This window comes from Nomascus leucogenys, chromosome X, assembly GCF_006542625.1.
Source record: "Nomascus leucogenys isolate Asia chromosome X, Asia_NLE_v1, whole genome shotgun sequence".
NCBI classification, from domain to species: domain Eukaryota; kingdom Metazoa; phylum Chordata; class Mammalia; order Primates; family Hylobatidae; genus Nomascus; species Nomascus leucogenys.
The window spans coordinates 35,987,606-36,059,694 of NC_044406.1; the positions used below are offsets into that span (position 1 = coordinate 35,987,606).

At 38.7% G+C, this 72,089-nt stretch overlaps 1 pseudogene; it reads left to right on the forward strand.

The window, feature by feature from the left end:
• The first annotated feature begins 47,596 nt into the window (after positions 1-47,596).
• Positions 47,597-48,441, forward strand: LOC100596927 (annotated as a pseudogene).
• The last annotated feature ends 23,648 nt before the right edge of the window (positions 48,442-72,089 follow it).

Genomic DNA, 72,089 nt, shown 5'->3' on the forward strand with positions numbered 1-72,089 from the left:
ACCTCCTATTAAGCCCTATCTCTAATATTGGGGATCAAATCTCAATATGAAATTTGGAGGAGTCAAGAACTAGGACTTCCAATATGGTGTTGAATAGGAGTGGTAAGAGCAAATATCCTTGCTTTGTTACTGATCTAGTTTCTCACCACTATGTATGATGTTAACTGTAGGGTTTTTTTTAGATCCTCTTTATCAATTTAACAAAATTCTCCTCTATTTTCTAGTTTGCTGACAGCTTTTATTAAGAGTGATTGTTGAAAATTAGCTGGGTGTGGTGCACGCACTTGTAATCCCAGCTACCTGAGACGCTGAGGTGGGTGGATAGCTTGAGCCCCAGAAGTAAAGGCTGCAGTGAGCTACAATCATGCCACTGCCCTTCAGCCTGTACCTTGCCTCAGAAAAAAATAAAATAAAAAAAAGAATGGGTGTAGAAATTTTCTCACATACTTCTGGGATCAACTGATCCTCCAGCCTCAATCTCTCAAAAAGCTGGGATTTTTCCACACTCAGCTTTGTCAAATACTTTTTCAGCATCTGTTGATATGATCACATAATTTTTCTTCTTTAGCTTGCTGATGTGATGAATTACATTTATTGATTTTTGAATACTAAACCAGCATTAGACGCACCTGAACTTAATCACACTTGTTTGTGTAGTATAATTACTTTTGTACATGGTTGAACCTGATTTGCTAATATTTTGGGGAAATTTTTGCATCTATGTTCACAAAAGATATTTATTTGTATCTTTTTTTGTGCTTTGACAGATTGTGTCTTTCAAGGTTGGTTAATTTTATCTAGTTTACAAAATTTATAGGCATAGAGTTGTTCATAATGTTCTTTTAGTGTCATTTTAATACCCTTGAATTCAGTAAACGTTTAGTATCATTTTAATGCCCTCAAATTCAGTAAATTACTGAATTTAAAATTTAAATTACTAAAATTATCTTATTTCTCATATTAGTAATTTACATAATCTCCATTTATAGATTAGCCTGTCTAGAGTTTATCAATTTTGTTGATGTTTTCAAATAATCAGCTTTTAACTTTGTTGATATTCCCTATTGTTTTCCTGTTTACAATTGCATTAATTTCTGCTCTAACATTTGTTCTTCTGCTTCTTTGAATGTAATTTGTTCTATTTTCCTCAGACAAAAGACATTATTGATTTTTAGGTCTTTCTTTAATATATACATTCATATTATAACTTTCCCACTAATCCCTGCTTTTGTTGCATCCCACAAATTTTGATAATTTGTATTTTCATTTTATTTTAAACAGGTAGAAATTTCTCTTGAGATACCACTTTTAAAATTTTCATAGATTTAAGGGGTACAAATGCAGATTTATTACATGCATATATTGCATAGCGATGAGGTCTGGGCTTTTAGTGTACCTATCACCCACAGTGTACCTATTACCCAATAGGTAATTTTTCAACCCTCATGCCTCCTACCCTCGCATATTTTGTAGTTTCCAATATCTGTTATTCCACTCTTTATGCTAGATGCACGCATTCTTCAGCTCCCACTTATAAGTGAGAATACGTAGTATTTGGCCTTCTGTTTCTGAGTAATTTCATCTAGGATAATGTCCTCCAGTTCCATCCATATTGCTGCAAAAGACATGATTTCATTCTGTTTTATGTCTGCGTAGTATTCCATGGTATATATACCATGTTTTCTTTATTCAGTCATCCACTGATGAACACTTATGCTGATTCCATGACTTTGCTATTGTAAATAGTGCTATGATAAATACATGAGTGTGGGTATATTTTTGATATAATGATTTATTTTCCTTTGGATGATATCCAGTAATGTGATTGCTGAATAGAATAATAATTATATTTTTAGTTATTTGAGAAGTCTCCATAGTGTTTTCCATAGAGGTTGTACTAATTTACATTCCCACCAACAGAGTATAAGTATTCCCTTTTCTCTGCAACCCCACCATTTGCTGATTTTTTACTTTTTAATGATAGCCATTCTGATTGGTGTGAGATGGTATCTAATTGCGGTTTTAACTTTCATTTCTCTGATGATTAGTGATGTTGAGGATTTTTTATGTTTCTTAGTCACTCATATGTCTTTTTTTTTTTAAGAATGGTTGTTCATATCCCTTCCCATTTTTAAATAATATTATTTGTTTTTTTCCTGTTGTCTTGTTTGAGTTCCTTGTAGATTCTGGATATTAGCCCTTTGTTGAATGCTTAGTTTGCAAATATATTTTCCATTCTGTAGGTTGTCTGTTTACTCTAGCTTTTTTTGCTGTGCAGAAGTCCCATTTGTCTACTTTTCTGTTGCATTTGCTTTTGAGGACTTGGTCATAAATTCTTGGCATAAGCCAATGTGCAAAAGAGTTTTTCCTGAGTTTTCTTCTAGTGTTCTTATAGTTTTGAGTCTTACATTTAAGTATTAAACCATCTTGAGTTAGTTTTTGTATATGGTGAGAAATAGGTTTCCAGTTTCATTCTTCTGCATGTAGCCATCTAATTTTCCCAGTACCATTTGTTGAATAGGGTGTACATTCCCCAGTATATATTTTTGTTGGCTTTGTGAAAGATCAGCTAGTTGTAGGTATGGTGCTTATTTCTAGGTTCTCTATTCTGTTCCATGGATCTATATGTCTATTTTTATACCAGTGCCATGCTGTTTTGGTTACTATATGTTTGTACTATGATTTGAAGTCAGGTAATATAATACCTCCAGCTTTGTCCATTTTTTTCTCAAGATTGCTTTGGCTATTCAGGTTCTTTTTTGGTTCCGTTTGAACTTTTCAATTGTTTTTCCTAATTTCGTGAAGGGCATTGATAGTTTCATGGAGACTGTGTGAAATCTGTAGATTTCTTTGGGCAGCATGATCATTTTAATGATATTGGTTCATCCAATGCAAGAGCATGGTATGTTTTTTCATACCGATTTTGACCTATATGTTACTTAGAAGAGTGGGTTTTACCTCTAAGTGTTTTGGGTTTTCTAACTATCATTCTGTTATTGATTTCTAGTTTAATTCCATTGTTGTTTGGGAGCACATTTTGTATAATTTTACTGTTTTAAATTTGTTAAATTGTACTTTATGGCCCAGATCATGGTCTATCTTGGCATGTGCATTTTAGCAGAATATGTAGTGCTCTGGTCTTGGAAAAAGTATTTTATAGATATCAGTTAGATACATTTTTTTGATGGCATCTTTTAGTTTAACAATATCCTGTTTGATTGTCTCCCTGCTGGATCTGATAATTACTGAGAGAGGGATATTAAAATCTTTAACTATAATGGTTACTTTATTTATTTTTCTTGCAGTTTTGCCAGTTTTGGCCTCCTATATTTTGGCACTGTGTTGTTAAGTACATACACAGTTAATATATTTATGTTTTCTTGAATGATTTGTACTTAGTCATTATATAATGCATGTCTTGATAACTGGCAATTTTTCTTGCTCTGAAATTTGCTATGGCTAAAATTAATATCGTTATCAAAACTTTCTTTGGTTGGAGTTAACATGAAATATATTTTCCTACCCCTTTACTTATAACTTATCTATGTCTTTATATTTAAAGTCTGTTTTTGGTAAATAACATAGTTGGATCTCGTTTTTTAAATTTACCCTGAGAATCCATGTCTTTTAATTGGTGTATTTGGACTGCTGATGTATAAAATGATTATTAATGTAGTTGGACCAATATTTACCATATTTGGTACACTTTTCTACTCATTGTCCTTGCTCTTCCTGCCCCATTATGTCTATCACTCATTTTCTACCTTCTTGTTTTAATTAAACACTTTATATAATTCCATTTATCTCCTCTCGGCATTTGGTTCTCTCTCATACACACACACACACACACACACACACACACAATATATATGTTGTTGCCATTTACAATTAATCCATGTAGTCTTTCAAATTACATTATATCACTTCATAGTAGTGCAAGCAAGTTATAAAAGAGTATTCCCAAATCTTCCCTCTCATCCTTTATAACATTATTGTACTGCATTTGACTTATGCAAAATGTGTAATTATTAAATATGTTGTTGCTATTATTTTGAGCAGACTATTATTAATATTTTGAGCAAACCTGTTATGTTACATAAACTAAAAATAAAAATATATAAGTATTTTATTTATTTTTCCTCTAATACTCCTTTTTTTAAATTTTGGTCCAAGCTTCTGACCTATATCATTTTCCTTTCTTATAAAGGATTTATTTTTACATTTGTTGTAAGGCAGGTCTACTGGCATCAAATTTCCTCAGTCTTTGCCTGTGAATGTCTTTATTGCCCCTTCATTTTAAAAGCCAATTTTGTTACATACATAATTCTAGGTTATTTTATCTTCCTTCAACACTTTATAAATACCTTACTCCACTCCACTCTCTTGTTGTTTGCATGATTTATGAAGAGAAATCTGATTAAATCTATATTTTTGCTTCTCTATAGGTAAGGTGTTTCTCTTCTTTGGTTTCTTTCAAATTTTTCTATTTGTCTTTGATTTCTGTAATTTGAATACAATATGCCTAGGTATAGATTTTTTGATATTTATCCTGTTGGGTGTTCTAAGAGCTACCTGGATTTCTGGTTTGTTGTTTATTATTACTTTTGGAAAATTTTCAGGCATTATTGTTTCAAACATTTCTCCTGTTTCTTCTCTTTTTTCTGCTTCGGGTATTTTTATTACATGCATGTCACACTTTTTGTAGTTGTCTCACAGTTCTTGGGTATTCTGTTCTGTTTTTTTTTCATTCATTTTCCTCTTCGCATTTAAGTTTTGAAAATTTCTTTTTACATTTATTTAAGCTCACTGATTTTGTTTTCTCAGCTGTTTCCAGTCCATTGATAAGCTCAGCTAAGGCATATTTCAGTTCTACTGGAGAGGTTTTAATTTATAGCATTTCCTTTTGATTCTGTGATAGAGTTTTCATGTCTCTACTTACATCACTCAGACAGTCTTGCATGTTTTCTTCTTTTTCCATTAGAGCCCTTTGAATATTAATTATGGCCATCTTAAACCAAAGCAATTCTGAGAAAAAAAAAAAAAGCTGGAGGCATCATGTTGTCTGACTTCAAAATATATTTCCGGGCTACATTATTCAAAACAGAATGGTATTAGTATAAAACAGACACACAGACCAATGGAACAGCATAGAGAACCAACAAAGCTAAAGGATCTTCAGCAAGGATAATAAGAATTTACACTGGGTAAAGAACACCCTCTTAAATAAGTGGTGTTGCGAAAGTTGGATAGTCACATGCAGAACAATGAAACTAGACTCTTATCTCTCACCATACACAAAACTCAACCCAAAGTGGATTAAAGACCCAAAACTATAAAAATAATAGGAGAAAACATAAAGAAAACTGTCCTGGACATTGGTCTACACAAAAAACGTGACTAAGACCTCAAAAGCAATGACAAAAAAATTGGACTTAATTAAATTAAAAAGCTTCTGCACAGCAAAAGAAATAATCAGAAGAGTGAACAGAAAATCTAAAGAATGGAAGAAAGTATTTGCAAATTATTTATCTAACAGGGGACTAATATCTAGAATCTACAAGAAACTCAATTCAACAGGAATAAAACAAATAACCGTATTTAAAAATGGGCAAAGGACAAGAAAAGACATTTTTCAAGCGAGGACACACAAGCAACCAAGAAATAAAAAAACTCAACATCAGTAATCATCAGAGAAATGCAAGTTAAAACCATGCAATCAGATACCATCTTACACCAGTGAGATGTCTATTCTTAAAAAGTCAAAAAACAATAGATGTTGGTGAGGATGTGGAGAAAAGGAAATACTTACACACTGTTGGTGGGAGTGTAAATTAGTAAAACCTCTATGGAAAATACCATGGAGATTTCTCAAGAAACTAAAAATGGAACTAGCATTCAATCTAGCAATTGCAATACTGGATATTTACCCCAAGGAAAATAAATCATTATATCAGCTAGGCACGATGGCTCATGCCTGTAATTCCAGCACTTTGGGAGGCCAAAGTGGGTGGATCACCTGAGGTCAGGAGTTCAAGACTATTCTGGCTAACATGGTGAAACCCTTTCTCTACTAAAAATACAAAAATTAGCCAGGCATGGTGGCACACCTGTAATCCAAGCTACTCAGGAGGCTGAGGCAGGAGATTTGCTTGAACCCAAGAGGCGGAGGTTGCAGTGAGCTGAGATCACACCACTGCACTCCAGGCTGGGTGACAGAGCGAGACTCTGTCTCAATAAATAAATAAATAATTATATCAAAAAGATACCTATACTTTTATGTTTATCACATGGATTAATCAGTTCTCACTCTGCTATAAAGACATACCTGAGACTGGATAATTTATAAAAGAAAGAGGTTCAATTGACTCACAGTTCCGCATGGCTCGGGAGGCCTCAGGAAACTTAAAATCATGGTGGACGGTAAGAGAGAAGCAAAGGCATGTCTTACATGGTGACAGGTGAGGGAGAGAGAAAACAAGTGATGGGGGAAGAGCCCCGTATAAAACCATCAGATCTCATGAGAACTCACTCATTATCACAAGAATAGCATGATGGAAACTGCCTCCATAATCCAATCACCTCTCACCAGGTCCCACCCTGGACATGTGGGGTTTATGGAGATTACAACTGGAGATGAGATTTGGGTGGGGACACAGAGCAAAACCATATCATTACATCACTATTCACAATAGTAAAGTCATGGAATCAACATAGGTGTCCATCAATGGAGGAATGGATAAAGAAAACATGGTATATGTAAACCTTGGAATACTAATAAGTGTTAAAAATAAAATTATGTTTTCTGCAGCAACATGAACACAGCTAGAAGCCACTATCATAAGTGAAATAACTCAGAAACAGAAAATGAAATACCATATATTCTCACTTGTAAGTGGGAACTAATTAATTGGCACACATGGACTGAGGGGAAAAATAGACGCTGAGGACTCAAAAAGGTGGGACTCTGGAAGATGCATGGGTGTTGAAAAATTATGTATTGGGTACAATGTTCACTATTCAGACCTCACTACTATGTAATATATTCATGTAATAAACCTGAATGGGTACCCCCTGAATTTATAAAATTAATTTTTTTAAGTGAGCCAAAAACATGAATAGGAATTTCTCAAAAAAAGACACACTATAGCCAACAGGTATATAAAAACATCAACATCACTGATCATCATAGTAATGGAAATCAAAACCACAATGAGATATTATTTTATCCCCACTAAGAATGAATATATTGCCTAGCTATTAAACTTCCTGGTTTAATAATTCCAACACATTTGAAATACATAAGTTTGATTCTAATGTTTATTCTGTGTCTTCATATTGCATGTTTTGTCTTTTACCTTGGCTTGTAATTTTTTTAATGAAAACCAGACATTATTCACTAGGTAAAAGGAACAGAGGTAAATAGGCTTTTAATATGAGGCTTTATGGTTTTCTGTCTAGCAGTTAGGTTGGATTGACTGTTTGCTGTAGCTCTATTTGTCATATACTAAACTTTCTTCTTGTGTCCTTGAGTTTGTCTTCCATGTTGTTGGTTGATGTGGTGGCAGCATATAAGGCTGAGAAAGCAATCTATAGTTCTATGGGTAGCTGTTGATCTTTTGATGAGCCTGTGCTTCTGGGCTGTGACCTTCACAGATGATTCGGTTTTTCCCCATTAGGTGATAAATGAAGGTTAGAGGGAGCTGGAGTTGAGTATTTCCCTTCCTCCAACTTGGTTAAGCTCTGGTAAAACTCTAGTAGGTTAGCTTCTGGAAAAAGTTTCTCTGGACAGCAGGCCTTGTTAAGAAGAAAAGAATGCTCTGGGCATATTTCAGCATACTTATTTTTCCCTTCCACCTACCAGAATATGAGGAAATTTTTCTGAATTTTATTGTGAGAACCTTGTTGTGTTCATGGAAGGAAAACTGAGAAATTTGTGGGGTCCATATAAGACTGGTGATTTTATTGTAATTCTCAAAGCTTTTCCAAACTGAGCCTCCAGCAATTTTTGAATTGCAGTTTAAGTTTACCCATCCCAGTACTCATCTTTATGGAAGTTTCCACTCTCAGGCATCCACTCTAGTAAACTGTAGTTCTCTGTATTCACCTGTGTCTCAAACTTTGAAGACAGTGGTTTGCCCTGGGGCCTCAGTTCTATACTGAGTCTAAGAGGAGTCGCTGATTTTCAGTTTGTTCTGCTTTTTTCTTGTTGTTAAGACAGGAGTGATAATCTCTGTACAAGCCAACTGGGAAACTGAAAGTCCTCTAGATACGGATTTTGATTAATAAAAACAAGCATCATACATAAGGTATGGGGGTGCACAGACTTGATTTTTTTAATATTTCAGACACAAATGTTATTTATTGTCGACTATAAACTGCCATGTACCACCGCTCTTGTAGGCACAGCTTCTCTGCTCACTTTTTCCCTACTTGGGAAATTAGTAAAAATTAAATAGTCATTTACTACTTGGTATATATTATTTTAATTACTTTGCCTTTCTTTCCCGTAAATTCTGGATGAGATCTTGGCACTGAGAGAGCAAGAATTTTTAATAAAGTTAAGGTTGACAAACTGAGAGGTAAGATTAAAGTGTTACTATTAGAGCAAATATCAACTTCAGTGGTGGATGGACCTGAGTGGAATACTGCAGTGGGGATGACTTTAGAAAACTAGTAAGTAATACATTACTAGAGGGTAGGAAAAAACAGTTGTCAGGACTTAGAAAAAGATGATGCTTAGAAATAGATGAAGGGCTTGAAAAGGCACTTTTTTATTGTTTTCATATTTCAGGCACAAATGTTATTTTGGACTATAGACTGCCATGTCCAACCCTTCTTGTAGCCAAAGTTTCTCTGCTTACTTTCTACCTGCTTGAGAAATCATAGTGAGGCTGTTCTTTGTGCAAGAATGACCACCAATTAAACTAGGTTTCCTGACCCAAATGGAGCATGTATGACTTGTGGGGACCAGTGAGAAAGGCTCTGTACAATGAAGACAATAATAATGAGCCAAATCTGTTAGAATGGCTCCCTCTGGAATCTGATGTGGAAATTAGCCAGTGATTAAAGGATAATGAAACAGAATTATACAAGTGAGAAAAGGAGAGCAGTTGGTCCTCAGAACCACTTTGGGAAAATATTAGGTAATAAAAAGGAAAGTATGTGATGAAATACAATACCACTTGAAAGATATACTGCCTTATGAGCTCAGGTGATTTTAATAAGGTGGCACATATATCCTTACTATCCTTAATTCTCCTTGTTTATTAGTTTGTTTGAGTGACTCATTATAGAGAAGTAGAAACAGAAAAAAAATTACCTATACACTCAATATCCCATAAACAAAAACAATTTACATTATTTAGGTATTTTTCACACCTCCTTTATAATAGTTATATTCATCACTCTAGCAGATAAAAAGAAAAGAACTCCAGTTCTCATTCCATGTGCAATGGAAAGTTCAATTCCCTTCTTATACCTTGTGGGATTCAAGGTGGGTTTTTATTTTTTCTAGGTATACATTGCCCTGAGCATTGCTTCTGGTGAATTATCCTTATTTGCATCGTAATATTGGTTTCTTCTATTTGGACTATAATTTTTACAAAAAAGACCACATTTCCCTTTACAATGATTTTCCCAAATCATCACTTACACAAGGCAATTGTATGTGGATTAGAGTCTTCAGAGAATAAATGTTACCTAAAAATACAGCATGTTCATATAGCTATATGTTCATAACTAAATGCAGTTTTATGTCTGCTCCTTCCAACGTCTGATGAAAGTGACTAATGGTAAAAAAAAATTACCCAAGACAATGAACCAGTTAACCAGTAAATATTTATTGAGCAATAACAGTGTGCAGATTATAGAAAAGAAAAACAAATAATCTAATTGATTCACAAAGTAAATAATCAGCCTCTGAGAGTTAAATAAATAATGCTATTTTTCATCTCAAAGAGGCCTGAAGACTCTAATGAAAAATAACTGTTCACAGAAAATGCCTTAAAGAACTGAGCTCCATTATCTCCAAAGAAATTGGGCAGCTTTGCTTGGAATATTGCATTGTAGTAGTCTGTTCTCTCATTGCTATAAAAAACCCTGATACTGGATAATTTATAAAGAAAAGAAGTTTAGTTGGCTCACAGTTCCACAACCAGAACAGGAACCATGATGCTGGCATCTGCGAGAATTCTGGGGAGGCCTCAGAAAACTTACAATCATGGTGAAAGGCAAAGTGGGAACAGGCATGTCACATGGCAGGAGCAGGAACAAGAAAGGGATGAGGGAGGTGCTACACACTTTTAAATGACCATTTTTCACAAGAAGGCACTCACTATTATGAGAAAAGCATCAAGGGGATGGGGCTAAACCATTCATGAGAAATATACCCCCATGATCCAATCAGCTCTCACCAGGCCCCACCTCCAACACTGGGGATTACAATTCAACATAAAATTTAGTGGGGATACAGATCCAAACCATATCAGGCATACTACATATTTGGCATGCAGTAAACATCTGGTGAATGAATGACTGAATGAATTCATCAAAGAATACAGCCAAACTTCCCTAATCTTGGCAACCTGTGTTCTGTTTGGTTAATATCAGTATTCCCCTCTAACCTTAATAGAGGCCTCTACTTAATTCTCACCTCTGAATTCAGCTTCCAGATAAGCATGAACAGCTTATTCCTTCTAGTTGCAATCTGACCTTAATGACTTCATCTCCCAGTGACTGGTTTCATGCTCTTGAGCTCTAGTCTCCCAGTGGCTGGATTCCTTCTCCACATATCACTGTCCTTTGGTGGTTGGTGTATAACACTGAATTCTAGAATGCTCCCAGTTCTTTAGGTTTGAGTTTTGGGAATCTACTGGTACATCTTAGTGCTGATTGCCTGAATATTAAACCATTGCTAATTACTAACTACATTTTGGCTTTCCACTAGTATTTGCAAGAAGGGGTGTCTTTAAGAAGGCTTTAGCCTGACTAATCACCTCCTTAACTACTACTACTACTACTTCTACTAACCATAATAATTGCCATTATCACAAGAAGCCTATATATTTATTTTATAAACTATAAGATGAATATGAATAAAGCTACGTTTAGAAAAAATGTCTGTGTTATTGCTTTAGACTATAGACTAACATAAAAACTTTAAGACAAGCTTACTAGATCTTATTTCCAAATCTTTGTCATCTCTAAGCTCCTCATATTTAGAAATGCTCATGGAACTACTTAGTATTGTTTCTGAACTCAGGAGTGACTGCTCTCAGCCCCATATTTTATAGAACCTTGCTCTTTTCCTGCTCTGTTCATGTCCCTCGGATTGGATGGAACTCAAAGGGTCAAGAAAATTCCAGGTAAGAAAATCAATCACTGGGAGGTGGAGTCACTAAGGCCAGATTGGAACTAGCAGCAAGAAATGAGGCTGAACTGGAAGCTAAACTCTGAAGTATGAATTAAGTAGAGAAATAAGATTTAGTAAGTTTTCCAATCATAGAATTATTTCTGCTTTCGACAATTTCTAATCCACAGAAAGCCTTGCTTCCTTGTACCCTTCCCCAAATCACCGCACAGAAGCCCAAATCCTAGTAAGGGTCTTCTAAACTAACATTCTCTTCTTGAGATGCCCTTGGTTTTCTGTAATATGTGTTCTCTTTTGCTGCAATGAGTAATAAATCCAATTTGTTCAACTGCAGGTGTGGTCTTAGTTGTCTTTGTTTAGAAGTACCATTAAAAATGGAAAACCCACTGAGGATCAGTAAGCCCTCACTGACTTGGACCAGAACTCATGACGCAGTGATAGTGTGCGTATCTGAGACTCTTTATGTTTCTACATATTCAAGCTGCCATCTTGCCATGGCTGGGAGTTAAGTTTATGCTGAACTGAGCTCAGATATTTCTTGAAGTCCTTCAGCACTGGGTTTATTTTACTTTCCAAGTAATGAAGTCCCTAGATATATTTTTAGTTAACTAATCTGAAAAATATTGCATTTGTATTTTTCTTATGGTTCATCTGCTTTTCTAGTGTGATAGTTACTTTCATGTGTAAACTTGATTGAATCATGGGATGCCCAGTTTTCTAGTTAAACCTTATTTCTGAGTATGTCCACAAGTACGTTTCTAGAAGAGATTAGCATATGAAATGATAGACTAAATAAAGCAGGTTACTCTGTCCAACTAATATGGGTGGGCATCATAGAGAGCCTGAATATAACAAAAGGTGGATGAAGGAAAGATTTGCTTTCTCTACTTAACTGAGCTGAAATATGAACATTCTGTCTTCAGCACTACTGGTTCTCAGGCCTACAGACCCATACTGGAATCTGTCTCTGGCTCTCGGGCCTTTGAACTACACTGCTGGATTTTCTGAGTCACCAGCTTGCAGATGGCAGATTGCAAAACTTCACAACCTCCATAATCAAATAAGCCAATACCCTATAATGTGGGGTGTGTGTGTGTGTGTCTCCCCTCTTGGTTTTGTTTCTCTGGAGAACCTTAATTAACATATCTAGTGATGAGTGCTATTTGTCTACAGGAGAAAAAGTCTATATAGAGTGGCAGGATGTAGGCCAGATAAGTTCATTTTCAAGTGGTTCCCTGGGGCTAATTAGCTCAGAAAATCTTCTCTGACCAGCATTCTTTGGACAAAATTTGTCTAAAATCATCATTTCAAAACCTTATAGAGGCTTCTTCTTAAGTATTTTCTTTGTACCCCCGGGAAATCCTTTGCTTACTTCCAGCTGTCTAGAATCAGGAGGTTTTGTTCAGTCTTTGATTGGTAATGACTGGCCATTGGCCAAGCATACGAGATAGAAAGTTACACAGGCAGCATCTTAAATACTTAGAATTCTCATGGGGACTTCTCAATCTAAAGCTGCGCCTTTTCTGTGTTAAACACTTTTTTCCTTCATGTGTTCTTATTATAATGCTCATTTAAATGCTGTTCTCTCTAACTGGCACAGTATTTCACTACAGAGAATTTGAAATTCCAATGGCTACTTTAAAGAGCTTTTAAAACAAGCAAAATTATTAATTTGAGAGGTTGCAGGTAACCAAAAGCAAAGAAAGCTTCATGAGGAGATGGATTGTCTAAAACAAAGATCATGTTTTTAGTTTAGATGACCTCCCTTCTTTTGATTCCATACTTTAAAGCTTAATGAGTTCTGCCTCTTAATATTATATGGTTTGATTAAAATTGCCGAGAGCCTAAGTTATGTCAAGACTGGCCGTATGTCATTTTTTTGTGCCTATATACATCAAAGTATGTTTATATGTTTTCTTTTCCTTGCAGAGAGCACAGAATTTCCTTTCTTTTGTTGTTTTTTGTTTTTGTTTTCAGGGTCTTACTATGGCCCAGGCTGGAGTGCAGTGATGTGATTTCAGCTCACCACAGCCTTGACTTCTAGGGCTAAAGCAATCCTCTCACGGCAGCCTCCCAAGCAGCTGTGACCACAGGCATGTGCCACCACGCTTGGCCATTTTTTTTTTAATTTTATGTGGGGACAAGGGCTCGCTATATTGCCCAGGTGACTCTCAAACTCCTAGGCTCAAGAGATCCTCTTACTTCAGCCTTCCAAAGTGCTAGGATTACAGGCATCAACCACCATGCTTAATTATAGTTATAATTGGCTTTTTATAGTGACAATTTTATATTTGCCTGAACATAAGCCCCTCTCATTTGTTCCTGTCTTGTAAAATTTTAAAGATCCTCTGATCAAAAAATAATTCAGTTGTTTTCTATGCACTCTAGATCAGTGGTCCCCAAACTTTATGGCACCAGGGACCAGTTTCATGGAAAACAATTTTTTCCATGGATGGAGGGGAAGTATAGTTTTGGGATGAAACTGTTCCACCTCAGATTATCAGGCATTAGTTATAGTCTCATAGGAGCCTGCAACATAGATCCCTCACATGCACAGTTCACAATAGGGTACACACTCCTATGAGAATCAAACATCACCACTGATTTGACAGCAGACAGAGTTCAGGCAGTAATACTCATTCATCTGCCACTCACCTCCAGCTGTATAGTCTGGTTTCTAAAAGGCCACTGACTGGTACTAATCTGTGGCCCAGAAGTTGGAGACTCCTGCTATAGATCATCTAGCCCAGATAAACAGTCAAATAGTCTAACAAAAATAAATTATTAAATTATGTTTCTTTTAGTGAGCACTGAAAAGTAAAAAGTCTCTGCTACTATTGCTATGAGATAATCAAAAAAGGCTTTATTTTCAAGGTAGAAAAACATGGGGGCATGTTCTAGAATCTTTAATAATTAATTTACTGTATAAAATAATGCTAGCACAATATTTTGGTTTGTTAAACATAAGGGCTTAAATTTCTTATAATTCAAACTTCCTGCATTTACTTCACTGGTTTTATGAGATACATGTTAATGTTATGTTATAAACCAAATGTTAAATATTATGAGTTAAATGAACCTCATAACTTTTGTTTCCATAACTTGTTAAAAGGTTTACGTATAATACATAATTTTTACATGGATCACAAAAAAATAAACAGAGCCTTAGGGACTTAGGGGACACCATCAAGCCAGATAATTTACACATTGTGTTAATCAAAGAGCATGAAAGGGGAAGAAAAATTATCTAAAGGAAATGGCTGAAATTTCTCAAACTCAAGGACAGACGAGGATATACAAATCCAAGAAACTTAATTAACTTGATATAAGTTAAACTGATGGAGAACCACACAGAGGCACATTATATTCAAAGTGCCAAAAGTCAAGGAGAGAATCTCGAAAGTAGTCAGAAAAATGTGACCTGTCACATATAAAAGATCCCCAGCAAGACTACCAGTGGATTTGTCAACAGAAAATATGGAGGACAGAAGACAGCAAAGTGATATACTTAGGTGCTCGAAGAAAAAAAAAAACTGTCAACCAAGAATTCGACATCTGGCAAAAGTGTCCTTTACAAATGGGAAATTGTACCATAAGAAAAAGTGGAAATTTCACAAATTTGTGGAAATTCTATAACACACTAAAAAAATCATTAAAATGAGAAGAAACCATGAGAGAAATGGTAAAATATCTTCCGAGGAAGCAAAACAGAAAGGAGCTTACGTGATGTATGAAAACTATGATAAAAGGGCAATTTATAGCTGTAAATGATTACTTTTTTAAAAAAGAAAGATCTAGAATTAACAACTGAACTTTATAGGTTAAGGAATTAGAAAAAAAAGACTAAATCCAAATCTAGCAGAAGCAAAGAAACAATAAAGATTATAGAAGAAACAAATAAAATAGAGAAAAGAAAAATGATGCAGAAAGTAAACAAAACCAATAGTTGATTCTTCAAAAATATCAACAAAATTGACAAATCTTTAGTCAGACTAAAAAAAAGAGAAGACACAAGTAACTGACATCACAAATGAATCATGAGATATAATTAGCAATTTTACAGAAACAAAAAGAGTTATTTATAAGTGGATAATACAAACAATTGTACACCAATGAAGTGGTTAAGGTAAATAAAATTTTAAAATTCCTAGAAGTGCACAACCTGTCAAGACTAGATCATGAAGAAATGGAAAAATCTGCATACATCCATAACCAGTAAGGAGCTTGAATTAGTAATTTAAAAATTCTAAACAGAGAAAAGTCTAGGACCAAATGGTTTTACCACTGAATTCTAGTAAACGTTTAAAGAGAATCAACACTAATCCTTCTCAAACTGTTTCAAAACATTGAAGAGGAGGGAAAAAATCCTAATTCATCCTATGAGGCCAGACTTACCCTCAAATCAAAATAAGATTAATATACCACAAAAAACTACTGATAAATATCCGTTATGAATGTTGATGCAAAAATCCTCAGTATCATACTAGTAAATTGAATTCAACAGCATATTAAAAGAATTATACAACACAAAAAGTGAAATTTATCTGAGGAACCCAAGGGTATTTCCACATAAGAAGAATTTCAATCAATGTAATATATCACATTCATAGAATTAGGAAAAATTAGTGCATTGAAAACATCTGACAAAACCTAACATCCTTTCATAATAAAAACTATCCCAAAACCTGGAATAGAACAGAACTGTCTCCACATAATAGAGGGCATTCATAAAAAATTCATAGCTAAATCATACACAACAGTGAAAGACAAAATTTTCCCCCTAAAATCAGGAACAAAATAGGGTTGCCCACTTTCACCACTGCTATTGAAAAGTGTACTGAAAGTTCTAGCTGGAGCAATTAGGCAAAATTAAGAGATAAAAGGCATTACAATTGGAAATGAAACATGAAAACTACTTTGTAGAATACATGATCCTATATATAAACATCCCAAAAGATCCACAAAAAGCTACTAATTTGCCATATACATAAATCAAATCAAAATGGAGTAAGACATAAATCTAAGACCTCAAATTATGAAATTACTACAAGAAAACACTGAGGAAAATCTACAGGACATTGGTCTGGGCAAAAATTTAGTAAGTAATACCCCCACAAGTGCAGGTAACCAAAGCAAAAAATGGACAAATGGGATCACATCAAGTTAAAAAATCTTCTGGCCGGGCACAGTGGCTCATGCCTGTAATCCCAGCACTTTGGGAGGCCGAGGCGGGCAGATCACGAGGTCAAGAGACCAAGACCATCCTGGCCAACATGGTGAAACCCCATCTCTACTAAAAATACAAAAATTAGCTGGGCGTGGTGGCGGCGCCTGTAGTCCCAGCTACTCGGGAGGCTGAGGCAGGAGAATCGCTTGAACCCAGGAGGCATAGGTTGCAGTCAGCAGAGATCGTGCCACTGCACTCCAGCCTGATGAAAGAGCGAGATTCCGTCAAAAAAAAAAAAAAAAAAAAAAAAAAAAAAAAAAAAAAAAAAACTTCTGCACAGCACGGGAAACAATCAACAAAGTAAAGAGACAATCCACAGATTGGAAGAAAATATTTGCAAACTACCCATCTGACAAGGGATTGATAACCAGAAAATATAATCATCTCAAACAACTCTAAAGGAAAAACAAATTAATAATCCAATCAAAAATGAGCAAAAGATTTGAACAGGCATTTCTCAAAAGAAGACATACAAAGGACAAACAAGCACATGAAAAGGTGTTCAACATCGTTGATCATCAGAGAAATGCAAATAGACTCCATGAAATAGTATCATCTCATCCCAGTTAAAATGGCTTTTTTTCAAAAGACAGTCAATAACAAATGCTGGCAAGGATGTGGAGAAAAGAGAACCTACTGTTGGTGGAAATGTAAATTAGTATATCCACTGTGAAGAACAGTTTGGAGGATCCACAAAAATCTAAAAATAGAGCTACCATATGATCCAGCAATGTGACTGCTGAGTATATACCCAAAATAAAGGAAATCAGTATATCAAAGAGATAGCTGCACTCCCATGTTTGTTGCAGTACTATTTACAATAGCCAAAATTTGGAAACAATGTAAGCATCCACCAACAGATGAATGGTTTTTAAGAAATGTGGCATATATATACAATGGAGTACTATTCAGCCATAAAAATAATGAGACATTGTCATTTGCAACAACTGGGTGGAACTGGAGATAATTATGTTAAGTAAATAAGCCAGGCACAGAAAGAAAAACATCACGTTCTCACTTATTTGTGAGATCTAAAAATTAACACAATTGAACTCATGGAGACAGAGAGTATAAGGACGGTTACCAGAGGCTGGGAAGGGTAGGAGGGGTTGGTGGAAGAAGGTGAGGATGGTTAATGGGTATCAACAAATAGAAAGAATAAATAAGACTTACTAATTGATAGCACAATGGAGTGGGTACAGTCAATAATTACATTGTATAGTTTAAAATAACTAAAAGAGTGTAATTGGATTGTTTGTAACACAAAGCATAAATTCTTGAGTGGATGAATATCTCATGTTCCATGATGTGATTATTACACATTACATGCCTGTATCAAAACATCTCATGTGCCATATAAACACATACACCTACTATGTACTCAGAAAAATTAAAAATAAAAAAAATTTAAAAAGCTACTCTACCTAATAAATGCATTCAGAAAAGTTACAAAGTACAAGTTTGACATGCAAAACAGGTTGTATCCCTATACAATCGCAATGAACAATTTGTAAAGTTAAGATTATATAAGAAAATTATTAAAATTAATAAGAAAATAATTCCTTTTACAATAGCATCAAAAAGAATGAAATATATAGTAATATATTTAACAAAAGAAATGAAAGGCTTACACACTGAGAATTAGAAAGAGAAAACAAAATTGATGAAAAGAATTAAAGAAGACCTAAATATAAAGGCTCGTGGTGATGGATACTCTATTTTCCATGATGTGATTATTATACATTGCATACCTCTATCAAAACGCATCATGTACTCCATAAATATATACACCTACTAAATATCCATGAAAATTAAAAATTATAAAAATAAAGAATAGCTAAAATATAGAAATACTTCTTGCATTCATAGATTGGAAAATGTAAGTAATTGAAATGTCAATGCTGCCTAAAACAATCTACAGATTCAATGTGATGTTTATTAAAATTCCAACTATTTTGCAGAAGTGGATAAGCTAACCCTCAAGTTCATATGGAAATGAAAGTGGCCTTACATAGCCTGAATAATCACGAAAAAGAACAAAGTTGGAAGATTCATATTTCCCAATTTTGAAACTTACTAAAAAGGTCCAATTATCTAAACAGTGTGTTACTGGTATAGAAATAAATATATAGACCACTGAATTAGAATTTATATTTCAGATATAAACCCTTAACATATATGGATAAACTAATTTTGACAAGGGTGCCAAGGGTATTCAATAGTAAAAAGATAATCTTTTCAATAAATGGTACTAAGAAAACTGGATTTCCATATTAAAAAATGATGTCAGATCACTATCTGAAAACATACAAAAATTAATTAAAAGAAATCAATCACCTAAATATATAATCTAAAACATAAAACTCTTAGAAGATAACATAGAGATAAAATTTCATGACCTTGGATTTGGCAATGGATTTTTAGATATGACACCAAAAGGTGACAAAAGGCAAAAAAAGGAAAAAAATATAAAAGTGGGACCTCATGAAAATTAGAAGCTTCTGTGCATGAAAGTAAGTTATCAAAAAAGGAGAAGACAATCTACAAAAAAAAGAGTATTTTCAAATCACATATCTGATAAGGCTGTAATATTCAGAATACATAAATAATACCTACAATTTAATAACCAGACCAATAATGGGCCAAAATCTTGAATAGATTTATTCCAAAGAAGAAATAAAAATGGCCAAAAAGTTCATGAACAAATGTTAAACATCACTGCCAGGCGCGTTGGCTCACGCCTGTAATTCCAGCACTTTGGGAGGCCAAGGTGGGCGAACCACCTGAGGTCAAGAGTTCAAGACCAGCCTGGCCAACATGGCGAAACCCCCGTCTCTACTAAAAATACAAAATATTAGCTGGGCATAGTGGCACACGCCTATAGTCCCAGCAACTTGGGAGGCTGAGGCTGGAAAATCCCATGAACCTGAGAGACTGAGGTTGCAGTGAGCTGAGATCGTGCCATTGCACTCCAGACTGGGCGACAAGAGCGAATCTCTTTCCAAAAAAAAAGCCATCATTAGTCATCATGGAAATGCAAATCAAAATCACAATGAGATACTACTTCACACTCACCAACTTAGGTTTAATCAAAAAACATAGAAAATAAGTGTTGGTAAGGATACAGATAAATTGGAGCCCTTGTCTATATATGTGGTAATATAAAATGGTGCAGCCACTGTGGAAAATAATATAGGAGTACCTCAAAAAGGAATACATACAATTATCATGTGACTCAGCAATTCCACTCCAGGCATACACCGACAAGAATTGAATACTGGGACTCATACTTGTACACACAATGAGCAATAGGCGGAAACAACACAAGTCTGTCAGAAGAAAAATGGATAAACAAAATGTGTTATACACATAAAATGGAATATTATTCAGCCATAAAATATGAATTTATGATACATACTACAATATGGATGAATCTTAAAAATATAATGCTGGCCAGGCGCGGTGGCTCACACCTGTAATCCCAGCACTTTGGGAGGCTGAGGCAGGTGGATCATGGGGTCAGGAGATTAAGACCATCCTGGCTAACATGGTGAAATCCTGACTCTGCTAAAAATACCAAAAATTAGCCTGTAGTCCCAGCTACTCGGGAGGCTGAGGCAGGAGAATGGTGTGAACCCGGCAGGCGGAGGTTGCAGTGAGCTGCAATCGTGTCACTGCACTCCAGCCTGAGTGACAGAGAGAGACTCCATCTCAAAAAAAAAATAATAATAATGCTAAGTGAAATAAGCCAGATGCAAATGTAAAAATATTGTATGATTCCCCTCATATAAAATATCCAGAATTGGCAAATTAATAGAATCAGAAAGTAGATTAGAGTTTACCAGAAACTGCAGAAAGGGAGAGTTAAAGTTATTGCCTAATAGCGACAGATTTTGCTTGGGATGATTAAGAGCATTTGAAAATAGATAGTAGTGATGATTGTACAACATAAATGTAATCAATGCTACTGAATTGTACATTTAAAATGGCTAAAATGCCAAAATTTTGCCATATATATTTCATCAGAATAAATTTTTTACAGAATGAATGTTTTACAAAAATTAAGCTTCTTGTTGTAATAAAGTCAATTTAGAAGTCTGCATTAGTTGCTCTCACATGGATTTATCAGCTGACAAAAGATAAAAACGTAAATATATCACCCAAGATAGTAGAGATATAATGGCCACAACATTAAACTAATATTAGTTGGGGAATTTTAAGAGATACTGCCAAGGATGATTTGAAGAGCTAATCTACCTGCCAATAACACAATACTAGTAAGGCTGCAAATATAGACTATTGACTGGTAACAGATCCTCAGGTACCATTTGAATACTTCCAAATGGAAAATAAGTATATTATAGTTATTGTTGTTTATTCTTGGAGTTGGTTGAGGCTTTTCTTTGCTGCTAAACTAAAAATGTAATGATTTTTAAATTTAATCAAAAGCCCTTGATTATTTTTATTCCCAAATTGGAAAATTCATACTTATCACTCCAGTGACAAGGATGTACATTTCTCTGGTACCGTAATTTAATATTAAAAAGCTCTTTGCAGCTTACATTTAACTCAAAATCTCAACTGTCCTTATCACCCAGAAACTTCAGGAAGAATAAAGAGAATTAGTGAAATTGTAATAATGTAATTGTCCAAAACTGTAGTAACCCTCAAACTTCCAAGGCACAAAAAGTCAATCTTATCTGATAAAAGTAACTTCATACCTCTCAAGGACCCACAAGTTATCTCCTTATGAGTTATTAACAGGCTGTCTCATGCAGTGTCATGAAAAATTTCACTTCCAATCCTGTATTCTAGTCTATTACAAGCTAATGACAGAATAATACATGCTAGTCAAATGATATCTCCAGCTTTATTTACAACAAACACAAGGAACATTTTCAAAACTCTTACCTAAACATTCTCTGATTGATTCACAATCCTGGAGATTTGGTCTTCTGAAAAAGGCATCAAAGAAAAATTGTTGTTGGGCTTCAACTGAAGTGACCAAATTAGGTACTGTTTTATTGATTTACATATCAGTAAAACTCTAGTGTTGATCCTGGGATTCATGTTTCTTCACTTAAATGACTACTAGATTTTATTCCACTAAAATAATTTAAACTGAGGATTATTAAAAATCCTGCACAAGCTGCTGACTTCAGAAGTGAAAAGCTTCTATCAAAGACAATGAACAAAATTAATTTTCTCATTCTTCAACATCCTTTTTTGTCTCTTTGCTCTACTGATAGTCTTGTCTATAATTACATTTTGATACCTCCTAGAACACTAATATAATTTATTTTATATTCCTTCTATTATTTTGAACCCTTGTGATCTTCTTATGCCACTTAAAGAAAAGAGCTCATTTTTCCCACTCCATAGCAACTACTCTGAACTTAGCTGATTGCTGAATCTTCTACCTCATTATGCTGACAAAAATTTAAAAGTTTTTTTGTCGTTTAATACTTCAAATGGTAGATTACCTTTAATTACCTTCTGGTAATTAAGTTTCCTTCATATCTCAAATTCAGTCTTGAAAAATTAGGCCTTGACTTTATGACATCAAAATGCTTCTGCTGGGGTGGAGCCAAGATGGCCGAATAGGAAGAGCTCTGGTCTACAGCTCCCAACGTGAGCGTCACAGAAGAGGGGTGATTTCTGCATTTCCATTTGAGGTAACAGGTTCATCTCACTAGGGAGTGCCAAACAGTGGGTGCAGGACAGTTGGTGCAGTGCACTGTGCACAAGCCAAAGCAGGGCGAGGCATTGCCTCACTCAGGAAGCACAAGGGGTCAGGGAGTTCCCTTTCCTAGTCAAAGAAAGGGGTAACAGACAGCACCTGGAAAATCAGGGCAGTCCCAACCTAATACTACGCTATTCCAACAGGCTTGGAAAACGGCACACCAGGAGACTGTGTCCCACACCTGCCTCAGAGGGTCCTATGCCCACGGAGCCTCGCTGATTGCTACCACAGCAGTCAGATCAAACTGCAAGGTGGCAGCTAGGCTGGGGGAGGGGTGCCCACCATTGCCCAGGCTTGCTTAGGAAAACAAAGCAGCCAGGAAGCTCGAACTGGGTGGAGCCCACCACAGCTCAAGGAGGCCTGCCTGCGTCTGTAGGCTCCACCTCTGGGGGCAGGGCACAGACAAACAAAAACTCAGCAGGAATCTCTGCAGACTTAAATGTCCCTGTCTGACAGCTTTGAAGAGAGTAGTGGTTCTCCCAGCACGCAGCTGCAAATGGGAGAACGGACAGACTGCGTCCTAAAGTGGGTCCCTGACCCCTGAGTAGCCTAAATGGGAGGCACCCCCCTGTAGGGACAGACTGACACCTCACTCGGCCAGGTACTCCTCTGAGACAAAACTTCCAGACTAACTATCATACAGCTGAATTTGTGGTCTCATGAAAATCCGCTGTTCTGCAGCCACCGCTGCTGACACCCAGCCAAACAGGGTCTGGAGTGGCCCTCTAGCAAACTCCAACAGAGCTGCAGCTGAGGGTCCTGTCTGGTAGAAGGAAAACTAACAAACAGAAAGGACGTCCACACCAAAAACCCATCTGTACATCACCATCATCAAAGACCGAAAGTAGATAAAACCACAAAGATGGGGAAAAAACAGAGCAGAAAAACTGGAAACTCTAAAAAGCAGAGCACCTCTCCTCCTCCAAAGGAACACAGTTCCTCACCAGCAAAAGAACAAAGCTGGACGGAGGATGACTTTGACGAGTTGAGAGAAGAAGGCTTCAGACCATCAAACTACTCTGAGCTACGGGAGGAAATTCAAAACAATAGCAAAGAAGTTAAAAACTTTGAAAAAAAATTAGATGAATGGATAATGAGAATAACCAATAAAGAGAAGGGCTTAAAGGAGCTGATGGAGCTGAAAGCCAAGTTTCGAGAACTACGCGAAGATTGCAGAAGCCTCAGTAGCCGATGCGATCAACTGGAAGAAAGGGTATCAGTGATGGAAGATGAAATGAATGAAAAGAAGCGAGAAGGGAAGTTTAGAGAAAAAAGAATAAAAAGAAACAAACAAAGCCTCCAAGAAATTTGGGACTAGGTGAAAAGACAAAACCTACGTCTGATTGGTGTACCTGAAAATGATGGGGAGAATGGAACCAAGTTGGAAAACACTCTGCAAGATATTATCCAGGAGAACTTTCCCGATCTAGCAAGGCAGGCCAACATTCAGAATCAGGAAATACAGAGAACGCCACAAAGATACTCCTCGAGAAGAGCAACTCCAAGACACATAATTGTCAGATTCACCAAAGTTGAAATGAAGGAAAAAATGTTAAGGGCAGCCAGAGAGAAAGGTCAGGTTACCCACAAAGGAAAGCCCATCAGACTAACAGCTGATCTCTCAGCAGAAACTCTACAAGCCAGAAGAGAGTGGGGGACGGTATTCAACATTCTTAAAGAAAAGAATTTTCAAACCAGAATTTCATAACCAGCCAAACTAAGCTTCATGAGTGAAGGAGAAATAAAATACTTTACAGACAAGCAAATGTTGAGTGATTTTGTCACCACCAGGCCTGCCCTAAAAGAGCTCCTGAAGGAAGCACTAAACATGGAAAGGAAAAACTGGTACCAGCCACTGCAAAAACATGCCAACTTGTAAAGACCATCGAGGCTAGGAAGAAACTGCATCAACTAACGAGCAAAATAACCAACTAACATCATAATGACAGGATCAAATTTACACATAACAATATTAACTTTATATGTAAATGGGCTAAATGCTCCAATTAGAAGACACAGACTGGCAAATTGGATAAGGAGTCAAGACCCACCAGTGTGCTGTGTTCAGGAAACACATCTCATGTGCAGAGACACACATAGACTCAAAATAAAGGGATGAAGGAAGATCTATCAAGCAAATGGAAAACAAAAAAAGGCAGGGGTTGCAATCCTAGTCTCTGATAAAATAGACTTTAAACAAACAAAGACCAAAAGAGACAAAGAAGGCCATTACATAATGGTAAAGGGATCAATTCAACAAGAAGAGCTAACTATCCTAAATATATATGCACCCAGTACATGAGCACCCACATTCATAAAGCAAGTCCTGAGTGACCTACAAAGGGACTTAAACTCCCACACAATAATAATGGGAGATTTTAACACTCCACTGTCAACATTAGACAGATTAATGAGACAGAAAGTTAACAAGGATATCCAGGAATTGAACTCAGCTCTGCACAAAGTGGACCTAATAGACATCTACAGAACTCTCCACCCCAAATCAACAGAATATACATTTTTTTCAGCACCACACCACACCTATTCCAAAATTGACCACATAGCTAGAAGTAAAGCTCTCCTCAGCAAATGTAAAAGATCAGAAATTATAACAAACTGTCTCTGAGACCACAGAGCAATCAAACTAGAACTAAGGATTAAGAAACTCACTCAAAACCGCTCAACTACATGGAAACTGAACAACCTGCTCCAGAATGACTACTGGGTACATAACGAAATGTAGGCAGAAATAAAGATGTTCTTTGAAACCAACGAGAACAAAGACACAACATACCAGAATCCCTGGGACACATTCAAAGCAGTGTGTAGAGGGAAATTTATAGCACTAAATGCCCACAAGAGAAAGCAGGAAAGATCCAAAATTGACACCCTAACATCACAATTAAAAGAACTAGAAAAGCAAGAGCAAACACATTCAAAATCTAGCAGAAGGCTAGAAATAACTAAAATCAGAGAAGAACTGAAGGAAATAGAGACACAAAAAACCCTTCAAAAAATTAATGAATCCAGGAGCTGGCTTTTTGAAAAGATCAACAAAATTGATAGACTGCTAATGAGACTAATAAAGAAGAAAAGAGAGAAGAATCAAATAGATTCAATAAAAAATGAAAAAGGGGATATCACCACCGATCCCACAGAAATACGATCTACCATCAGAGAATACTAAAAACACCTCTACACAAATAAACTAGAAAATCTAGAAGAAATGGATAAATTCCTCGACAAATACACCCTCCCAAGACTAAACCAGGAAGAAGTTGAATCTCTGAATAGACCAATAACAGGCCCTGAAATTGTGGCAATAATCAATAGCTTACCAACCAAAGAGTCCAGGACCTGAGGGATTCACAGCCGAATTCTACCAGAGGTACAAGGAGGAACTGGTACCATTCCTTCTGAAACTATTCCAATCGATAGAAAAAGAGGGAATCCTCCCTAACACATTTTGTGAGGACAGCATCGTCCTGATACCAAAGCCTGGCAGAGACATAACCAAAAAAGGGAATTTTAGACCAATATCCTTGATGAACATTGATGCAAAAATCCTCAGTAAAATACTGGCAAACGGAATCCAGCAGCACATCAAAAAGTTCATACACCATGATCAAGTGGGCTTCATCCCTGGGATGCAAGGCTGGTTCAACATATGCAAATCAATAAATGTAATCCAGCATATAAACGGAACCAAAGACAAAAACCACACGATTATCTCAATAGATGCAGAAAAAGCCTTTGACAAAATTCAACAATGCTTCATGCTAAAAACTCTCAATAAATTAGGTATTGATGGGACGTATCTCAAAATAATAAGAGCTATCTATGACAAACCCACAGCCAATATCATACTGAATGGGCAAAAACTGGAAGCATTCCCTTTGAAAACTGGCACAAGACAGGGATGCCCTCTCTCACCACTCCTATTCAATATAGTGCTGGAAGTTCTGGCCAGGGCAATCAGGCAGGAGAAGGAAATAAAGGGTATTCCATTAGGAAAAGAGGAAGTCAAATTGTCCCTGTTGGCAGATGACATGATTGTACATCTAGAAAACCCCATTGTCTCAGCCCAAAATCTCCTTAAACTGGTTAGCAACTTCAGCAAAGTCTCAGGATACAAAATCAATGTACGAAAATCACAAGCATTCTTGTACACCAATCACAGAGAGCCAAATCATGAGTGAACTCCCATTCACAATTGCTTCAAAGAGAATAAAATACTTAGGAATCCAACTTACATTTATAGATTCAATGCCATCCCCATCAAGCTACCAATGACTTTCTTCACAGAATTGGAAAAAACTACTTTCAAGTTCATATGGAACCAAAAGAGAGCCCACATTGCCAAGTCAATCCTAAGCCAAAAGAACAAAGCTGGAGGCATCATGCTACCTGACTTCAAACTATACTACAAGGCTACAGTAACCAAAACAGCATGGTACTGGTACCACAACAGAGACATAGATCAATGGAACACAACAGAGCCCTCAGAAATAATGCCGCATATCTACAACTATCTGATCTTTGACAAACCTGACAAAAACAAGAAATGGTGAAAGGATTCCCTATTTGATAAATGGTGCTGGGACAACTGGCTAGCCATATGTAGAAAGCTGAAACTGGATCCCTTCCTTACACGTTATACAAAAACTAATTGAAGATGGGTTAAAGAGTTATATATTAGACCTAAAACCATAAAAACCCTAGAAGAAAACATAGGCAATACCATTTAGGACACAGGCATGAGCAAGGACTTCATGTCTAAAGCACCAAAAGCAATGGCAACAAAAGCCAAAATTGACAAATGGGATCTAATTAAACTAAAGAGCTTCTGCACAGCAAAAGAAACTACCATCAGAGTGAACAGGCAACCTACAGAATGGGAGAAAATTTTTGCAACCTACTCATCTGACAAAGGGCTAATATCCATAATCTACAATGAACCCAAACAAATTTACAAGAAGAAAACAAAACAACCCCATCAAAAAGTGGGCAAAGGACATGAATAGACACTTCTCAAAAGAAGACATTTATGCAGCCAAAAAACACATGAAAAAATGCTCATCATCACTGGCCATCAGAGAAATGCAAATCAAAACCACAATGAGATACCATCTCACACCAGTTAGAATGGCCATCATTAAAAAGTCAGAAAACAACAGGTGCTGGAGAGGATGTGGAGAAATAGGAACACTTTTACACTGTTGGTGGGACTGTAAACTAGTTCAACCATTGCGGAAGTCAGTGTGGCGATTCCTCAGGGATTTAGAACTAGAAATACCATTTGACCCAGCCATCCCATTACTGGGTATATACCCAAAGGACTATAAATCATGCTGCTATAAAGACACATGCACACGTATGTTTATTGCGGCACTATTCACAATAGCAAAGACTTGGAACCAACCCAAATGTCCAACAACGATAGACTGGAATAAGAAAATGTGGCACATATACACCATGGAATACTATGCAGCCATAAAAAATGATGAGTTCCTGTCCTTTGTAGGGACATGGATGAAACTGGAAAACATCATTCTCAGTAAAGTATCACAAGGACAAAAAACCAAACACTGCATGTTCTCACTCATAGGTGGGAATTGAACAGTGAGAACTCATGGACACAGGAAGGGGAACATCACACTCCGGGGACTGTTGTGGGGTGGATGGAGGGGGGAGGGACGGCATTAGGAGATATACCTAATGCTAAATGACGAGTTAATGGGTGCAGCAAACCAACATGGCACATGGATACATATGTAACAAACCTGCACATTGTGCACATGTACCCTAAAACCAAAAGTATCATAATAAAATAAAATAAAATAAACACACAAAAAAATGGTTCTGCTGAGGTTATTACAATCCTATGAGCTATTGGCCAATCCCATGGCCAATATGAAAGACACTAATATCTAGGTTATGTATTATACTCAGTGTGTTCTCTTCAGTGGCACTTTAGCCTGCTTTGAAAAACTATTTTACTCTTCTCAGGATGTTTGTATACTAGAGAAACATAAAATTAGCTGTCTCCTATTTGAGTAAATGATGCATATATTCCCAATACAGTCTGTGCTATAATAGGATACTGTTTCTTATATGAGCATCAGGCTTACATCTGACTACCTTATATTTACTTAGCCTATGTATTTAGTTAGATACATTCAGATATTTAAAAACTACCACATGTTCTTTTTTTACTATTTTACTGATAGTTCCAAGATACATGTGCAGAATGTGCTGGTTTATTACATAGGTATACATGAGCAATGGTGGTTTGCTGCACCTATTGACCTGTCCTCAAAGTTTCTTCCCCTCGCACCCACTCAACAGGCCCTGATGTGTGTGGTTTCCCTCACCGGGTCCATGTGTTCCCATTGTTCAACTCCTACCTGCAGTGTTTGGGTTTCTGTTCCTGTGTTAGTTTGCTGAGGATGATGGCTTCCAACTTCATCCATGGCCCTGCAAGGGACATATCTCTTTCCTTTTGATGGCTGAATAGTATTTCATAGTGTATATGTACCACATTCTCTCTCTCTCTTTTTTTCTTTTTTTTTTTAAATTTACTTTAAGATTTGGGATACATGTGCAGAACGTGCATGTTTGTTACATAGGTACACATGTGCCATGGTGGTTTGCTACACCTATCAACCCGTCATCTAGGTTTTAAGCCCCACATGCATTAGGTATTTGTCCGAATGCTCTCCCTTCCCTTCCCTCCAACCCCCCGACAGGCCCCAGTGTGTAATGTTTGCCTCCCTGTGTCCATGTGTTCTTTTTCAACTCCCACTAATGAGTGAGAACATGCCGTGTTTGGTTTTCTGTTCCTATGTTAGTTTGCTGAGAATGATGGCTTCCAGCTTCATCCATGTCCCTGCGAAGAACATGAACTCATTCTTTTTTATGGCTGCATAGTATTCCATGGTGTATATGTGCCACATTTTCTTTATCCAGTCTATCATTGATGGGCATTTGGGTTGGCTCCAAGTCTTTGCTACTGTGAATAGTGCTTCAATAAATATACATGTGCATGTGTCTTTATAGGAGAATGATTTATAATCCTTTGGGTATATACCCAGCAATGGGATTGCTTGGTCAAATGGTATTTCTGGTTCTAGATCCTTGAGGAATCATCATACTGAAGCAGGACTGCTGGGCAGGACCGCTGGGCAGGAAGCCGGGCAAGACTGCTGGGCAGGAAGCCGGGCAAGACTGCTGGCCTGGAAGGTCTAAGGGATGTGGCACATCTGGCTACAGGAGATGGGGGTGGGTGGAGTTGACTGCTCTAGCATCTGGGTGTTTCCAGGGCAATAGGGGGCTGCACCCCTTAGCAAATTCAGGCAGAAGTAGAACTGCTGGGCCAGAGGCTCAATCAAGCATGACTCACCTGGCTACCAGCAGTGGGGGTGGGTGGGGATGCCATCCCTACTGTCTGGGTACCTCCTGGGACAAAAGGAGGCTGTGCCCATCGGCTGAGTTTCCACAGAAGCGGGCTTACTGGGCCAAAAGTTCTAATACACATATCTCACCTGGCTACTAGTAGTGGGGGACAGCAGGGTGGGTGTTTCTCAGGACCACAGGAAGCTGCACCCTCTAACCGAGCTCACACAATAGCAGGGCCACTGTGTCAGAAGCTCCAGTGGGCATTGCATTCCTGGCTCTCAATGGCAGGGATTAAATGAGTGTGGTCGTGCAACCTGCTGTCTGGGTGTTTCTCAGGACAACAGGTGGCTGCACCCTCCAGCTGAGTTCCCACAGATGCAGGCCAGCTGAGCCAGAATTTCTAATAGGCATTGCCTACTTGGCTGTCAGTGGCATGGGTGGACGGGGTCACCTCTCCTGCCATCTGAGTGGTTCCTGGGACAACAGGAGGCTGCACATGCCAGCATAGTTCAGACAGAAGTGAGGCTGCTGGGCCAGAAACTCTAATAGGTGTTACCTCCTTCATTAATAGTGGTCAGCGTGGGTGGAGTGTCATGTGCATGGCCGACCAGGTGTTTCCCAGGATAGCAAAGCTGGGCCTTCCACCTGACTTCAGAAAGAAGCAGGACTGCTGGCCTATAAGCTCTAGCAAGCATTACCTGCATGGCTATCAGTGGTGGGGGCAGGCAGGGTCATGTACTCTGCCATTTGGATGTTTCATGGGACAACATGAAGCTGTGTCCTCTAGCTGAGTTCACGCAGAAGCGGGGCCTCTGTGCTGGAAGCTCTGGCATGCATTGCATGCCTGGCTACCATTGGCAGGGGTGGGTGGGGTCACACATTCTGCAATCCTGGTGTTTCCTGGGACAACAGGAAGCTGTGATCTCTAGCTGAGTTTACACAGAAACGAAGCTGTTGGGGCAAAAGTTATAGCAGGCATTGCCTGCCTGGTTGCCAGTGGTGGGAGTGGGTGGAATCATACACTCCAAAATTTGGTTGTTCACCAAAACAACAGGAAGCTGTGTGCTCCAGCTGAGTTCACAGAGAAGCAGGGCCACTGGGCAAGAAGCTCTAGGAAGTGTTGCTCACCTGGTTTCCAGTGGCAGATTCAGGTGCGGTCATGTGCTCTGCCATCCAGGTGTTGCTTGGTAAAACAGGAAGCTGCACCCTCTAACTGTACTCAAACAGAAGTGGGCTGTCAGGCCAGAAGCCCTAACAGGTGTTGCCCACCTGGCTTCCAGTGGCAGGGCAGGTGGGGTCACACACTCTGCCATCTGGGTGTTTTCCAGGACAACAGGAAGTGGCACCATCCAGCTGACTTCACAAAAAAGCAAGACCACTAGGCCAGAAGGTCTAGCAAGCATTGACATTCTGGCTATCAGTGGTGTGACTGGATGGGGTCATGTGCCCTGCTGACAGAATGTCTCCTAGAACATCAGGAGGCTTCACCCTCCAGCTGAGTTCACATAAAAGGGAGAACAGGAGGCTGAAGGCTGTATCAGACATTTCCACTTTGGCTACCATTGGCAAGGTGGGTGAAATAGCTGGCCGAATTCAAGCCAAAGTAGGACCGCTAGGCTAGTAGCTGGTGCTGAGCCTCTTCCAGCAAAGGGAAGTAAAGCAATCTTACTGCTCCCAGATACTGCCGCTTTGGCCTCTATTGGAGCTATGGTGCAAGTGCTGGTCTTTTCTAGGGCCCAAGGCTTGTAGAAGTCTCCTTGGACTCGAGAGTTGCCCATGAAAAAGTCTGAACAGTTTTCTGCCTCAGTCTTAGGAGTGTAGTAGGGGGACAGGGGGACAGGGTATTCTCCCATTCCTAGTCTTGCACAGGTCCCTGTCGGAGTGTGAATCTCCCTAGGTGCTCTCACTCACTCTTTCTCGTGTTAGGTTCTCCTGGCTCTCTGCTGAGCCCAGGCTGGCTGTTGACCAGCTTTGATCCTCTGCTCTCTGTGTTCCCCTGCTGCGTTGATGGATCCTGACCTGGTTTCTCAGAAGATCAACCTGCAGGGTTAGTGTTCACTAGCCCTTTTGTTTCCTTTCTTTGAGAACAGCACAGATGAGCTGCTTCTAGTCTACCATCTAGGCACTGCCTTTCATGCAGGTAAAAATGACCCAATTGCTCAGATTAAAAGCTTCCAAAAGCATTCTGAGTTCCTAGGCACTATTCAAATAAAAACAAACAAAAACCTGATATGTAAAAAAAATAGGCCTGACCTATTGGCTACAAGAGTTCAAGGGGATTTCAAAATTTTTGTGGGAAGAAGCTTTAAGATGGCTGACTAGAGGCATCTGGTACTCACGTACTCCACAAAGATGAATGGAAGACGTGAGTACCAGATGCCTCTAGTCAGCCACCTTAAAGCTTCTACCACACAAAACCAAATTAGTGAGTAGATAATATCATCTTGAATAGATCATCTAAGACAGAATGCTGAAATTTAACAGAAAAAAGACAGAAAACATTTAAGGCAAGGGAGGAGAGAGAAGCAAGGTAGCCTGCTTGGCCAGAATTGGCTTGGAGCCTGGAAAGGACCCTCAGCTAATGGAAAGTGAGAGGCTGCCAGCAGTCCAAATTCCCAGCATGATCTTCTGCAATCCTAACCATTGTAAAGCCCCTTGGCCCTTGTAGGCCTGGAGACTAATGTAGGGAGTGGCCTGGAGAACACACTGTGACACTGCTCCACAGAGGAAGCTCACTCTGTGTCCCAAACACCTCCTGAGTCCTAGGCAGTTACGAGGCACCATTTGGAAGGTCTAGTCCCCACCAGACTGCATCCTGCCTTAGGCCTCAGCAGTTTCCGTACATTCACATCCCTGGAGCCTAACTGATATCCTCCACCCACATCCAGGTGCCACTGCTGGCTAGTGCCAACAGGATTAAAGCAGGAACCATTAACAGTGAGCCTGCTACCCCCAGTAGCAGGACCAACACACATGTACAAGTGCAATGAAGACAAGCTACCCTGCTTGCAAAAACCACCTGGTACTGAAGCATATGCTCCCCAGCTGCATGCCTAGTGCTGCTGCCAATGCAAGCAACCTCACCCTCCTGAGCATTAGGGAAGCAACAAAACTACTGCTGCACCAACCTGCACATAGTGCACATATCCAGGCCCCGTCTGCCATAGCCAGTGCTCACATGAACCACTGAGCGGCCTGAGAACAGGCCCATCTGGCCCAACTATGCCCCTGCAGAGCCTGAGGCCAATATCTGGGGGCCTGGGAATCACCCTGCCCCATTCATCACCTTTGACATCTGAGCACTCCTCCTAGGAGACTGAAGAACACCCAACATGCCACGGCTGCAGCTGGCACCCACCCACACACACAACTGCAGGCTTGAGTACTTTTGTGCACAGCACATCACAGAAACCACCAACACTAGTGAAAACCACTTGGGAGCCAGAGTGTTGTTCTGCCCTTATTATTGCCATCACTCATGCTACACCCATTACCCGAGGCCCCAAAGACTCACTCACCCTCTTGGGCAAATGGTGAAACTGCCTGTACCTGAGCAAGCTGTTTGGCGTCCAAAAAATCAGCCTACCTAGACCTGCTGTCACTGGGGCCCAAAACTAAGCACACTAAATCTACTGCTGCCACATTGGAAGCCTGAAGACAGGCATACTTGGCATTCACATCCACACACAAACATCACAACAGCCTCTACTAGCAACTGCACCATAAACCACTGAAGAAATCATAGCAATAACTGCTGTTTACAGTCAAATAACTCATACAAGGACTACATTACTGCAAACACCCAGAATCAAAGCCAAAGTTCCCTACCCAACCAACAACATAAACACATCTTTAAAAAAATCCCTTCTTTGTGAAAATAAATTCAAAAAATTGAAAGAAGCTATTTGTACATTAGATACACAGATATCAACATAAGGACACAAGAAATACAACAAAGTAAGAAAAGACAACTCCAAAGGAATGCAACAACTTTCCAGCAACAGATCCATTGAAAAAAATTTATGAAATCTTAAAAAACAATTGAAAATGGTATTAAAAATCTCAAAAAGATACAAGAAAACAGGCATTATTTTTAAATAACAATTTAAGATATTAATGAGAAATTTACAAAAAAATAGATATAAAAAATCTGGAACTAATTAATTCATTGAATGAAATAAAAATATATTTGTAAGTTTCAAAACTAGGCTAAATCAACAGAATTTCAGAACTTGAAGACAGATCTTTTCAAATAACCCAGTCAGAAAAAAACAGGGGAAAATTTAAAAGAATAAGGAAAGTCAACAGGACATATGGGACACCACAAAGTGACTAAATATTCAAAATTTTGATGTCCCAGAAGGTGAAGGGGAAACAAAATAAATAGAACAGCTATTTAACAAAATAATAGCTATAAACTTCCTAAGCTTAGCAAAATATTTAGATACCTAATACATAATAAACAGCAATTCCAAAATATACACAACTAAAATTTCTTCCCCAAGTCACATTATATTCAAACTGTAAAAAGCCAAAGAGAGAATTCTAAAAACCCCCCAAAATGCACATAAAGGCACATATAAAGGAACTTTCATGAGACTAACAGCAAATTTCTCAGCAAACCTTACATGCCAGGAGAGAATTGGATAATACATTCCAAGTGGTTAAAGAAAAAAAACTGCCAGCCAACAACACTATACCCAGTAAAGGAATTTTTCATAAATGGATGAGAAATAGTCCTTCCCAGAAAGGCAAAAGCTGAGAGGGTTTATCACCACTAGAATGGCCCTACCAGAAATGCTTAAGAAAGTTGTACACCTGGAAGTGAAAGGACAATATCCACCATTATGAAAACGCATAAACATATAAAACTCACTGGTAGAGGAAACACAAAAAATAATAAAAAGAAAGCACTGAAATGGTACCACTACAGAAAATCACCAAACCCCAGTGATAAATAATGAGAGAAAAATAAAGAAACAAAGAATATATAAAACAACCAGGAATCAACTAATAAAATGACACAAGCAAGTCCTGATATATGAATAATAAGCTTGAATGTAAGCAGGTTAAATTCTCCACTTAAAAGACATTGACTGGCAGAATGAATTTTTAAATGACCCAATTATATGCTGCTCACAAGAAACTCACTTCACATGTAAATGTGTATCTAGTAAAAGTAATGGGATGAAATAAAATGTTCCATGGAAATGAAAACCAAAAGCAAGCAGGAGTAGCTGTACTTAAATAACAGACTTTAAAGAAAAAAAAGGCAAAAAGACAAAAAGTATTACATAATAATAAAATAATAAATCCAGCAGGAGAATATAGCATCTCCTGAGTCCTAGGCAGCTACAAGGCACCATTTTGAAGGTCTAGACCCACACCAGACTGCATCCTGCATATATGTATACACACATATATATACACACACATATATATACACATATATATACACACATATATATGTGTATATATGTGTATATATATACTAGACTGTATCCTGCATATATATACACATATACATGTGTATATATGTGTATATATGTATACACACACACATATATGTATATACATATATATACACACATACATGTATTATATACACATGCACATTCTATATATATGTGTGTGTGTATATATATATATATCGATATATATGTACATATATAGAAAGTCATACACCTGGAAGTGAAAGGATGTATCCACCATTATTAGAACACATAGGGAGCCTACTGCAGCTCGGTAATGCTGCCATAGCCATGCCGTCTCTCTAGATTCCTCTGCTCTGGGCAGGGCATCTCTGAAAGACAGCAGCCCCAGTCAGGGACTTATAGATAAAACTCCCATCTGCCTGAGACAGAGCACCTGGGATAAGGGGTGGCTGTGAACACAGACTCAGTGGACTTAAACATTCCTGCCTGCTGGTTCTGAAGAGAGCAGGGGATCTCCCAGCACAGCACTTGACCTGCACTAAGAGACAGACTGCCTCCTCAAGTGGGTCCCTGACACCCATGTCTCCTGACTGGGACACACCTCCAAGCAGGGGTCAACAGACATCTCATACAGGAGAGCTGTCTGCCATCTGGTGGGTGCCCCTCTGGGACGAAGCTTCCAGAGGAAGGAACAGGCAGCAATCTTTGTGTTCTGCACCTCTGCTGGTAATACCCAGGAAAACAGGGTCCAGAGTGGACCTCCAGCAAACTCCAGCAGACTTGCAGCAGAGGGGCCTGTTAGAAGGAAAACTAACAACAGAAAGGAATAGCATCAACATCAACAGAAAAAACGACCACACAGAAACTTCATCTGAAGGTCACCAACACTAAAGACCAAAGGTAGATAAATCCACAAAGATGAGGAAAAACCAGTGCAAAAAGGCTGAAAATTCCAAAAACCAAAACGCCTCTTCTCCTACAAAGGATCAAAAATCCTCACCAGCAAAGGAACAAAACTGGATGGACAATAAATTTGACGAATTGAAGGAAGTAGGCTTCAGAAGGTAGGTAATAACAAACTCCTCAGAGCTAAAGGAGCATGTTCTAACTCAATGCAAAAAAGCTAAGAATCTTGAAACAAGGTTAGAGGACTTGCTAACTACAATAACCAGTTTAGAGAAGAATATAACTGACCTGATGGAGCTGAAAAACACAGCATGAGAACTTCGTGAAGCGTACACAAGTTATCAATAGCCAAATCTGTCAAGCAAAAGAAAGGATATCAGAGATTGAAGATCAACTTAATGAAATAAAACATGAAGACAAGATTAGAAAAAACAGAAGGAAAAGGAACAAACAAAGCCTCCAAGACATATGGGACTGTGTGAAAAGACCAAATCTATGTTTCATTGCTGTACCTGAAAGTGATGGAAAGAATGGAACCAAGTTGGAAAACACTCTCCAGGATATTATCCAGGAGAACTTCCCCAACCTAGCAAGACAGGCCAACATTCAAATTCAGGAAATACAGAGAACACCACAAAGTTATGCCTTAAGAATCATCAGATTCACCAAGGGTGAAATGAAGGAAAAAATGTTAAGGCAGCCAGAGAGAAAGGTGGGTTACCCACAAAAAGAAGGCCATCAGACTAATAGCAGATCTCTCTGCAGAAATCCTACAAGCCAGAAGAGAGTGAGGGCCAATATTTAACATTCTTAAAGAAAAGAATTTTCAATCCAGAATTTCATAACCAGCCAAACTAAGCTTCATAAGCCAAGGAGAAATAAAATCCTTTATGGACAAGCAAATGTCGAGAGATTTTGTCACCACCAGGCCTACCTTACAAGAGCTCCTGAAGGAAACAACAAACATGGAAAAACAAAGACAAAAACAAAAACAAAAAACAAGGTACCAGCCACTACAAAAACCTACCAAATTGTAAAGACCATCGACACTATGAAGAAACTGCATCAACTAACACGCAAAATGACCAGCTAGCATCATAATGACAGGATCAAATTCACACATAACAATATTAACCTTAAAAGTAAACAGGCTGAATGCCTCAATTAAAAGACACAGACTGGAAAGTTGGATGAAGAGTCAAGAGCCATTGCTGTGCTGTATTCAGGAGACCCATCTCATGTGCAAAGACACACCTAGGCTCAAAATAAAGGGATAGAAGATTAACCAAGCAAAATAAATAAATAAATAAATAAATAAAGCAAGCAGGGGTTGCAATCCTGGTCTCTGTTAAAACAGACTTTAAACCAACAAACATCAAAAAAGACCAAGAACATTACATAATGGTAAAGGGATCAATGCAACAAGAAGAGGTAACTATCATAAATATATATGCACCCAATACAGGGGCACCCAGATTCATAAAGCAAGTTCTTAGAGACCTAGAAAGAGACTTAGACTCCCACACAATAATAGTGGGAGACTTTAACACCCCACTGTCAATATTAGACAGGTAAACAAGACAGAAAAGTAACAAGAATATTCAGGACTTGAACTCAGCTCTGGACCAAGCCGACCTAACAGACATCTAGAGAACTCTCCACCCCATATCAACAGAATATACATCCTTGTCAGCACCACATTGCACTTATTCTAAAATTGATGACATAATTGGAAGTAAAACACTCCTCAGCAAATGCAAAAGAATGGAAATCATGACAAACAGTCTGCCAGACCACAGTGCAATCAAATTAGAACTCAAGATTAAGAAACTCACTAAAAACCGCACAACTAGATGGAAACTGAACAACCTGCTCCTGAATGACTACTGGGTAAATAACAAAATTAAGGCAGAAATAAATAAGCTCTTCAAAACCAATGAGAACAAGGACACAACTTACCAGAATCTCTGGGATACAGCTAAAGCAGTGTTTGGAGGGAAATTTATAGCACTAAATGTCCACAGAAGAAAGCAGGAAAGATCTAAAATTGACACCCTAACATCACAATGAAAAGAACTAGAGAAACAAGAGCAAACAAATCCAAAAGCTAGCAGAAGACAAGAAATAACTAAGATCAGAACAGAATTGAAGGAGATAGAGACACAAAAAACCCTTCAAAAAAATCAATGAATCCAGGAGCTGGTTTTTGAAAAGTTCATCAAAATAGATAGACCTCTAGCCAGACTAATAAAGAAGAAAAGAGAGAAGAATCAAATAGACACAATAAAAAATGATAAAAGGGATATCACCTCTGATCCCCAGAAATACAAACTACCATCAGAGAATACTAGAAACACCTCTATGTCAATAAACTAGAAAACCTAGAAGAAATGGGTAAATTTCTGGACACATACACCCTCCAAAGACTAAACCAGTAAGAAGTTGAATACCTGAATACACCAATAACAAGTTCTGAAATTGAGGCAGTAATTAATAGCCTACCAACCAAAAAAACCCAGGACAAGACAGATTCACAGCCGAATTCTACCAGAGGTACAAAGAGGAGCTGGTACCATTCCTTCTGAAACTATCCCAAACAATAGAAAAACAGGGACTCCTCCCTAACTCATTTTTATGAGGCCAGCATCATCCTGATACCAAAACCTGGCAGAGACACAACAACAGCAACAAAAAAGAAAACTTCAGGCCAATGTCCCTGATGAACATTGATGCAAAAATCCTCAATAAAATACTGGCAACCTGAAACCAGCAGGACATCAAAAAGCTTATCCACCATGATCAAGTCAGTTTCATCCCCAGGATGCAAGGGTGGTTCAACACACGCAAATCAATAAACGTAATCTAACACATAAACAGAACCAATGGACAAAAACCATATGATTATCTCAATAGATGCAGAAAAGGCCTTCAATAAAATTCAACATCTCTTCATGCTAAAAACTCTCAATAAACTGGGTATTGATGGAAAGTATCTCAAAATAACAAGAACTATTTATAACAAACCTACAGTCCATATCATACTCAATGGGCAAAAGCTGGAAGCATTCCCTTTGAAAACTGGTACAAGACAAGGATGCCCTCTCTTACACTCCAATTCAACATATTATTGAAAGTTCTGGCCAGGGCAATCAGGCAAGAGAAAAAATAAAGGTATTCAAATAGGAAAAGAGGAAGTCAAATTGTCTCTTTTGCAGATGACGTGATTGTATATTTAGAAAACCCTGTCGTCTCAGCCCCAAATCTCCTTAAGCTGACAAGCAACTTCAGGAAAATCTCAGGTCTCACTGCTCAAGGAAGTAAGGGAGGACACAAACAATTGGAAAATCAGTCCATACTCATGGACAGGAATAATCAATGTCATGAAAATGGCCATATTGCCCAAAGTAATTTATAGATTCAATGCTATCCTCATCAAGCTACCGTTGACTTTTTTCACAGAATTAGAAAAAATTACTTTAAATTACATATGGAAGTGAAAAAGAGCCCATACAGCCAAGACAATCCTAAGCAAAAAAATAAAAGCTGAAGGCACCACACTACCTGACTTCAACTATACTACAAGGCTACCATGAACAAAACAGCATGGTACTGGTACCAAAACAGAGATATAGACCAATGGAACAGAACAGAGGCCTCAGATATAATGCCACATGTCTACAACCAACTGTTCTTTGACAAACTTGACAAAAACAAGCAATGGGGAAAGGGTTCCCTATTTAATAAATGGTGTTGGGAAAACTGGCTAGCTATATGCAGAAAACTGAAACTGGACCCTTTCCTTACACCTTATACAAAAATTAACTCAAGATGGATTACAGATTTGAATGTAAGACCTAAAACAAACAAATACAAAAACCCTAAATGAAAACCTAGGCAATATCATTCAGGACATATGCATGGGCAAAGACTTCATGACTAAAACACCAAAAGCAATGGCAACAAAAGCCAAAATTGACAAATGGGATCTAATTAAACTAAAGAGCTTCTGCACAGCAAAGGAAACTATAATCAGAGTGAACAGGCAACCTACAGAATGGGAAAAAAATTTTGCAATCTACCCATCTGGCAAAGGGCTAATATCCAGAATCTACAAAGAACTTAAACAAATTTACAAGACAAAAAACAAACCACCCTATCATAAAGTGGGTGAATGATATGAACAGATACTTCTAAAATAAGACATTTATGTGGCCAGCAAACATATGAAAAAAAGCTCATCATCACTGGTCATTAGAGAAATGCACATCAAAATCACAATGAGATACCATCTCATGCAAGTTAGAATGATGATAATTAAAAAGTCAGGAAACAACAGATGCTGTAGAGGATGTGGAGAAATAGGAACACCTTTACACTGTTGGTGGGAGTGTCAATTAGTTCAACCATTGTGGAAGACAGTGTGTCAATTCCTCAAGAACTTAGAACCAGAAATATCATTTGACCCAGCAATCCCACTCCTGGGTATATACCCAAACGCTTATAAATCATTCTACTATAAAGACACATGGACACATATGTTTATTGCAGCAGTATTCACAATAGCAAAGACTTGGGACTAACCCAAATGCCCATCAATGATAGACTAGATAAAGAAAATGTGGCACATACACACCACGTAATACTATGCAGCCATAAACATGAGTTCATGTCCTTTGCAGGGATAGGGATGAAGCTCAAAACCATCATTCTCAGCAAACTAACACAGGAACAGAAAACAAAACCCCACATGTTCTTACTCATAAGTGGGAGTTGAACAATGAGAAGACGTAAACACAGGGAGGGAAACATCACACACCAGGTCCTGTTGGTGGTGGGGGGGGTGCTGGGGGTGGTGCTAGGGGAGGGATAGCATTAGGAGAAATACCTAATGTAGGTGATGGGCTGATGGGTGTAACAAACCACCATGGCACGTTTATACCTATGTAAGAAACTGGCACATTCTGCATAGGTATCCCAGAACTTAAAGTAGATATAAAAAATAATACAAATAAACATAAAAAACTCACTATACATATATATGTGTGTATATATGTATATATATGTGTATATATGTGTATATATGTATATATGTATATATGTGTATATATGTGTATATATGTATATATGTATATATGTGTATATATATGTATATACATGTATATGTGTGTATATATGTGTATACACATGTATATGTGTGTATATATGTATATATGTGTATATCTGTATATATGTGTATATATGTATATATGTGTGTATATATGTATATATGTATATATGTGTATATATGTATATATGTATATATGTGTATATATGTATATATGTGTATATATATATGTGTATATATGTATATGTATATGTGCATATATGTATATATGTGTATATGTATGTATATATGTGTATATCTGTATATATACACGTGTATATACACGTATATATACACGTGTATATACACATACGTATATACACACGTGTATATACACATATGTATATACACATACGTATATACACACATATACACATACGTATATACACACATACGTGTATATACGCATGCGTATATATACATATATACGCATGTGTATATACACGTATGTGTATATACGTATGTGTATATACGTATGTGTATATACGTATGTGTATATACGTATGTGTATATGTGTGTATATACGTATGTGTATATGTGTGTATATACGTATGCGTATATATGTGTATATACGTATGCGTATATATGTATATATACGTATGCGTATACATATATGTATATATACATGTGTATATATGTATATATATACATATGTGTATATATATATATACCCAACACTGGAGCACCCAGTTGCCACTGAGGGACCCAGATAATTGGCACACTCCTAATGTATCATCAGAGTGGAGAGAAGAAAGAAACAGTAGCTAGCAAGACGGAGGAAGCGTGGCTACTCCACACTGGGAGTTGTTCCTGGCCGTCAGTAACTCCAGAAGAATGCATGAGTTGAACTGGTAAAAAAGCAATGTGTTCTCTCCATAGGCTTCTTGAATGCCAGCACTAGGAGACCTCTCAACCACCACGGACACTCAAGTTGGCAGGGACACCTGCTTAAATAAGTGGTAAGGGTAGCAATCCAGCTGAGGTGAAGCCTGGAGAGTTTCGTGCAGCAACATCTGTAGTGGAGCAGAGGCAGAGACAGCCATTCCCCCAGGCTTGACTTGCTCCCACAGGAGACATTAGCCCTAGAGGAACTATTGAACCTTAACTCTGCAGGATGTTCTTGTCTACCACATGGGGCTGGTCTGACATGAGCACCCCTTAATTTCCTGGCCTCTCCAGTTGGCCCCAGCCTAGTCACACTTGTGCAAAGAAGCCTTGAGTGCCCTAGGGACCTGCATCATGGCTTCTGTGCTGGTGAAACGTTTCTGACTAATGGAGAGCTCCAACAGTGCTGCCCCCATGGCCACACAAGAGACTTTCTGCTACCTCCTCACAATGCAGCTTCCCATGGGCCAACAGCAACCCCGCACATCACTTTGATGACAAGTGTGTACATGGGCATGTTTGCTTTCCTTGACCTGTCAGTGCACCTCTATGCATGCACCCTGCCCTTCCACTGCTACAGCAAATATACAGACCACCGCCCTCTCTCCACGAACTGCCATTGCAGTCAGAGCCTTGGCAAGCACAGAATCAGCAAGGCCCACCCTTGCACCAACACTGTCACAGGAGAAAAAGTAAGCATAAAGAACAAGGAATTCTCCTCCACCCTGAGCAACCACCCATATCTGTGGCACAAAAAGAATGCACACAGACCTATGCCCCCCAGAGCTCCACCCCCATGCTAACACCACCACCATCATGACCCTTGCAAACAAGGACCCCTTGGCCCCAAGCCGAACTGCCTTCACCACTGTGATGAACACTCACATAGAGGCAGTCCCTCAAGCCCCTGTTAGCACCCTGCCACAGGTGACAAGTGTGCACCCTGCCAGACTGCTGCTGTTGCTGGCACATGCAAAAACGAACAGATTCTTCAGTAACTGCATTACAAAACACTTTGACTGACACCACCCATCAGAGTCTAGTGACCAGCTGTTGGAGAGCACCTTGGCCCCTCAGTGTGGTGAATTTCAAACATCAAAAAGACAGAGAACAACTCTGGGGCCTGATACAAGGCCCCCAGAGTGAGAGCAAATGGTACAAGAATTCAAAGTAGAGTGTTCGTCCCCCAAAATCTTCCAGAAATGAAGACAGTTGGCTTAACTGACTTCATACCACAATCAAACCATAAAGGGCATAAATAAAATACAAGAAAATAATCCAAGTTCAGCAACTTAGACCAAAAATTTTAAAAATAAAAAAACCCCATAAGCCCATAAAGATGAGAAAACCAGCACAAGAACCCTGACAACTCAAAAGGCCAGAGTGCCTTGGTCCTCCAAATGACTGCACCACTTCTCCAGCAAAGGTTCTGAACAGGGCTGATGGCTGAAATGACAGAAATAAAATTCAGAATATGAATAAAAAGGAAGATCATTGAGATCCAGGAGTACATCAAAACCCAATCTATATAAGCTAAGAATCAAAATAAAATAATATAAGAGCTGAAAGATAAAACAGCCACTATGGAAAGAAATATAACTGAACTAATAGAGCTGAAAATCACACTACAAAAATTTCATAATGCAATCACAAGTATTAATAGGAAAATAGACCAAGTGGAGGAAAGAATCTCAGAGCTTGAAGACAGGCTTTCTGAAACAAGACAGCCAGAAAAGAAGAGAGAAAAAAAATTAAAAAGAATGAACAAAACCTCTGACAAATATGGGATTATGTAAAGAGACCAAATCTTTGATTCACCAAAGTCCCTGAAAAAGATGGAGAGAGTGGGAGCAACTTGGAAAACATATTTCAGATTATCATCCATAAGAACTTCTCCAACCTAGCTAGAGAGGCCAAAACGCAAATTCAAAAAATGCAGAGAATCCCAGTAAAATACTTCTGAAGAAAATCATCCCCAAGCAACATAATCATCAGATTCTCCAAACATAAAATAAAAGTAAAAATGTTAACGGCAGCTAAAAAACAAGGTCAGGTCACCTAGAAAGGGAATCCAATCAGAAAAACAGTGAACTTCTCAGCAGAAACCCTACTGGAAAGCCAATATTCAACATTCTTAAAGAAAATAAACTCCAACACAGAATTCCATATATAGCCAAACTAAGCTTCGTAAGCAAAAAGAAAATAAGATAATTTTCAGACAAGCAAATGCTAAGAAAATTTTTTACCATCAAGCCTACCTTAAAAGAGCCCCTGAAAAAGTCACCAAATATGGAAAAGAAAGCCCATTACCAGCCACTACGAAAACATACTGAAATACAATAACAATATGAAGCCAGTAACAATATAAAGCAACCACATAAACAAGTCTGAAAAATAGCCAGCTAATATCATGTTGACAAGATCAAATGTACACATATCAATACTAACCTTGAAGGTAAGCAGGCCAAATGCCCCAATTAAAAGGCACAGAGTAGTAAGTTCGATTCAATGCCAAGACTCATTGGCAAGCTGTCTTCAAGAAACCCATCTCACATGAAATCACACACATAGACCCAAAGGGATGCAGAAAAATCTACCAAGAAAATGGAAAACAAAAGAAAGCACAAAATGTAATCCTAACTTCAGGCAAAACAAACTTTAAACCAACAAACATCAAAAAAGACAAAGAGAAGCATTATGTGATGGTAAAGGGTTCAATGAAACAAGAAGACCTATCATAAATATATATGCACCGAGCATAGGAGTACTCTGATCCATAAAGCAAGATCTTAGAGACCTTCAAAGAGACGTAGACTCACACACAGTAAGAGTGGGAGACTTCAACACCCCACTCAGCATATTAGAAAGATCATCAAGGCAGAAAATTAACAAAGATATTCAGGACCTAAATTCAGCACTAGCTTAACTGGATCTGATAGATATCAACAAAACTCTCCACTAAAAAACAGTAATATATACATTCTTCTCATCTCCACAGGACAAATACTCTAAAATCAATCACGTAATCACAATCAAAACAATCCTAAACAAAGGCAAAACAACAGAAATAATAACAACCAATCTCTCAGACCACAGCACAAACAAATAATAAACCAGGACTAAAAAATTCATTCAAAACCATACAATTACATGAAAATGGAATAACCTGCTCCTAAATGACTTTTGGGTAAATAACGAAATTAAAATAGAAATCAGAAAGTTTGTTCAGACTAGTGAGAATAAAGATACAACATCCCAGAATCTCTAGAATACAGCTAAGGCAGTGTTAAAAGGAAAATTTACAGCACTAAATGCCCATGTCAAAAAGTTAGAAAGCACGCCACTGCACTCCAGCCTGGGAGACAGAGCGAGACTCCATCTCAAAATAAGTAAGTAAGTAAGTAAGTAAATAAGTAAATAAATAAATAAATAAATGAAAGATCTCAATTTAACAACTTAACATCACAACTAGAAGAACTAGAGAACCAAGAAAAAGCCAACCACAAAGGTAGCGGAACACAAGAAATAACCAAAATCAGAACTGAAAAGAAGATAGACATGAAAAAGCATTAAAAGATTAACTCAAGGAGTCGGTGTTTTGACATAAAATAATAAACTAAGTGCATAGCTAGCTAGAATAAAGAAATAGGGAGAGAAGATCTAAATAAACACAATCAAAAACTATGAAATGGATATTACCACAAACCCCATGAAAATACGAATTAACACCAGACAGTATAATAGCCCGCAATGCATATAAATAAAAAGATATAGAAAAAGATAGATGAATTCCTGGACACATACACCCTCCCAAGATGAAACCAGGAAATAATTCAATCTCTGAGCACACCAATAATGAGCACCAAAAGTGAATCACTAATAAATAGCCTACCAATTAAAAAAGGCCCAAGACCAGAAGGATTCACAACTAAATACTAACAGATGTACAAAGAAGAGCTGGTATCATTCCGGCTGAAACTATTCCCTCCCCCACCAAAAAAAAAAAAAAAAAAAACAAGAAAAGACTTCTCCCTAAATCATTTCATAACCCTGACATCAAAACCTAGCAAGGAAACAACAACCCCCGCCCCAGGCCAATATCCTTGATGAAAATATCTTCAACAAAACACTGACAAACTGAAGCTGGCAGCATATTAAAAAACTTATCCACCAAGATCAAGTACATTTTATTCATAGAATTAAAAATTGGTTCAACACACACACACCAAAAAATGTGATTCATTATATAAACAAAACAAAAAACAGAAACCAAACTATTATCTCAATAGTTGTAGAAAAGCTTTTTAATAAAATTAAACACCCCTTCATGCTTAAAATTCTCAATAAACTAGGTATTGAAGAAACATGCCTCAAAATAATGAGATCCGTGTATGACAGACTCACAGCCAACATCATACAGAATGGGACAAAGCTGAAAGCATTCTCCTTGAAAACTGGTGCAAGACAAAGGTGCCCTCTCTCACCAATTCTATTCAACATGGTATTGGAAGTCCTCGGCAGAGGAATCAGGTAAGAGAAATAAAAAAAAAAATCCAAATAGAAAGAGAGGAAGTCAAACTACTCTTGTGTCCAGATGACATAATCCTACACCTAGAAAACCTTGTGGTCTCAACTCAAAAGCTCCTTAAGCTGATAAACAACTTAAGCAAAGTCTCAGGATAAAAAATCAACATACAAAAATCACAGGCCAAATGTGGTGGCTCACACCTGTAATCCCAGCAAATTGGGAGGCTGAGGCAGGTGGATCTCTTGAGGCCAGCAGTTCGAGACCACCCTACCCTGGCCAACATGGCAAACTGCTGCCTCTATTAAAAATATAAAAATTAGCCAGGTGTAGTGGTGCATGCCTATAGGATCAACTACTTGGGAGAATGAGGCAGGAGAATCACTTGAAGCCAGCAGGTGGAGTTTACAGTGGACTGTGATCATGCCACTGCACTCCAGCATGGGCAACAGAGCGGGACTCCATTCCCACAAAAAAAATCACTAGAATTCCTAGACACCAACAACAGTAAAGTTCAGAGGTAAAACAAGAATGCAACCCCAGTCACAATCCCTACAAAAAAAATATGAAATACCTAGGAACATGACTACCCAGAAAGGTGAAAGATCTCTACAAAGAGAATGCAAAACACTGCTAAAAAAAAAAAAAAAAAAAAGAGATGACACAAACAAATGGAAAAACATTTCATGCTCATGGATAGGAAGAATGATTACCATTAGAATGGTCAAATTGCCAAAAGCAGCTTCAAGATTCAATGCTATTCCTATCAAACTACCAATGACATTCTTCACAGAACTAGAAAAAAACTATTTTAAAATTCATATGAGAGCTCAGATTAAGATGGCAGATTAAGATGGTGGATAAGAGGCAGGACTAGCGCTAGAAGGTGTGATATAGGGTCCAGAGTGGGCTCAGAGGCTGGTGCCTCTCAGCAGTCGCTGTGGCTGCAGCTACCTTCTCATGGACATGGCTGTGCTCCTCTAGCCTTTCAGCGGCCTGCCTCTGAGCTGCAGCTTGGACTTCCTGCAGCCGCTCGCTCGCCTTCCCTAGCCGGTTTTCCCACCTGGGAGCAGACAGCGCCCAGCTGGAACAGTGGCTAGGACCACGCGCAGTCCCAAGCAGCCTCAGCAGGAGAATGGTGCACGACATTTTTTCATTAGTTGCAAAAAGAAACACAAGTGAGAGGAGGAGGATGGCAACTGCCTGCTAAAATAATAATAATAATAATAATAATTATAATTGAAGCAGAGCTCTGTGCTGGTCATAATGAATGAATTCTTTGTGCACACCAAGATGTAGAGGGGTGTGGAGTGTGGAGTAAATCCATGCACTAGTGGCCTTTCTCTACCTGGGATATTAGATGCTATTTGTGAAGAAATAGATCAGACGACTGGAGAACCAGTGTGAAGTTGCCTGAAGTAAGCTTCAGGAGATTGAAGACAGGATAATTGATGAAGATGAAGAAGTTGAAGCTCATAGAAATGTTAACCACCTCCGTAGTCTTCTCCTTTCTGATACCATGAAAACAGGTTCGAAGAAGGAATTTGATGAACTTTACAAAAAAATAATTGAGTCTATGAGCCATCCTTCCATGGAGATTGTTCTCTAGAAACCCCTCACTGAACTCCTTCCCGATAAGCCAAAGCCATCCTCTAATGCTAAGAACTATACAGGAGAGAGCCAAGCTAAGCATGCAGCTGCTGGCACTGCCTTCTCTCAGAGAACTGTCCTTGGAACTTTGGCACACAGGGATGTCTCTTTATAATGGTTTGGAGATGGCTACTAGCACAGAAGAAGAGACGGAACTCTAGAGACCAATTTCTACACTAAAGTCATCAAATGTTAGGAGAATCCTGTGTTCATTTATGAGCCTATTTGCACAGTATAAGGACTTGCAAGTTTTATGAAACGGGTGTAATAATATCTACACCTGTGATTTGGGGTGGGACTCTCTTTTTGGGTAGACATTTATTGAATTCAACTTTTTTCCAAGAAAGTTTGTCTCAAAGGAAAAACAGTTTTCAGTGGGGCTTATTAAAGAAATGTTGGATTACAATCTCTTCAAAGGTAAGTACAGAAGCTATATGTGTAAGGGTGACTTAAATCATATGTCCCATTGTCTAGACTATTCAGACACTTAGAGGATATTTTCTTTGAATTAAAAAGGATGATTAAGAAAGAAGGATGTTCCTACTACAACTGTACCCTGACAGTTAAGTCACAGCTTAGTCTGTAGATACAAGCTGTTTACAGTAGTGACTGTATATAATGGGGGAGAAGGAGGGAAGAGAGCACTAGCTTAAGTCTATTGCTAAGAAATTTAATAAAGGCCCTGAAACTTGTAAATTAGTTGTCGATTCAATACAGCTCTGTTGAATAAATAGCCAATAGCATTGTGGCTCTCCTCTTTGCCTCTGAAACTGCAATGAAAATACACACAAAAATTTTTTCCTTCAAGGCTTTTTGCCTTGTGCCACTGTTGCTCCTTTGTTTCCCATGCATAATTGATAAGCCAAGTTATTCAGTAATGTTTACAAATTAATTAACTTTGAATGATAGTTAAAAGATTATGAGGTAACCCATGTGCAAATTACCTATGGGAGAAGCATCCTTTAGTTCATCCTAAGGAAGTGCTTTGTCAGCTAAACCCAATATTGATAACTTAAGTAATTAAAAAAAAGTTATACTTGTATTAGAAAGTTGTTTTAAAATGTTACTTTAGAAAACAGTGAAATTGAAAATGTAGGAGCAAATGACATTCAGGTTAACTGAAATAGCCAATTTGACTGGTGCTTAGACTATTTTGCAGCAGGCCTAAATGGTAGTGGACAATTGGTTCCTGCTAGCAGAAAGCCTTCATCTTCTTGAGTACCTAAGCCAGGTTCCAGGTGTCCTTTGAGGATAGCCAGATTTGAAAATTTTAGTTTCTCAAGAAGAGCTCTTCTGTGTGGCAGGGACTCACAGGGCAAAGTAAAATTACAATTCCTTTACTGCTACAGAATATTCACTTAAGTTACTAAATGAGTGCTGTGGTATAATACTGGCCCTCCCTTCACACAACGGGACACCACCCCAGTTTTGTTTTGTTTTCTGGGTTTCCTCCCCCTTTGTAGGCAGGCACAAGATACCATTTGTAGAAAAAAAGTTTTATGCCACATAAAGGTGAATTTTTAGAAACCACATTCCAGGCATTTTTGAAACCCTTACTGAAATGTCTCCCTTTGTTACAGATGGTGTAGAAGTCACAAGTCTATTAATTGGTCTATTAAATGTTCTATGCCATTCTACAGATGGCATAGAAGTCACAAGTCTATTAATTGTTGCTTCTTTGGCCTCTTCCGGCTTTCTCTTTCTGTCTGGATAGTCAGGAAAAGATTTCATGTTTAATATTTAAACAAAATATTTGATGTCTACACAGTAAAAGTATTCAAACTTCACACCACTATTGAAAGCAGTTGGAAACCAGAAAATAGTTTCTTAATCTTATATTTAGAGATGAATGTAAACTTGAAATGTGCAAGTGTTTGATTCATGCCATTTGATAAACTCATGCCTTATAGTCATTAAACAATGACTGGAACTAACTTGTAAAGTTTGTAGCCTTAAATAAATCTCCATGCTAAAAAAATGTGTTCTAGTGCAACACAAAAACATGAAGTGACTGCCCAGAGGTGGAGTTAGTGTTAAAATGGAAAGGGAAATGACAGATTTCCCAAGAAGGACCCCAAAACACACCAAGATTGTCTTCTAGAGGAATTGTTTGGGAGGCCTCTGACTAAAGGTCTTATGATGAAAAGGAAGCAAAGAGCCCCCCCAAACAAAGCTCTGATAGTACTGGTAAATATAGGAAAGAATTAAGATTCTGTTAATTAAAATCCAAACAGAGCTTAATTGAGGAGTCAAGTTACCTGATATGATAATTATTTCTGTAGGATAATAGATGTTTTATGTTCTTTTTTGGACTTTATCCTCTTGCATTTGTTTGTACAAAAATTGTTTTCCATCCTTGTGGTACTTATTCATCTGAGCAGGCTCCAAAGTCCCAACGCCTCTGCTTTTTGTTTTACTTTTGTAGCATAGGGTTTTTGCTTTCACTTTTGCCTTAAGATTTCCCTAGGGGGTTAACAGGGCTTTTTATTTTGTATAGCTTTTGCAGCATGGATCAAACTTTGGCTTACTGTACTAATGTGTGAAGAGAAAACAATTATCTAAAGCAAGTGAGCTTTAATGAACAAATGTATATTTTATCTGAGTTTGAGTTGCGGGTGGTTATTGTTTTTGTTTGTTTTTGTATTTAGTATGAAGAAAGTCCAGTTTTCATAAACATTAATCACTTAAAAAACTGCTACTCATTCTTGAAAAAGTATAAATAAAAAATTTAGAAAAATAAATCAGGTAGGGGCTAGAACCATGAAAAGGAGATTCATCTATTATTTTAGATTTGAAACTTGGTTTTGTCTTACAGTAGTGACAAGAATGGCTCAGTTCAAGGAATGCTTTGGAAGATACAGTTAATTTTACTTTAAAATGAGAGTCTGGTGTTTCTGTATTTTATCATTTTCAATAAACTTCTTAAGTGTTTTGGGGGGGAAAAAAAGAGGTAAGACTAGCTTGCAGCTCCTGCTCAGACAAACAGAGCAACATCTGGACACTCAAATTGTGAACTTTTGCTCCAAGAACTACCAAAGGAACATACCAGGAAAGTCGAGAGAATCCACAGACCCTTTGAAGGAACTGGATCACTGCTGCAGTCTCCTTGAGATGCCAAAAAAACTGTGAGTCTGCTTGCTTTATCAATGGGGAGGTTCGTGGTCTGAGGTGAGTTCCCAGCCCTGGTCACTGGCTGCCTGGGCCTGTGACTGTCAGCTTTCCCAAACTTCCCTGGCAATATATGACTCGGAAGAGGCAGCCATAATCTCCCTGAGAAAATAACTCCATTGGACTAGGAAGGAACCACACCCTCATCCCCCATAGCAGCCACAGCAAACCCCACCCAAGGAGTGGCTGAGCTCAGACATGCCTATCCTTGCCCCCTCCTTGTGGACTTTCTCTACTCACCCTGCTAGCTGAAGAAAAAGGTCAGATCTCTTTGGCCCTGCCCACCAACTGAGAAACCTGAGTGCTTAACCAGGTTTCCCTAGGATAAGTTTGCATCCTCCCTATAGGACTGTGGATAATGGGCTTATGAAAGCAGCAACTCCTGGCTAGAGGCCAACCAAAACAAAATAAGCCCACTAGACAAAAACACAACCAAAGACCCTCACAGAGTCCACTTCACTCCCCTGCTGTGTCCGGAATTGGTGGGTTCTCGGTCTTGCTGACTTCAAGAATGAATGAAGCTGTGGACCCTCGCGGTGAGTGTTACAGTTCTTAAAGATGGTGTGTCTGGAGTTTGTTCCTTCAGAAGTTCAGATGTGTCCAGAGTTTCCTTCTTCTGGTGGGCTCGTGGTCTCGCTGACTTCAGGAGTGAAGCTGCAGATGTTCGCAGTGAGTGCTACAGGTCATAAAGGCAGCGCAGACCCAAAGAGTGCAGCAGCAGCAATATTTATTGTGAAGAGCAAAAGCACAAACCTTCCACAGTGTGGAAGGGGACCAGAGCAGGTTGTCGCTGCTGGCTCCGATGGCCTGCTTTTATTCCCTTATCTGGCCCCGCCCACATCCTGCTGATTGGTCCATTTTACAGACAGCTGATTGCTCCATTTTACAAAGAGCTGATTGGTCCGTTTCACAGAGAGCTGATTGGTCCATTTTAACAGAGCACTGATTGGTGCATTTACAAACCTCTAGCTAGACACAGAGTGCTGATTGGTGCATTTACAATCCTTTAGCTAGACAGAAAAGTTCTCAAAGTCCCCAGCTGACCCAGAAGCCCAGCTGGCTTCACCTCTCAATGGCACTCACCAAGGGACTTTGCGGCACCTAGCCCAGGCACTCTAGCAGCCCAGAGGGAGCTCGTCCCCCTATCAAGCCCAGCAGGCACCGGCCAGCCGCGCCGAGTGAAGGGCCCACTAGGCGCCCACCTGGAACCCTTGCTGGCCTGCGAGCGCCCCCGCGCAGCACCGGCTCCCGCGCATGCCTCTCTCTCCGCACCTCCCTATGAGCAGAGGGAGCTGGCTCCAGGCTCGGACAGCCCCAAAGAGGGGACCCCACAGTGCAGTGGCCAGTTGAAGGGCTCCTCAAGCATGGCCAGAGTGGATGCCGAGAATGAGGAGGCACGGAGAGCCAGTGAGGGCTGCTAGCACGTTGTCACCTCTCACTTCTACCTCCACTAGAGCAGGTGCTGGTATCCATGACTGCAAGACCTGAAGACGAATCATATCACAGGACTCTATGCAGACACTCCCCAGTACCAGCCTGAAGCCTGATAGCTCCACTGGGTGTCTAGACCCAGAAGAGCAAAAACAATCACTACAGGTTGGCTCTCAGGAAGCCCCATTCTCAGGGAAAGGGAGAGAACACTGTGTCAAGGGAGCACCACATGGGACAAAAGAATCTGATCAGCAAAGCATGAATCCCAGATCTTCCCTCTGACATAGTCTACCCAAATGACAAGGAACCAGAAAAACAATTCTGGTAAGATGACAAAACAAGGTTCTTTAACACCCCAAAAGATCATATCAACTCACCAGCAATGGATTTAAACCATGACAGAATCTCTGAATTGCCAGAAAAAGAATTTAGAAGGTCAATTATTAAGCTAATCAAGGGGGCAGCAAAGAAAAATGGAAGCCAACTTAAATAAATAAAAAATAAGATACAGGAAAAGAAAGGAAAATTATTGATTGAAATACATATCATAGGTGGAACCAAGATGGCTGAAGAGGAAGAATTCCAGTCTACAGCTCCCAGCATGAGTGATGCAGAAGACAGGTGATTTCTGCATTTCCAACTGAGGTACCGGGTTCATCTCACTGGGGAGTGCTGGACAGTGGGCACAGGACAGTGGGTGCAGTGCACTGTGCATGAGCCAAAGCAGAGCGAGGCATCGCCTCATCCGGGAAGTGCAAGGGGTCAGGGAATTCCCTTTCCTAGTCAAAGAAAGGGGTGACAGATGGCACCTGGAAAATCAGGTCACTCCCACTCTAATACTGTGCTTTTACAATAGCTTATCAAACAGCACACCTGGAGATTATATCCCGCACCTGGCTCAGAAGGTCCTATGCCAATGGAGCCTCGCTCACTGCTAGCACAGCAGTCTGAGATCAAAAAGCAAGGCAGCAGCGAGGCTGGAGGAGGGGCGCCCACCATTGATCAGGCTTGAATAGCCAAACAAAGAGGCCAGGAAGCTCAAAATGGGTGGAGCCCACCACAGCTCAAGGAGGCGTGCCTGCCTCTGTAGGCTCCACCTCCGTGGGCAGGGCACAGACAAACAAAAAACAATAACCTCTGCAGACTTAAATGTCCCTGTCTCACAGCTTTGAAGAGAGTAGTGGTTCTCCCAGCATGCAGCTGGAGATCTGAGAACGGGCAGACTGCATCCTCAAGTGGGTCCCTCACCCCTGAGGAGCCTAACTGGGAGGCACCCCCCAGTAGGGGCAGACGGACATCTCACCTGGCCAGGTACTCCTCTGAGACAAAACTTCCAGAGGAATGATCAGGCAGCAGCATTTGCAGTTCAACAATATCTGCTCTTCTGCAGCCACCGCTGCTGATACCCAGGCAAACAGGGCCTGGAGTGGAACTCCAGTAAACTCCATCAGACCTGCAGCTGAGGGTACTGTCTGTTAGAAGGAAAACTAACAAACAGAAAGGACACTCACACGAAAAACCCATCTGTACGTCACCATTATCAAGACCAAAGTTAGATAAAACCACAAAGAAGGGGAAAAAAAAGAGCAGAAAAACTGTAAACTCTAAAAATCAGAGTGCCTTTCCTCCTCCAAAGGAATGCAGCTCCTCACCAGCAACGGAACAAAGCTGGATGGGGAATGACTTTGATGAGTTGAGAGAAGAAGGTTTCAGAAGGTCAAACTACTCCGAGCTAAAGGAGGAAGTTCAAACCAGTGGCAAAGAAGCTAAAAACATTGAAAAAAAATTAGACAAATGGATAACTAGAATAATCAATGCAGAGAAGTCCTTATAGGACCTGATGGAGCTGAAAATGCCGGCAAGAGAACTACGTGATAAATGCAGAAGTCTCAGTAACTGATGCAATCAACTGGAAGAAAGGGTATCACTGATGGAAGACGAAACAAATAAAATGAAGTGAGAAGAGAAGTTTAGAGAAAAAAGAATAAAAAGAAATGAACAAAGCCTCAAAGAAATATGGGAGTATGTGAACAGACCAAATCTACGTCTAAATGGTGTACCTGAAAGTGACAGAGAGAATAGAACCAAGTTGGAAAACACTCCGCAGGATATTATCCAGGAGAACTTCCCCAATCTAGCAAGGCAGGCCAACATTCAAATTCAGGAAATACAGAGAACACCACAAAGATACTCCTCGAGAAGAGCAACCCCAAGACACATAATTGTCAGATTCAGAAAAGTAGAGATGAAGGAAAAAATTTTAAGGGTGGCCAGATAGAAAGGTCGGGTTACCCACAAAGGGAAGCCCATCAGACTAACAGCTGATCTCTCCGCAGAAACTCTACGAGCCAGAAGAGAGTGGGGGCCAATATTCAATATTCTTAAAGAAAAAAATTTTCAACCCACAATTTCATATCTAGCCAAACTAAGCTTCATAAGTGAAGGAGAAATAAAATACCTTACAGACAATCAAATGCTGAGTAATTTGGTCACCACCAGGCCTGCCTTAAAAGAGCTCCTGAAGGAAGCTCTAAACATGGAAAGGAAAAACCGGTACCAGCCACTGAAAAAACATGACAAATTGTAAAGACCATCGAGGCTAGGAAGAAACTGCATCAACTAACGAGCAAAATAACCAACTAACATCGTAATCACAGGATCAAATTCACACATAAAAATATTAACTTTAAATATAAATGGGGTAAATGCTCCAATTAAAAGACACATACTGGCAAAATGGATAAGGAGTCAAGACCCATCAGTGTGCTGTATTCGGGAAACCCATCTCACGTGCAGAGACACACATAGACTCAAAATAAAGGGATGGAGGAAGATCTATCAAGCAAATGGAAAACAAAAAAAGGCAGGGGTTGCAATCCTAGTCTCTGATAAAATAGACTTCAAATCAACAAAGATCAAAAGAGACAAAGAAGGCCATTACATAATGGTAAAGGGATCAATTCAACAAGAAGAGCTAACTATCCTAAATATATATGCACCCAACACAGGAGCACCCAGATTCATAAAGCAACTCCTGAGTGACCTACAAAGGGACTTAAACTCCCACACAATAATAATGGGAGATTTTAACACCCCACTGTCAACATTAGACAGATCAACGAGACAGAAAGTTAACAAGGATATCCAGGAATTGAACTCAGCTCTGCACGAAGCGGACCTAATAGACATCTACAGAACTCTCCATCCCAAATCAACAGAATATACATTTTTTTCAGGACAACACCACACATATTCCAAAATTGACCACATAGTTGGAAATAAAGCTCTCCTCAGCAAATGTAAAAGATCAGAAATTATAACAAACTGTCAGACCACAGTGCAATCAAACTAGAACTCAGGATTAAGAAACTCACTCAAAACCGCTCAACTACATGGAAACTGAACAACCTGCTCCTGAATGACTATTGGGTACATAACGAAATGAAGGCAGAAATAAAGACGTTCTTTGAAACCAATGAGAACAAAGACACAACATACCAGAATCTCTGGGACACATTCAAAGCAGTGTGTAGAGGGAAATTTATAGCACTAAATGCCCACAAGAGAAAGCAGGAAAGATCCAAAATTGACACCCTAACATCACAATTAAAAGAACTAGAAGAGCAAGAGCAAACACATTCAAAAGCTAGCAGAAGGCTAGAAATAACTAAAATCAGAGAAGAACTGAAAGAAATAGAGACACAAAAACCCTTCAAAAAATCAATGAATTCAGGAGCTGGTTTTTTGAAGAGATCAACAAAATTGATAGACTGCTAGCAAGACTAATAAAGAAGAAAAGAGAGAAGAATCAAATAGATGCAATACAAAATGAAAAAGGAGTTATCACCACTGATCCCACAGAAATACAATCTACCATCAGAGAATACTAAAAACACCTCTACACAAATAAACTAGAAAATCTAGAAGAAATGGATAAATTCCTCGACAAATACACCCTCCCAAGACTAAAACAGCAAGAAGTTGAATCTCTGAATAGACCAATAACAGGCTCTGAAATTGTGGCAATAATCAATAGCTTACCAACCAAAAAGAGTCCAGGACCTGAGGGATTCACAGCCGAATTCTACCAGAGGTACAAGGAGGAACTGGTACCATTCCTTCTGAAACTATTCCAATCGATAGAAAAAGAGGGAATCCTCCCTAACACATTTTATGAAGCCAGCATCGTCCTGATACCAAAGCCTGGCAGACACATAACCAAAAAAGAGAATTTCAGACCAATATCCTTGATGAACATTCATGCAAAAATCCTCAATAAAATACTGGCAAACCGAATCCAGCAGCACATCAAAAAGCTTATCCACCATGATCAGGTGGGCTTCATCCCTGGGATGCAAGACTGGTTCAACATATGCAAATCAATAAATGTAATCCAGCATATAAACAGAACCAAAGACAAAAACCACATGATTATCTCAATAGATGTAGAAAAGGCATTTGACAAAATACAACAACCTTCATGCTAAAACTCTCAATAAATTAGGTATTGATTGGACATATCTCAAAATAATAAGAGCTATCTATGACAAACCCACAGCCAATATCATACTGAATGGGCAAAAACTGGAAGCATTCCCCTTGAAAACTGGCACGAGACTGGGATGCCCTCCCTCACCACTGCTATTCAACATAGTGTTGGAAGTTCTGGCCAGGGCAATCAGGCAGCAGAAGGAAATAAAGGGTATTCAATTAGGAAAAGAGGAAGTCAAATTGTCCCTGTTTGCAGATGACATGATTCTATCTCTAGAAAACCCCATTGTCTCAGCCCAAAATCTCGTTAAGCTGATAAGCAACTTCAACAAAGTCTCAGGATACAAAATCAATGTGCAAAAAACACAAGCATTCTTATACACCAATCACAGACAAACAGAGAGCCAAATCGTGAGTGAACTCCCATTCACAATTGCTTCAAAGAGAATAAAATACCTAGGAATCCAACTTACAAGGGATGTGAAGGACCTCTTCAAGGAGAACTACAAACCACTGCTCAATGAAATAAAAGAGGATACAAACAAATGGAAAAACATTCCATGCTCATGGGTTGGAAGAATCAATATCATGAAAATGGCCATACTGCCCAAGGTAACTTATAGATTCAATGCCATCCCCATCAAGCTACCCATGACTTTCTTCACAGAATTGGAAAAAACTACTTTAAAGTTCATATGGAACCAAAAATAGCCCACAACGCCAAGTCAATCCTAAGCCAAAAGAACAAAGCTGGAGGCATCACGCTACCTGACTTCAAACTATACTACATGGTTACAGTAACCAAAACAGCATGGTACTGGTACCACAACAGAGACATAGATCAATGGAACAGAACAGAGCCCTCCGAAATAATGATGCATATCTACAACTGTCTGATCTTTGACAAAACTGACAAAAACAAGCAATGGGGAAAGGATTCCCTATTTAATAAATGGTGCTGGGAAAACTGGCTAGCCATACATAGAAAGCTGAAACTGGATCCCTTCCTTACACCTTACACAAAAATTAATTCAAGATGGATTAAAGACTTACATGTTAGACCTAAAACCATAAAAACCCTAGAAGAAAGCCTAGGCAATACCATTCAGGACATAGGCATGGGCAAGGACTTCATGTCTAAAACACCAAAAGCAATGGCAACAAAAGCCAAAATTGACAAATGGGATCTCATTAAACTAAAGAGCTTCTGCACAGCAAAAGAAACTACCATCAGAGTGAACAGGCAACCTACAGAATGGGAGAAAAATTTTACAACCTACTCATCTGAGAAAGGGCTAATATCCAGAATGTACAATGAGCTCAAACAAATTTACAAGAAAAAAACAAACAACCCCATCAAAAAGTGGGCGAAGGACATGAACAGACACTTCTCAAAAGAAGACATTTATGCAGCCAAAAAGCACATCAAAAAATACTAATCATCCCTGGCCATCAGAGAAATGCAAATCAAAACCACAATCAGATACCATCTCATACCAGTTAGAATGGCGATCATTAAAAAGTCAGGAAACAACAGGTGCTGGAGAGGATGTGGAGAAACAGGAACACTTTTACACTGTTGGTGGGACTGTAAACTAGTTCAACCATTGTGGAAGTCAGAGTGGCGATTCCTCAGGGATCTAGAAGTAGAAATACCATTTGACCCAGCCATCCCATTACTGGGTGTATACCCAAAGGACTATAAATCATGCTGCTATAAAGACACATGCACACGTATGTTTGTTGTGGCACTATTCACAATAGTAAAGACGTGGAACCAACCCAAATGTCCAACAACGATTGACTGGATTAAGAAAATGTGGCACATATGCACCATGGAATACTATGCAGCCATAAAAAATGATGAGTTCATGTCCTTTGAAAGGACGTGGATGAAACTGGGAAACATCATTCTCAGTAAACTATTGCAAGGACAAAAAACTAAACACCGCATGTTCTCAATCATAGGTGGGAATTGAACAGTGAGAGCTCAATGACACAGGAAGGGGAACATCACACTCCAGGGACTGTTGTGGGTTGGGGGGAAGGGTGAGGGATAGCATTAGGAGATACACCTAATGCTAAATGACAAGTTAATGGGTGCAGCAAACCAAAACATCACATGGATACATATGTAACAAACCTGCACATTGTGCACATGTACCCTAAAACCTAAAGCATAATAATAAAAAAAAATAAAAATAATAAAAAAAAGAGAGTGGGGGCCAATGTTCAACAATCTTAAAGAAAAGAATTTTCAACCCAGAATTTCATATCCAGCCAAACTAAGCTTCATAAGTGAAGGAGAATAAAAATACTTTACAGACAAGCAAGTGCTGAGAGATATTGTCACCACCAGGCCTGTCCTCAAAGAGTTCCGGAAGGAGGCACAAAACATGGAAAGGAACAACTGGAAGCAGCCACTGCAAAAACATGCCAAACTGTAAAGACCATGAAGGCTAGGAAGAAACTGCATCAACTAACGAGCAAAATAACCAGCTAGCATCATAATGACAGGATCAAATTCACACATTACAATATGAACTTTAAATGTAAATGGGCTAAATACTCCAATTAAAAGACACAGACTGGCAAATTGGATAAAGAGTCAACTCCCATCACTGTGCTGTATTCAGGAAACCCATCTCACGTGCAGAGACCCACATTGGCTCAAAATAAAGGGATGGACGGAGATCTACCAAGCAAATGGAAAACAAAAAAAGGCAGGGGTTTCAATCCTAGTCTCGGATAAAACAGACTTTAAACCAAGAATGATCAAAAGAGACAAAGCAGGCCATTACATAATGGTAAAGGGATCAATTCAACAAGAAGAGCTAACTGTCCTAAATATATATGCACCCAATACAGGAGCTCCAGATTCATAAAGCAAGTCCTTAGTGACCTACAAAATGACTTAACACTCCCACACAATAATAATGGGAGACTTTAACACCTCACTGTCAACATTAGACAGATCAACGAGACAGAAAGTTAACAAGGGTATCCAGGAATTGAACTCAGCTCTGCACCAAGTGGACCTAATAGAAATCCACAAAACTTTCCACCCCAAATCAAGATAATATACATTCTTCTCAGCACCACATAGCACTTATTCCAAAACTGACCACATAGTGGGAAGTAAAGCAAATGTAAAATAATAAAAATTATAACAAACAGTCTCTCAGACGACAGTGCAATCAAACTAGAACTCAGGATTAAGAAACTCACTCAAAACCACTCAACTACATGGAAACTGAAAAACCTGCTACTGAATGACTACTGGGTACCTAACGAAATGAAGGCAGAAATAAAGATGTTTTTTGCAACCAATGAGAACAAAGACACAACATACCAGAATCTCTGGGACACATTCAAAGCAGTGTGTAGAGGGAAATTTATAGCACTAAATGCCCATAAGAGAAAGCAGGAAACATTTAAAATTGACACCCTAACACCACAATTAAAAGAACTATAGAACCAACAGCAAACACACTCAAAAGCTAGGAGAAGGCAAGAAATAACTAAGATCAGAGCAGAACTGAAGGAAATAGAGACACAAAAAACCCTTCAAAAAATCAATATATCCAGGAGTTGGTTTTTTAAAAAGATAAATAAAATTGATAGACCGCTAGCAAGACTCATAAAGAAGAAAAGAGAGAAGAATCAAATAGACGCAATATAAAATGATAAAGAGGATATCACCGCCGGTCTCACAGAAATACAAACTACCATCAGAGAATACTATGAACACCTCTGCACAAATAAACCAGAAAATCTAGAAGAAATGGATAAATTCCTGGACACATACACCCTTCCAAGACTAAACCAGGAAGAAGTTGAATCTCTGAATAGACCAATAACAGGTTCTGAAATTGAGGCAATAATTAATAGGTTACCAACCAAAAACAGTCCAGGACCAGAAGGATTCACAGCCGAATTCTACCAGAGGTACAAGGAGGAGCTGTTACCATTCCTTCTGAAACTATTCCAATCAATAGAAAAAGAGGGAATCCTCCCTAACTCATTTTATGAGGACAGCATCATCCTGATACCAAATCCTGGCAGAGACACAACAAAAAAAAGAGAATTTCAGACCAGTATCCTTGATGAACATTGATGTAAAAATCCTCAGTAAAATACTGGCAAACCGAATCCATCAACACATCAAAAAGCTTATCCACCATGATCAAGTGGGCTTCATCCTTGGGATGCAAGGCTGGTTCAACATATGCAAATCAGTAAATGTAATCCAGCACATAAACAGAACCAAAGACAAAAACCACATGATTATCTCAATAGATGCAGAAAAGGCCTTTGACAAAATTCAACAACTCTTCATGCTAAAAACTCTCAATAAATTAGGTATTGATGGGTCATATCTTGAAATAATAAGAGCTATCTATGACAAACCCACAGCCAATATCATACTGAATGGGCAAAAAGTGGAAGCATTCCCTTTGAAAACTGGCACAAGACAGGGATGCCTTCTCTCACCACTCCTATTCAACATAGTGTTGGAAGTTCTGGCCAGGACAATCAGGCAGGAGAAGGTAATAAAAGGCATTCAATTAGGAAAAGAGGAAGTCAAATTGTCCCTGTTTGCAGATGACATGATTGTATATCTAGAAAACCCCATTGTCTCAGCCCAGAATCTCCTTCAACTGATAAGCAACTTCAGCAAAGTCTCAGGATACAAAATCAATGTGCAAAAGTCACAAGCATTCTTATACACCAATAACAGACAAACAGAGAGCCAAATCATGAGTGAACTCCCATTCACAATTGCTTCAAAGAGAATAAAATACCGAGAAATCCAACTTAGAAGGGATGTGAAGGACCTCTTCAAGGAGAACTACAAACCACTGCTCAATGAAACAAAAGAGGATACAAACAAATGGAAGAACATTCCATGCTCATGGGTACAAAGAATCAATATCATGAAAATGGCCATACTGCCCAAGGTAATTTATAGATTCAATGACATCCCCATCAAGTTACTAATGACTTTCTTCATAGAATTGGGAAAAACTACCTTATAGTTCATATGGAACGAAAAATGGCCTGTATTGCCACGTCAATCCTAAGCCAAAAGAACAAAACTGGAGGCATCATGATACCTGACTTGAAACTATACTACAAGGCTACACTAAGCAAACCAGTATGGTACTAGTACCAAAACAGAGATATAGACCAACGGAATAGAACAGAGCCCTCAGAAATAATGCCGCATATCTACAACTATCTGATCTTTGACAAACTTGACAAAAACAAGAAATGGGGAAAGGATTCCCTATTTAATAAATGGTGCTGGGAAAACTAGCTAGCCATATGTAGAAAGCTGAAACTGATTCCCTTCCTTACACTTTATACAAAAGTTAATTCAAGATGGATTAAAGACTTACATGTTAGACCTAAAACCATAAAAACCCTAGAAGAAAACCTAGGCAATACCATTCAGGACATAGGCATGGGCAAAGACTTCATGTCTAAAATACCAAAAGCAATGGCAGCAAAAGCCAAAATTGACAAATGGGATCTAATTAAACTAAAGAGCTTCTGCACAGCAAAAGAAACCACCATCAGAGTGTACAGGCAACCAACAGAATGGGAGAAAATTTTTGCAACCTACTCATCCAACAAAGGGCTGATATCCAGAATCTACAATGAACTCAAACAAATTTACAAGAAAGAAACAAACAACCCTATCAAAAAATGGGCAAAGTATACAAACAGACACTTCTCAAAAGAAGACATTTATGCAGCCAAAAGACACATGAAAAAATGCTCATCATCACTGGCCATCAGAGAAATGCAAATCAAAACCACAATCAGATACCATCTCACACCAGTTAGAATGGTGATCATTAAAAAGTCCGGAAACAACAGGTGCTGGAGAGGATGTGGAGAAATAGGAACACTCTTGCACTGCTGTTGGGAGTGTAAACTAGTTCAACCATTGTCGAAGTCAGTGTGGCAATTCCTCAGGGATCTAGAACTAGAAATACCATTTGACACAGCCTTCCCATTACTGGGTATATGCTCAACGGATTATAAATCATGCTGGTATAAAGACATATGCACACATATGTTTATTGCGGCACTATTCACAATTGCAAAGACTTGGAACCAACCCAAATGTCCAAGAATGATAGACTGGATTAAGAAAATATGGCACATATACACCATGGAATAGTATGCAGCCATAAAAAATGATGAGTTCATGTCCTTTGTAGGGACATGGATGAAGCTGGAAACCATCACTCTCAGCAAACTATCGCAAGGAGGAAAAACCAAACACAGCATGTTCTCACTCATAGTTGGGAATTGAACAATGAGATCACATGGACACAGGAAAGGGAACATCACATGCCGGTTCTGTTGTGGGGTGGTGGGAGGGAGGAGGGATAGCATTAGGAGATATATCTAATGCTAAATTATGAGTTAATGGGTGCAGCACACCAACATGGCACATGTATACATATGTAACAAACCTGCACATTGTGCACATTTACCTAAAACTTAAAGGATAATAATAATAAAACAAACAAACAAACAAAAAGAAATGCATAGCATAAATAAAAAACAATCACAACTTCTGGAAATCAAGGACACACTTAGAGAAATGCAAAATATACTGGAAAGTCTCAGGAATAGAATCAAATAAGCAGGAGAATGAAACTCAGAGCTCAAAGACAAGGCTTTCAAATTAACCCAAATCATCAAAGACAAAAAAAAAAAAAAAATTAACAAAGCCTCCAAGAAGTTTGGGACTATGTTAAATGTCCAAACCTAAGAATTATTGGTGTTCCTGAGAGAGAGGAGAAATCTAAAAGTTTGGAAAATATATTGGAGGGAGGGAATAATCGAGGTAAACTTCCCTGGCTTTGCTACAGATCTGGACAGCCAAATAAAAGAGAAAGAGAAGAGAAATCTAAAAGTTTGGAAAACATATTTGACGGAATAATCGAGATAAACTTCCCTTGCCTTGCTAGATATCTAGACAGCCAAATAAAAGCTCAAAAAACACCTGGAAAAAACATCATCGCCAAGGCACATAGTCGTCAGGTTATGTAAAGTCAAAGCAAAGGAAAAAGTCTTACGAGCTGTGAGGTAAAAGTATCAGGTAACCTATAAAAAAAAGTATTAGATTAACAGCCAATTTGTCCACAGAAATCCTAAAAGCTAGAACGGATTGGGGTCCTATGTTTAGCCTCCTTAAACAAAATAATGAGGAAAGAATTTTGTATCCAGTGAAACAAAGCTTCATAAATGAAAGAAAGATACAGTTTTTTTTCTGGAAAAACAAATGCTGAGAGAATACGACACTACCAATCCAGCACTAAAAGAACTTCTAAAAGTACCCTCAAATAGAACCTCCTTAATGCATAAATCTCACAGGGCATATACAACAAAAACACAATGAAAAATACACAGGGTATTCACACAACAAATAGCACAATGAATAAAATAGTACCTCGCATCTCAATACTAACATTGAATGCAAATGACCTAAGTGTTCCAAAGTGCTAATACCAGAGTAGGTAGTATCACCCTAATCCTAATACCAAAACCAGGGAAGGGCATAACAAAAAAAGAAAACTGCAGGCCAATATGCCTGATGATCATAGATGCAAAAATCCTCAACAAAATACTAGCAAACAATATTGAACAGAAAATCAACAATATAATCCACCATAATCAAGTGGGTTTCATACCTGGGATTCAAGGATGGTTTAACATATGTAAGTCAATGAATGTGATACACCACATAAACAGAAGTAAAAACAAAAATCATACAATCATCTCAAAAGATGCAGAAAAAGCATGTGACAAAATCCAGCATCACTTTGTGATGAAAACTTTCAGCAAAACTGGCATAGAAGGGACATAACTTAAGGTAATAAAAGCCACTTTTGACAAACCCACAGCCAACTTTATACTGAACAAGGAAAAGATGAAAGCATTCCCCCTGAGAACTGGAAAGAGACAAGGATGCCCGCTTTCACCACTTCTATTCAACATAGTACTGGAGTTCTAGCCAGAGCAATCTTTGCTGATGATATGGTCATGTATGTAGAAAACCCTAAAGACTCATCCAAAAAGCTCCTAGATCTGATAAATGCATTCAGCAAAGATTCAGGACACAAATTTAATGTACACAAATCATTAGCTCTGCTATACACTAACAGTGACCTAGCAGAGAATCAAATCAAGAACTGAACCCCTTTTTACAACAGGTGCAAAAAAAGTAAAATACTTAGTAATATACCTAACCAAGGACATGAAAGATATCTACAAAACAAAAAACTAACAAACAAAAACACTACTAAAAGAAATCATAGATAACACAAACGTATGAAAACAAATCTTATTTTCACAGATGGGTAGAATTAATATTGTGAATATGACCATTCTGCTAAAAGCAATCTACAAATTCAATGCAATTCCCATAAAAATACCACCATCATTCTTTACAGAACTAGAAAAAACAATCCCATAATTCATACAGAATGAATAAAAAAAGTTTTCATAGGCAAAGCAAGACAAAGCAAAAAGAACATATCTGGAGGCATCACATTACCGAACTTCAAACTATACTATAAGGCCCTAGTCACCAAAACAGCATGGTACTGGTAAAAATATAGGCACATAGACCAATGGAACAGAATAAAGAACACAGAAATAAAGCCAAATACTTACAGCCAACTGATCTTTGACAAAACAAACAAAAACATAAAGTGGAGAAAGGACACCCTATTCAACATATGGTGCTGGGATAACTAGCAAGCCATATGTAGACAAATGAAACTAGATCCTCATCTCTCACCGTATACAAAACTCAACTCAACATGGACCGAAGACTTAAATCTAAGACCTGAAACAATAAAAATTCTAGAATGTTGGAAAAATCCTTCTAGACATTGGCTTAGGCAAAGAGTTCATGACCAAGAACCCAAAAGCAAATGCAACAAAAACAAAAATAGATTGGACTTAATTAAACTAAAAAGTGGCAAAGCAGGAAATCTGTCCATACATAACTTTAGAAATAGAGCTGAATCCTGGAAGCCAGGCAGCATCATTGTACAGTCTCCTCTTCCACAGCACCTCACAAGTTAAGACTCACTGGCTTGGAATCCCATCCAGCTAATGGCAATGGGTTGGAGTCTACCTGAGATGGGTCTGACTTCCCAGGGTGAGAAGCAGCCATGATCTCTGTGATTTTGTTGACTAAGCCATTGTATCCTGCCAGCTGTGGGTAATAAAGATCGTATGGACAAGGGATGGTCCCCCATAGTGCAGCACAGCTGCCTTGCTAGATCTCGGCAAGACTGTTTCTTTAAGTGAGAGCACAATCCATTTTTCCTCACTGGGTGGGACCTCCCTGCAGGGCCTTCAGACAATCCAGCCAGATTTCTATGGAGAAAGCTTTAATCTCTCCATAGGATGAAGCTCCCAGTGGGATGAGAAGCTGACATCTCTAGTTCAGTTGACTCAGCAACTCCAGCCTGCTGGCTTTGAAGAATACAGGCAGTCTGGACAAAAAATAAACCCTGCAACAGAACACACTTTCTTTCCCAAAAAGCAGCCAGACTGCTTCTTTGGATGGGTGCCTGAACTCATTCCTCCTTACTGTATGAGATGTCCTAACAGGGGCCTCCAGCCATCATATACAGTGTGTACAGGCCAGGAACAGGTCAGTACCCCGCTGGGATGAAGCTTCCAAAAGAAGGAGCTGGCTGCCATCTTTGTTGTTTCACAGTCTTCACTGGTGATACCTCCAGGTACAGAAGAAAGTGAGGCAACTGGGGTCTAGAGCAGACTCAAAGCTAACTGCAACAGCCCTATGGCAGGGTGGCCTGACTGTTCAAAAAAAATACAAACAAACAGAAAACAACAACAACATCAACAAGAAAGACCCCACAAAAACCTCATTCAAATGTCAGCAACCTCAAAGATAGAAGGCAGATAAAGCCACAAAGACAGAAAGAATCAACAGAAAAATGCTGAAAACTCAAAAACCATAGTGCCTCTTCTCCTCCAAATAACTGCAACACCTCTCCAGCAAGGGCACAAAACTGGCTGAGACCGAGATGGCTAAATTGACAGAAGTAGGCTGCAGAATGTGGGTAATAATGAACTTCGCTGAGCTAAAGGAGCACGGGGTAACCCAATGCAAAAATGTTAAGAATCATGATAAAGCAATGTGGGAGCTGATAGCCTGAGTAGCCAGTTTTGAGAGAAACATAACTGACCTGATGGAGATGAAAAACACAACATCAATCACAAGTATCAATCACAGAATAGAAAAAGCAGAGAAAACAAACTCAGAGCCTGAAGACTATCTTTCTGAAATAAGACAGGCAGAGAAAAACAGAGAACAAAAAAACAAAAAGGAATGAAGAACACCTCTGAGAAATATGGGTTTATTATAAAGACACTGAAACTATCACTGATTGGGGTACCTGAAACCGACAAGGTGAATGGAACCAAGCTGAAAAATATACTTCAGGATGTCATCCAGGAGAACTTCCCCAACCAAGGAAGACAGGCAAACATTCAGATCCAAGAAATGCAGAGAACCCCAGTAAGATACTCCATGAGAAGATCATCTCCAATACACATAATCATCCGATTCTCCAAGTTCATAATGAAAAAAAATTTTAAGGGCAGCCAGAAAGTCCAGATTACCTACAAAGGGAAGCCTATCAGATTAACAGCAAACCTCTCAGTGGAAACCCTACAAGCTGGAAAAGATTGGGGGCCAATATTCAACATTCTTAAAAAAAAAGAATTTCCAAAACAGAATTTCATATTTGGCCAAACTAAGTTTCATAAGCAAAGGAGAAATAAGATATGTTTCAGACAAGCAAATGCTGAGGAAACTCATTAACACGAGGCCTGCCTTGCAAGAGGTCCTGAAGAAAGCACTATATATGGAAAAAAAAGAAACCATTACCAGACACTACAAAAACATACTGAATTACACAGTCCAGTGATACTATGAGGCAACCACATAAACAAGTCTGCAAAGTAACCAGCTAGAGTCTTGATGACACAATCAAATTTACAGAGAACAATACTAACCTTAAGTGTAAACAATCTAAAAAACACAGAATCTCAAGATAAAGAGCCAAGACCCATCTAATTGCTGTCTTCAAGAGACCCATCTCAGGTGAAAACACACACATAGGCTCAAAATAAAGAATAGAAGACCACTTTACAAGCAAATGAAAAACAGAAAACAACAGTGGTTGCAATTCTAGTTTGTGACCAAAGAAACTTTAAACCAACAAAGATTTAAAAAGACAAAGAAGGGCATTACATAATGGTAAAGTGTTCAATTTAAGAAGGTGAGCTAATTATTCTAAATATATATGCACCCATTCCAGAGCATCCAGACTCAAGCAACTTATTAGAGACCTACAAAGAATCATAGACTCCCACACAAAAATAGTGGGAGTACTTGAACACCCCACTGACAGAAAATTAACAGATATTCAAGACCTGAACTTGGCTGTAAATCAGTTGGACCTGATAGCTACAGAACTCTACACCCCAAATCAACAGAATATACATTCTTCTCATTGCTACATGGCACTTACTAAAAAATTAATCATAAAATCAGAAGGAAAACACTCCTCAGCAAATGCAAAAGAACTGAAATCATAACAAACAGCCTCTCAGACTACAACAGAAATTAAACCTCAATGTAAAGAAATTCACATAAAACCATACAAGTGCATGGAAATTGAACAACCTGCTCCTGAATGACTCCTGGGTAAAAAAGAAAATTAAGGCAGAAATCAGTAAGTTCTGTGAAACTAATGAGAACAAAGGGACAACAAACCAGAATCTCTGGGACGCAGCTAAAGAAGTGTTAAGAGAGAAATTTATAGCACTAAATGCCCACACCAAAAAGCTAGAAAGGGTTGGGTGTGGTGGCTCATGCCTGTAATCCCAGCACTTTGGGAGGCCAAGGCAGGCAGATCACAAGGTCAAGAGATCAAGACCATCTGGCTAACATGGTGAAACCACGTATCTACTAAAAATACAAAAGTTAGCTGGGTGTTGTGGCATGAGCCTGTAGTCCTAGCCATTTGGGAGGCTGAGGCAGAAGAATCCCTTGAACCCGAGAGGCGGAGGTTGCAGTGAGCTGAGATCATGCCACTGCACTCCAGCCTGGTAACAGAGTGAGACTCAATCTCAACAACAACAATGACAACAACAAAACTAGAGAGATCTCAATTTATCAACCTAACATCTCAACTAAAATAACTAGAAAACCAAGAGCAAACAAATCCCAAAGCTAACAGAAGACAAGAAATAACCAAGATCAGAGCTAAACTGAAGGAGATAGAGACATGAAAAGCCATTCAAAAAGTCAATGAATCGAGGAGAGGTTTTTTGAAAAAAATAAAAAAAAATAGACTGCTAGCTAGACTAATAGAGAATAGACACAATAAAAAATAATAAAAGGAGTCTGGCAAGGTGGCTTATGCCTGTAATCCCAGCACTTTGGGTGGGTGGATCCCCTGAGGTCAGGAGTTCAAGACCAGGCTGGCCAACATGGTGAAACCCTGTCTTTACTAATAATACAAAAATTAGCTGGGCATGGTGGCGCACACATGTAATCCTAGCTACTTAGGGGGCGGAGGCAGGAGAATCGCTTGAACCCGGGAGTGGAGGTTGCAGTGAGCCAAGATCATGCCATTGCACTCCAGCCTGGGCAACAAGAGTGAAACTCTGTCTCCAAAAAAGAAAAGAAAAAAATAGGATAAAGCAGATATCATCACTGACCTCACAGAAATACAAACAACCATCAGAGAATACGATAAACACCTCTATGGACATAAACTAGAAAATCTAGAAGAAATGGATAAATTCCTGGACACATGCACTCTCTCAAGACTGAACCAGGAAGTTGAATCCCTGAGTAGACTGATAACAAGTTCTGAAATTGAGGCAATAATGAATAGTCTACAAACCTAAAAAAAAAAAAAAAAAAAAAAAGCCCAAGACCAGACAGATTCACAGCTGAATTCTACCAAAGGTACCAAAAAAAAAAAAAAAAAGCTGGTATCATTTCTACTGAAACTACACCAAAAAATTGAAAAGGAGGAACTCCTCCCTAACTCATTCTATGAGGCCAGCATCATCCTGATAACAAATCCTGGAAGAGATACAAAAATAGAAGAAAACTTCAGGTCAATATTCTTGATGAACACTGATGAAAATATTCTCAACAAAATAACCAAATCCAGCAGCACATCAAAAACCTTATACACCAAAATCAAGTAGTCTTCATGCTAGAGATGCAAGGTTGGTTCAACATACATAAATCAATAAATGTGATTAATCACATCAACAGAACTAAAGATGAAAACTACATGATTATATAAATAGATGCAGATAAGGCTGTTGATAAAATTCAACATTCCTTCATGTTAAAAACTCTAAATAAACTAGGTATCGAAGGAACAGAAGTCAAAGTAATAAGAATCATCTATGACAAACCCACAGTCAATATCATACTGAATGGGAAAAATCTGGAAGCACTGCCCTTGAAAACTGGCATGAGAAAAGGATGCCCTCTCCCACCACTCCTATTCAACATAGTATTGGAAGTTCTGGCCAGAGCAATCAGGCAACAGAAAGAAATAAAAGGTATACAAACTGGAAGAGAGGAACTCAAATTATCTTTGTTTGCAGATGACATGATCCTGTATCTTGAAACCCCCATTGTTTCAGCCCAAAAGCTTCTTAAGCTGATAAGAATCATCAGTAATGTCTCAGGCTACAAAAGCAACGTGCAAAAATCACTACTATTCCTATGCACCAATAATAGGCAAGCAGAGAGCCAAATCATGAATGAACTCTCATTCACATTTGATACAAAAATAATAAAATGCCTAGGAACACAGCTAACAAGAAAAGTGAAGGACCTCTTCAAGGAGAACTAAAAACCACTGCTCAGGCCAGGCGCGGTGGCTCACGCTTGTAATCCCAGCACTTTGGGAGGCTGAGGCGGTCGGATCACGAGGTCAGGAGATCAAGACCACGGTGAAACCCCGTCTCTACTAAAAATACGAAAATTAGCTGGGCATGGTTGCGGGCGCCTGTAGTCCCAGCTACTCGGAGAGGCTGAGGCAGGAGAATGGCGTGAACCCAGGAGGCGGAGCTTGCAGTGAGCCGAGATTGCGCCACTGCACTCCAGCCTGGGTGACAGAGCGAGACTCCATCCCAAAAAAAAAAAAAAAAAAAAAAAAAAAAAAACAAAAAACAAAAAACCACTGCTCAGAGACATCAGAGAGGACACAAACAAACAAATATTCCATGCTCATGATAGGAAAAATAAGTATAATAAGAATGGCCACACTATCCAAAGTAATTAATACATTCAATGTTATTCCCATTAAACTACCATTGACATTCTTCATAGAATTAGAAAAAATGATTCTGAAACTTATATGCAATCAAAAAAGGGCCCAAATAGACAAGACAATCCTAAGCAAACAGGACAAAACTGGGGGCATCGTGCTACCTGACTTCAAACTATACTACAAGGCTACTGTAATCAAAACAGCATGATACTGGTACAAGAACAGACACATTGACCAATGGAATAGAATAGATAACTCAGAAATAAGACTGCACACCTATACCCATCTGATCTTTGGCAAACTTGACAGAGACAAGCAATGGGGAAAGGATTCCCTAT